Source organism: Medicago sativa, chromosome 4 (genome assembly GCF_051527215.1).
Source record: "Medicago sativa cultivar Bolivia chromosome 4, Bolivia_mono, whole genome shotgun sequence".
NCBI lineage: Eukaryota > Viridiplantae > Streptophyta > Magnoliopsida > Fabales > Fabaceae > Medicago > Medicago sativa.
In genome coordinates, this window is record NC_140752.1 from 49,003,193 (window position 1) to 49,074,524 (window position 71,332).

Below are 71,332 nucleotides of genomic sequence, written 5' to 3' on the forward strand. Positions count from 1 at the left end.
CATAATTACTTTTAAAATCAAATATATGATCAATTGTGATTTATTGACAATGTCAATTTTTTTATTTTTTTTATTGAGAACGCATGAAAATTAAACTCTTATATTCCAATCTCGACCTTCCATCATGCTTGATTGGAAATGAGACTGAAAGTGATCAAATATAGGTCCTCTGATTTCTTCCACTCCTTCAACATTCAAGTCATTTGCATTTAAGCATTATAAGTTAAACAATTTTTTTAATAACTTCACAAAAATTTGGCACATTGTTGCATGATTTCTTACATTATCTTTACTGGTACATAATTTTTTACATTAAGATCCGAGAATTAAGCCGTCAACATTAGCAGCTTATCCTTGACCTCAATGTTACCCTTCTTGGCCATACAATATTTATCAACTCCGTATACATTGGAGATCTATGTAAAAGAGGCAAGTGTATTACATACATTTCTTGATTTAGTGTTAATTAGACAAAAAAAATAAACCACATATATCTAAAAATATGTTACTCTTCCCATTTTGCATGCACTCATTGTTTTCTTCAATCTCATTTGCAAAAGAAAGATCAACAAGGTGGTAAAAAGTATAACACAAAAATAAGCATTAAAGAAGAAAAATTTACTAGATAGGATTTCACTATGAGTTGGTCTTCCTTTTATCACACAGCCTCTAGGGTTTTCCATGAGTATCCATTCTGGTCTAAGTCTGTTGTTGTATGCACTATCATCAGGTAATAACATATTCTCAAACTTTTTGTTATAGTAATTTTTCAAATGTTTTGTTCAATAAAAAGTAATTTTTCAAATGTTTTATGTATTGAGGAGAATGCATGTAATGGATTTTCAATCTTGATCTTACATTTTTTTTTTTTTGTGAAGGATTCAATCTTGATCTTACTTGATGTATAAGTAATTTTGAAATTTATTGATCATTGTTTTTCAATTTGGTTTTGTTGTTTCAATTATTAAACAAAAAAAAATTGTTTTCAATTTGTTTTTGAAAATACTTTTTTTTATCTTAACTCGTCGGTTCCTAGCGAAATAGTCTCTCTAGTAATCTAGAGTTATTCTTGGAGGCAAGTAAAATCAACTAACAAATATTTTAGTTAGAATTTGAACTAGACACTCCCAATCGATTCCATATCAATTTAGTTCATTAACACTTTTTTTAACTGCAGCGGTGGAAGTTTAGTTGCATATGGTGATAGCAGATCAGCATATAGTGATAGTGGTGATCAAAGACCAAGAAAGAAAGTGGTAGTGCTTGGAACTGGTTGGGCTGGAACTAGTTTTGTGAAAAGCATGAAAAACTCATCTTATGATATTCATGTTGTTTCACCACGTAACTATTTTGCATTCACTCCTTTGCTACCAAGTGTTACTTGCGGCACTGTGGAGGCACGAAGCATCATTGAACCGATTCGTAAAATCAGCAGAAAGGTATATATACTATATATCATTGCCATTTTCAAATCATGCATCATTTTTATTTGTAGAATATAAAATAAAGAGGATGATTGTGTTTATGCCCTGCAACAGAGTGGTTTAGATGTTCATTTCAGTGAAGCTGAATGCTATAAGATTGATCCAAAGAACAACAAAGTTTACTGCAAATCTAGTCAAGACAAAAAGCTTGGTGGCGTAGAAGAATTTTCCGTTGATTATGATTACTTAGTAATAGCTATGGGAGCTCGTTCTAATACTTTTAACACACCTGGTGTTGAGGAGCATGCCTACTTCTTGAAGGTAAGCAATCGCAAAAAAATTCTATCCATGAGGCTGCAATTGAAGTTGTGATGTTGAAATTGTAATTGCAGTTGCGGTTACCATGAAAACCTTTATATTGTAGTCTCTGTAGCACCGATACCTCTGATCAAAGACGTGTCTGTGTCCAACACCTACACATGTGATTACGTTCAAATAATTTATTTTCTCAGATTATTACTGGTGTTGACATGTTAGTGCTAGTGTCACATCCTGTGTCCGTGTATGTGCTTCATAGATTGTGGTAAAATGCACACAAATGTGATCAATGCAACTGCAATTGCAGTTATGATGCCATTGTCACAACTTCTAAAACTGTTATAATGTGGCCGCAAATGCAGTTTCATATTGCAATTTAGTATTATGGTTATAATATACTGAAGTTACTGTTGTATTTCTCTGAATTAGGAAGTGGAAGATGCTATGAGAATCCGCACGAAAGTGATTAACCTTTTTGAAAGAGCAAGCCTCCCTTCTGTACCAGTGGAAGAGAAGAAAAAACTTCTTAGTTTTGTAATTGTTGGTGGTGGTCCAACTGGAGTAGAGTTTGCTGCAGAGCTACATGATTTTGTGCATGAAGATCTCTCTAAATTATATCCTTCTCTTATAGACCATGTCAAGATTACTCTCCTTGAGGCTGGCGATCATATCTTAAACATGTAATGTATATTTTTTTAGCTATATTCGGATAATAAGGTCTATGGCTTTAAATTGTGGTTGCACATACATTGTGGAGAAATATCGGCAAATACAGCTGCAATTGCGGTTACGATGTTCTGAAACCTCTACTCTAAAACTTTTATATTACAAATGCAATTGTGGTTGCAGAATGCAATTTCGAACAACGCGAAGGCTATTAAAATGAAATAACTTGGATTATTAGAGTGAAGACGAGCATGTGAAATTAATGTTAACATATGATTAACAATTTCTTGATTCATTATAGGTTTGACAAGAGAATAACAGAATTTGCCGAACAAAAGTTCAAAAGAGATGGAATTGATGTGAAATTGGGATCAATGGTTGTGAAAGTTGGTGAAAAAGATATCTCATCCAAAGAAAGAGGAAGTGGTGAGGTTGTTACTATGCCTCATGGGATGGTAGTTTGGTCAACTGGTATTGGTGCTCGTCCTGAAATACTCGATTTTATGAAACAACTTGGCCAGGTTTGTTTATAGTGTCTGTGTCCCTCTAAATTTTTCAAAATTTTCGAAAGTTAGTTAGTATCAGACACAATTCAATTTTGTTAGCTTTGAATTGTTTTTGTGATAGATTAACCGGCGTGCATTGGTGACTGATGAATGGCTAAGGGTGGAAGGGTGTGACAACATCTATGCTCTAGGCGATTGTGCGACTATAAATCAGCGTAGAATTATGGTACGCACAATCTATATATGCATTCAATATAATTCAATCTCAATCTTAGTAAATTAATGGTGAAAAAATAATACTGCTGTTATCTTTTTAGTCGTGCTATGAACTAGAGTAATGTTAATTTCACTAGTTTTTTTGTACTCGAAAGACAAATATAACATAGCAATGTTATGTCCGCTAGGTCTATGGATGTGTGTTTAAGATAATCGGTTTTGCCATTAAAAAAAAAAAAAGTTAGCGGTGCAGCTTTTTGCCCGCTTACCTTCTATTCGTGTGTAATTGTCTATATATACCATTTATTAATTGAGTTAACACTTTTTCTTATACTGATTTTACCTGCAGGAAGATATAGCTGTGATATTTAACAAGGCAGACAAGGAGAATTCCGGAATGTTAGATCTTAAAGAATTTCAAAACGTTGTTGGTGACATTATTGAGAGGTATCCACAAGTGGACATTTATTTAAAGAAGAATCAAATGAAAGACATGGCCACTTTGCTAAGTAAATCTCAAGAAAGCCCTACGACAGAAGTGGACATCGAATACTTTAAACAAGCTCTTTCCAAAGTTGATTCCCAGATGAAAAATCTACCGGCAACTGCTCAGGTACATTCGTGGTACATGCACACCGCGCACACAAATAAAAGTTTATTTTATCAGCAAATCACTACCAATCATTTTAGTTATATATGTTTTGGTTGTGACTTCCAACTTAGAATCATTCCAGGTAGCTGCTCAACAAGGAGCCTATCTTGCAGACTGTTTCAATCGCATGGAATTGTGTGAGAAATATCCGGAAGGCCCTCTAAGGTTTAGGGGAACAGGACGCCATCAGTTTCATGCCTTCAGGTACGTCGAATGCCCAATTTAATCTTTAACTTTGGTATCAAACTTTTGAATCGCTATTGTGGAAACAATCGTTATCGCAATATTTGATGTCGCATAAAATTTTGGTAAAATATGTATGACGGGTGCGGCCTTGGTTGTATTTCCATTATATCGTAGTTGAGACATCAAAAATCATAACGTGGCAGCCCAGATTGCGACTTTGATGATCTAATATGAAATAAAATATAAAATAATTTTTGTGTGTCCAATCGATGCAATGAAATTTAAACCTAGGAATTCATACGCATAGTGCCCAAATCCCTCACCACTAGACCAAACCAATGCTCATGGCTTACTGTAAAGTAAATTTAATTTAGTTGGATAAATGGATTTACATGGTTAATTCATTTCGATATATATTTGGAAAAAGGTACTCGCATTTTGGACAGTTTGCTCCTCTCGGGGCAGAACAAACAGCAGCTCAGCTTCCGGGAGATTGGGTTTCAATTGGACACAGCAGTCAGTGGTTGTGGTATTCGGTATATGTAAGGTATTTACATTCAATAAATGTAAACTTTTTTCTAGAGTCTTGATAAATGTTTGGTATATAAGCTTTTATTTCATCCTCTAACGATTCCTAAAAACATGCAGCAAACTAGTCAGCTGGAGAACAAGAGCTTTGGTGGTATCCGATTGGGGAAGGCGATTCGTATTTGGCAGAGACTCGAGTCAATTATGAGATCTAGTACAAAGCTTGCACTACACTTAAGAGCATTTTTCATATAGATTTTATTGCCATGAGAAAAGCACATGACCCATCTTATAGTATTCATTCATATTACTGATCGGTAACTGGTTCCATGTTTTGAGCTTGTTGTTTTGTTGGCGAAAATCGAACTTACCAAATGATCTTTATATGTAGACAAACACCACTGTGAAAATTACATAACACAGTAATTTTTGTAGTTCAGCGACTCTTGTTTATGTTTACCAAAATACTTTGATAAATGTATTAACTGTCGCAGATATTAAAGATTAGCTACAAAGAATAATAAACACACTCATTTCATTAAGAATTTTGACCACACTAAATCTCTCCTAAATAATTAGTGAAGGAAGCTAAAGGTTTGATTGGAATAAAAATGATTTGCTGATATGGCCAGAAGCTTGGATTCATCTAATTGGATGCAACTTGTCTTTCTTGCTGAACAAGCAAAGAGTATACTTTGCCAATACTGGAAAGAAAATCCATTAACATGATTTGAGACGTCACAACCGAGTGTTGCTCATTGAGTCCTTTGAGAAAACGTATCATTCTTACGCATCTTTTCAATAGCCTTATAATCATCAACGCAATTACTAGCAAAGATAGGTCTAAAATTATCTAATTCTTGTCACAATTTCTTCATTTTAGTGTAATATGAAGAAATAGGACTCTCACCTTGTTTCAAAGTATATATTTCTTCCTGGATATCTGAAATACGAAAGATATCACCTTGATACTTGTCTGAGTGTTTTTTTTTTCTTTCTAAATCTAAGATGCACAGTCCATCCAAAGGAGTTTTTTTGTTGATACTTATACAACAATTCAACGCGGGGGCCTTTTTGTTGATACTTATGTGTCAAAATAATGAGATTTGATTGGATGTTTGTGTATGGTTTTTCTATACACTGTCTGCTTGCCGTTTTAAACTCTATTTGGTGATCATCTTTAAAAAATAATTCCAAATAAGACCAACACATGACAAAATATTTTACACTTAGCACGGTGTAAAAATATTTTACATCATCTATGCATAGCCATTCATAAATAAGTGCAATTGGCCAAATAACTTAATTAAGCTCTACGGTTTATATCATAAGATGTCCCTAAATAAGTTTTTCGATATCCAAGCCAACCTAATTTCAAAATTAGGAATAATATATTATTTTCAATTTAAAAGCTATCTTAGTGATATTATATTATTTTCAATTTAAAAGCTATATGAGACACTATTAACATCATTTTCTTTTAATAGAGGGAGACACTCAAGGTCAGTCCAATGGGTGTGTAAGGTGAGCTACCATGTTGGGGCTCAACATTTGGGGGCTAAATTTCTTGAATGTTGAAACATTTCCAAAAAAAAAATAAATCAAATGTTTAAATACTTTTAACGTTGAGAATATTCCATTGTTACCCAAAAGTTAATATTATAAAAACATACCAAAAAAAACAAATAGAATCATTGTTGGGAGTCGAACCCCTAGCAATGAAAAATATTTCATTGTTACCCAAAAGTTAATATCATAAAAACATACCAAAAAAAACAAATAGAATCATTGTTGGGAGTCGAACCCCTAGCAATGAAACCTCGTTATTGAAGAAAATGAAGTGCTTGCCTAACTATTGAACCAATGAAACAATTTATGTTTAATATTGAAGCCATTGGTATATATTCTTTCAAATTATGGGTTTACAATCTAATGAAAAATTGTCCCTTCTCTATAAAAAGAGACAAATTATTAGCAAAACAACATGAGTTTGTCAAAAAAAAAAAAAAAACATGAGTTTCCTTATTTCATATGCCAATTTCGATATCTTAGAATAAAAATTTCAACAGACCCTAGTTTATTAGATCAAAACCTCTAAAATGTTTGGAACGACCCTGCCTAACCAACTCCAATTTTCTTAATTATAATAGCTTGATTCTAATATTTGTTGATTATACATTTTATGCTTACAACATTTTCTGCTAAATATTGTCTTAGGACACTAGTTAAGAAGATAAATATATTAAAATATCATTTTGTAACATCAGATATCATGAAGGTCTAAAATGAAATAATCTTTAAATCACTTTGTATAATCCAATATCACAAATGTTTAAAAATAAATAAGTTGTAATTCAAAGAGAAAATATATAATTTTTTTTTAAGAAACTAAAAAAAGATCAGAGATAATCAAATCTAAAATCTTAAAGAGAGCATATTCAAATGTGTAAGCCAACACCATCAAATCAACTTGAAGAATATATTCCAAGAGAATAAATCAAAATTCCCTCCAATAACACAAAAGAAAATATTATTCATCACTACTTGGGTTGTCATAATATTGGTACAACTAAGATAGCTTTTAAATTGAAAATAATATATTATTCCTAATTTTGAAATTAGGTTGTCATAATATATTATTCATCAACTAGGAATAATATATTATTTTCAATTTAAAAGCTATTTTAGGTTATCATAATATTATTCATCACTACTTAGGTTAACATTATGAGTTCCTAAAAAAAAAGTTAACATTATGAAAATGATATTTATACAACCATTTTGTGATAACTTTTGTGACAATTTTATCTCTCATATTTACATTATTTTTTTATTTTCTCTTTCAATTGTTTTGATTTTTGTGTTAATATCTACTTTTATTTATAAATTCATGTTTTCTTAAAAGTCGTCACACGAAATAGTTGTTTAAATAACACATCTCTAACATTATTCTTATGAATGTGTATTAAACAAAAAATCGTCGCTGTCGAGCATATTCAGAATTATCTTTATTGTTGTTATTGTTCTATTTTATTGGATGTTGGATTGTATTGTTAAACTACACTCTCTATTTGTTACCAGATATGTTTTATTGTAGGTGTTTTTGAATGAATCGGTTTCTGTTTGAAATAGATCGTTGAGTATGTTACCCAAAACGAAACAAAGGAACAAAATTAGAGGAGCAGCACCACAACTACAATTAGATTAATTATTAATTTTTCTGGATTTTTGATTTTCTGGATATTTTGAAGATCTATGAAGGTGATGATGAAAACAAGAGAAAAGAAGAAGAAAAGGGTTTTTTTAGACTAGAGAAGAGAGAGGCCACGAGAGTGTAGAGAGAGATTTTTCACTAACAGAATCTTCACGCCTGTTTAGGGTTTTGTGATTGGATTTGATTAAGAGAACATGCACTGTCTTTGATTTGTGATTTGAATTTTTTGCATGTTTGTTTTTGAATTAGGCATGTTTGAACGGAATGAGGAGATATAAATTATTTGTGATTTTTGTTTAATCAGGAATTTTGAGTTTTTAACAGGGGAGCAAAATTGCAAACTTTTAAAAGTTTTTTTTTTTTTTGTTACAAAACAAACTTTTAAAAGTTAAGGGAAAAAAGTGTGTTTAAACCTTAAAAATATATGGAGAAGAAAATAAATTGAGAGGATCTTGACTCATATTAGATAGTGTGTTCCAATATCAATAACTCGATTTAGCTTTGTTTGCAAGCTTGGAAAAAAATGGAAGGGGGAGTTTTGAAAAAAAAAAAGGAGCAGGTGGAAGAAATGGAAAATATTGGGAGGGAAAGGCTTTGAGGGTTAATTTTTCTTCATAATACAAAATTCTCTTCATTTAAAGAACTAAAAAGTTGTATTGGAGGACAATTTTGGAAGGCTCATGTAAATTCTTCAAATTAAATTTATGTTATTAAAAATATATGAATCATAAGCATTAATTTATTATTCTCTAAAAAATATTCGGAAAAAAATGTGAAAGATTTCTTTATTTTCATCTATATTTCTCACCCTCCAAAGTCCTCCCTTCTTACCCTCCAAACTCCCAAACAAAGCTTTAGTTTCACATCGGCAAATACCCCAAAACTTATTCTCTCTTAACTCTTAAGTCTAATTCTTCTAACGCCATTAATTGATCAGGAAAATTGAATTATGAGTCTTCTCTATATCAAATTAGACAACTTCCACACCATAGAAACTAAATTAAAGAAAACTTAAAATTTAGCAGTGCTCAATCAACACTATCATTGATCAAAATTTACAAGAATACTTAACACAATTAATAGTCAAGCATTGTTTCCAAAATATAAAAAAACTATACATTGAATATAGCCCCTTTAATTGGGACCCCAACAGCTTAAGTACATAACAGTCCTCAATGACTCCTCAGACTGATTTTCCTTCTCATCTTTTAGTCTCTTAGAAATCATAGAAGAGGATGAAGAAGAAAGCTTCTTTGCTTGAGAGAAAGATCTAACATTGTTTTTGACATGTTGTTGAGCTAATTTCAAAGCATAATTCCATCTACATATGCCTAATTGGTCTTTCAAGGCTTCCACAACACCAACACTAGCTGCCACAGTCCAAGCTCTTATTCCTGAACTCATCTTTGTATTGAAAGTAAGTAATTATGTAAATTGTAACTATTGTTCTTGTTTGATTTTGAGATAGCTAGACACTTTTGAGTTAATGTGAATGATGAAATGGATATGAAGTGGTGCTCTTTATATGAAGAAGTTTATGGCCGAGGTTTTTGGGAAAACCAGGGGTAGGAAGCGTGGTTTTTAAGAAATCCAATGGATTGTTTTATGATGTATCATAATCAAGTTACACGCATCATGGGTTGTAATGAACACGTGTCTTTGTCACAGAATTTGTTGCAAGCAAAACCAATGACTACTTAAGCTCAATCAGATTGGCTTACACATTGTGTTATAATCCTAATCCAAGAAAAGTCATAATGTAATTAAAATGTGATCACGAATTAATGAAAAGGGACACGTGTCATTTGATTCAATAATTAAAAGAGAGAAATATTTCATAAATCCTTACTCAACTCATAAAATGATACTATGGTCAAGGTTCGAACCCTAACATCTCTACTTTACGTGTATGAGTTTATGATAGTTTTGCTATTTTGTCTATCTGAAGAAAAAAAAGTAAATTTAACAGAAAATATTCATTTTTTAACCTTTTAAAAATGGTGTAATGATTGAAAAGAAAATGTAGGAAGTTACTCCTTCCTCCTCTTTTTTTTTTTTGGTAAAATTTTTTCTCTTCTTTTGACACTCTCATGTAAAATAATAGTTAATCTTGAAGTTATTAGACCTTCTATCCTATCATTCGAGTATTTCTTTCCGTTGAATCTACTAGTTCAATTGTTTGTCTTATTTTTTATTGTATTCAATCAATTTCTCTTATATGTTGTACTTGTAGCAATTAGAAATAAAATATACAGTACACTTAAAAGTGATTATTTCAAAAACAAAAAAATTATAAAATAAGTTGCAAAAAACCTCTTAATATCAAATTAACAATTGTGTCATTTGGTCCCCGTGAACATAGCTTAGTTGGCAGAGACATGCATTATTATATGCAGGGGCTGGGGTTCGAACGCCAGACACCTCACTTATTAACCTTAAAAAAAGGTGAATTCTAACCACTAGGCTACTTGACAAAAAAAATTTGTGTCATTTGTCATGATTAAATCAGTTCTACAATCAATCCCATCCTGCTACATAAGTATCTACTTACTATCGTCCCTCATTTGTGACTCAGTCCACTATGGAATGAATTTGAGATGAAAACACTAGAGAAAACTAGTGAAGATAAGATGTTTGTTAGTTGAGAACTCTTAGTGGGTGAAACTGTTTCCAGAAGTGTTAATTCATTGCTGCAGCTATTACAAAAGTTGAGAATCATTACTATAATGGCAAGAGACGATTATTAAGGCACGAACACATAAAGGATTAGAGAGCTAACTACTATCAAAAGGAACGGTTAAAGTATATCATGTACGTACTGATAAAGAATTAGTCAATCCTTTGACGAAAAGAATTACTAGAAAGAAAGCCCTAAACACATCCAATAGGATGGGACTAATGCTTATAGATCACTGAGTGATGGAAGCCCGACCTATATGACTGGAGATCCCAAGACTTAGGTTCAATGGGTAATTATAACAAGTCATAAAGTGATAAAACATGATATGATAAAGATAAAGAAAGCATGATCATGCAGCGAAATAAGAATGAGGTAATAGAAACTCTTAATGATGTTTATACTCTATGTTGAGTGGGGTACCTAGTTTGATAAACTCACCTATACGAATGTGGAACTGAGGCCGGTCCTATGGAATTTCAAGGCAGAATTCCTAGAGCGTTCGTTAAAACTGGGATACACGTGCAATGCCATAAACGCATGGGCTTTTAGAATACACCTTAAGGAAAAGGTTTGTGCGCGGGTTCTATGTCTGAGATAGAGTTCAATGTCGTAGGCAACTCTTGTTAAGTCAGAATATTATTCGCTATGCAAAGGTTCAATTTGTTTACAACACCTTTGTTTATTAACAACCTTATGGAAACGTCTTCGACGTTATTACTGAAATCATTTTTTAAATTCAAGTGGGGAATTGTTGGAAAATATGTGGAAAATTGAGTGATTGACTAAACACGAATTCCCACAATGGGTAGAACTAATTTAGTGTGAATTGAAAAAAATGGAAGTCTCACATCGAATTGAAAAAAGTGGAAGTCTCACATTAGATGGATCACACATTAGTAGTGTTTATATAGTGGGGTGTACCTCTAATAGGGATACATAATTATGCGAACGAAGTAAGCACAAGAGAAAAAATATATATTGATATATATTTTATTATTTGGAAATGATAAATTAAAAAATTAATTTAATCATTATTAGAAAGTGTTTTCTTAGTCCCCAAGTTTTGCTAAAATATTTTGGAACGCAATCTAGAATATTTTGGAACACAATGTGAAATATTTTGGTAGGCAATCTAAATATTTTAGTGCATGATCTAAAGTATATTTTGATACTCAATAATATATTTATGTACTGAATAATATATTTTTGTACTCAATATGATATATTTTGATACTCAATTTGAGATATTTTTGTACTAGATCTAATATGTGAATTACTTGCTCCTAAAGTTTCTCACTTATTAGTTGTGAACTTTCTCTATAAATAGAAAGTTCACACGCATTCAACACACCGAAATTTACGGTTGATGCTTCCTGTGTTTTTCTTCTCTTCTCCCTTCTTCGACTTGTGTTGACAAGTCATTCTCCTTTTCTACTCCTTCTGTCCCTTCGAAATTAAGAGTGTTCTTAAGACCATAGTTCCTATTCGATTTATTGTCCTTTCAAAACTAAGAATGATCATAAAAGTATAATCCCTTCAATTATTTATATCTCTTTATAACGAAGAAATTTAAAGTTTGAGCCTTTGGTTAAATGGCAAGATTTTAGAATTATGTCTCATTTCAACCATGTTCAATTTCCAGCTGAAAATATTTGACTTTGAAACTTTGATTCCAACCTAATTTATTATTATTATAATGTAAAAGTATTCTTTTTAGAGGAAGATAACAATTCCATTTTGTGCTTAAACTAGAATCTGCATGCACACTTTTCCTTAATACGGTCAGAGAAGAGACGTGAGAGAATTGGTATAAAGGGTGCAACAGTGCAATTTGAGGGGGTTCATGATAGGAAAAAACTAAAAAATTAGGTGCAAATTCTAAAATTGAGGGGTTGCAGTGCATCTCCTGAGAACAATATGGCTCCGCCACTGATAGTATCATAGTTGGATAAGTTAAAATTAGAATGGTTTTAGTATTAAGATTTATGAATCAAACTTATACACTATTCAAGGGGCTACGAACCAAGAACCTCCAACGTTCATAAGGATGACATATACAGTGAAATATAATATAATGTGCTTCTACTTGATTATCATCCCTACATGTTGGGTACATTACTACTTGGAACCAAAAGGTTTTACAAAAGCAACCTCTATACAAATATTCCAAACTTCAAGCTATGATCGCCAATTTCACTTTATTCGGCTTGGAATCCTGCTCTTTACCTAATCGGTTTTGCTCACTCCCAAAGTAAAAGTCCAAAATGCCCCTACGTGACTTAACATGCGCTAGCGTATTCTGTACTTATGTTAAGTCACGTTGCGTGACTTAACATGCGCTAGTGTTAGCTCAGCGTGATTTAAGTCACGCACCACTGAGCCTTCGCGCGAGTTAACTCACGCTAGTTGGCCAGTGGCCAGAACTGGAGAACAAACATTTTTTGGTATGTGGTCAGTTTTTCAACATTCAATCCACACGTTTTTTTTACCAAATTTTACACGTTTTTTGACCACATTAATGGTGTTTACAACCTATACTACCATTCTCACCTATAAATACCCCACATACTTCCCTAATTCCTCACACCATATCACTTTCTCCCCCTCCTCACTCCCTCCCTCTATTTCTCTTCTTTGTTTTTTTTTCTTCAATATTCTCTTTGGGGGGCAAAAGTGATCAAACTTCTTCGGGGTAAAATAGTGAGTAGCCGACTTGGGGAAGTGATCGACCCTTGGGATAAGTTTAAATCTGCTTTTTTAACCCCAGAAACTTTTTATCGTGGGTAAAAAGAATTTCTTGGGGTAAAAAAAAACCAGATTTAAATTTAGCCCAAAGGGTTGATGATGTATTATTTTCCCCAAGAAGGCTGCTCACTATTTTACCCAAGAAGGTCGCTCACTTTTTACCCCAAGAAGGAGAAAATAAGTAGTGAATTTGAATAAATTATTGTATGAATTATTGTATTGTATAAATTATTAATAAAATGAGATATTGTTATATGCCTCAATTTTGTTCATTCCTTTTTATTTTATATTTGCTTTTATTTTCTAATGTTGTAAATAAAATATCGAATCGATATTGTATTGTATGAATAATATCGAATCAATATTTATTTTAAGTGCATAAATAAATTTGAATATAGTAAATAAAATAATTTAGATTAATGTAAATAAAATAATTTAGATTAATGTAAACAAAATAATATAGAATAAAGTAAATAAAATAATTTAGAATAAAGTTAATAAAATAATTTAGAATATAGTAAATAAAATAATTTAGATTAACGTAAACAAAATAATTTAGATTAATGTAAATAAAATAATTTAGATTAATGTAAACAAAATAATATAGAATAAAGTTAATAAAATAATTTAGAATAAAGTTAATAAAATAATTTAGAATAAAGGCCTTAAATGTAACCAAAAAAATAAAATAAAGGTCTAATTGAAAATTATTTAGTGCATAGGTTTTATATGCACTAAATGCAGTCAAAAAACAGTAAAAAAAAAACGTGTAAAACTCAATAAAACCATGGTTCTATAACCGACAAAGTCCAAAAAACGTGTTCTTGAGTTGTGACCACCGGCCAAACTGACGTGAGTTTACTCACGCTAGTGTCGACCTGAGCGTGAGTTAACTCATGCTAGTGTTAATCATAGGCTTAAGAACAGCACACAGCGTGAGTTAACTCACGTAACGTGACTTAACTCAAGTTGCGTGACTTAATATAACTGGCGTGAGTTAACTTACGCTACGTGAGTTAACATGCGTAAGAGCATTTTGAACTTTTACTTTGGGAATGAGTGAAACCATTTGAGTAAAGAGCAGCACTCTTCTGCTTGAACAAGAGTTGTGATATGAGCCCTGGGAGGAATTCTAGGACATGATCAGAAGTTTCCTTGTCATGACTACTGTTCTAGACACTTTTTGCTCCAAACAAAAGTAATATTGATGCTTCTAGTGGAGGCTATATTCTAAAAGAGAAACCTGATGAAGTATATGTTTAGTGGACGAAATGCAAGTTAGACATCCTTACGAGTGCTTTGGCCAACTACATGGGACATACACGTTAGAGGTTAAAGGACATTAAAAAATTGTTAGGAAACATGGCATCCATGGATGAAGGAGAGAAAAGCTTATGAAATTGTTCTATTGATAGTAAAATGTGATATTACAAATGAGGAAGTTATCCCACTAATGGGGTTATTATATGTATATATACTACTACAAACTAGTATCTCTAATAATCCCCCTCAAGTTGGAAGGTGTTCAAAACACTTCCAACTTGAAATGAGAAAATACAAGGAAAGATGCCGGGAACACATCGGCTAAAAAAAAGTCATCAAACAAGTGCTTATCCAACAAGAAGCAACCACAACTCAAGGTTGAACCAATTGAAGGAAGGAGCAGCAAAGCAACGCTTAACCACCATCCGGTAGAAGCGATCATCAACAAAGCCAATTAAGGCACAACGCTTAACCATCAAGAGTTTTCAATAACTCAAGACAGAAGCACAATTTTATTGAAGTCCATAGTGGGCTTTGGAGGTGAAGGTGTTGCATCATGTTTTGGAGCATTTGATTGTTTTCTTCATTTATTCGATTGCTCCATTGGACATTGTTCCTTTCAACACCTTATTTTTGTTGCTCGGTGCTTATTCTTTGAACTTTGGTTTGCATCGATGCCCGCCGTTCATCATTATATCCACCGGCTTCTTGTTTATCTTGGTTTTTCGGGTGTCAAACATTGATTACGTTTGAACCTTTTTAACCTTTGATATCTCATTTTTTCTTGGGAAGGGAAAAATAAGAAAAACCCTTGAGAATCGAGGTCCGGGAGTTGTTTTCGCTATGGGAAGGTGTTAGGCACCCATAACGACTATAGTATCCTATAGGAACCGTCTTTACTTTCTACGCGCGCGCTTTATTTTTAAATGCTATTTGAAAGTGTTATTTACACCTAAGAGTTTACTAAGTTAAGAATTGGAGGGAGAAGAAGGTGTTTGAATTTTGTTTTATTGGACTTGGAGAAGTTTTGACTTCTTGCCTACATACCCTTTTAAGGGATCAAACTCCATGTAGTTCTCTTCCAAAAAATGTTTTTGTTTTTGTTGGTTGATTTTAATTTTGAAAATGGAATTTTGAAGAATAAAAGAGAGAGGCCTCAAGGGCATAAGATTTGGAAAATGTGAGGTGGAATTAGTTATTTTGCAAAAAAGTCTAAGTACGATTAAAGTTCATTAAGGTTTTTATTTAAGAAAATAAAGGGAAAATTCAATGGGATTTTGATCCCAAGGTTTCTTTGGGAAAAATATTTGAGTGAAGTTGTTCATGCTTTTTGAAAGGAGAATTTTTCTAAGTATCGTGATTCCTAAGCATACATCTAAAGCATACATTCTCTAAACATTCATCTAAAGTATCCATGTGATGTGTGTGCATGTGTCGGTGCTTGTGTCGGTGTACATCATTAGAGTCCATTGTCCTTTACACATGCCCTAGTTTACATGCTATGGTCTTGCAAGAAATTAAAAACATAAAGAAAATTACAAAATTCCTAGGTCTTTACATCCTGATTCTTTGCAAGAAATGTAAATTGCAAGAAAATTAAATCTAGAGAGATGGGATGAGAATGCTATGAATGAACTATGGATGAGAGGGTTAGTAACATAATATGGCATAATAGAGTAGAAATTATAAACAACAGGAACATTAAACAAAGTAGCAAAAACTTAACACAAAAGGTGACAAAACTCTTAGCAAAATATACCTAAAATTTATCATAATATCAAGACAAGTATATGACCTATAATTCCCATATCATGACAATTTTCAAAGGTTTTATCACAATCAATAATATGAGAATTATAAGAACACATTCAAGTCAAGAATCATGATATATTTTAGACATATTTGCCACTTTACTTTCACAAACAATATCCACATAACTTGCAACACAAGAAATTAACAAATTGCATTCACAAACAGTAAAAAAGGACACAAATCAGAGACAAACATGTCACAAAAATGCACATCAAGTATCAATATCAATTTGACAAAACATCATAGCAAAACATAGCAAGAATTCACAAGAATTTAACACAAAAAAAAAACAAACAAATCACAAGAGATATCATATACTTTTTATCAATTTTTTAACATGTAAAACATTCACAAAAATATCAAGAAACACATTAAAAACACATAAGAATTTTTTAGGAATTTTTATCAAAGTTTTTGAGGCAATCAGTGGTGTAAAAATCAAAACACAGTATTAAAATAGCAAAGATACAGGCAAAACGAAATCCACAGCAAACATAAACCCAGGCCCAATGGTTAAAGCTGGATTCGGATCATCCAAATGCCTCAGAGGCGTTGGATTGATCCAATCTCCAAAACCCTAGATCTAATGGTGGAAGTGCTTGGTTCAGAGGTGAGCCAGACTGGTTCGAATGAACCGGTCCGGTTCACGCTCCTTTATAAGCACAAGAGGCCGGTCCAGCCTCATTTACTTTCTTCGTTTCTCTCTTTACACCTAAACGCTCTTCCTTCTCTCTAAGACACCGGTTGTCTTCTCCGGCGGGTTTGACCACCGCCGGTGAAGATTCCCATGCCGGAACCCTAACCGTCACTTTTTAGCTCGAAAACAAAACGATCTAAACATCTTTCTACTCGTTTTTTCACAACGAACACAAATTTCACATTATAAACCACACAAACTCCATGAATCAGTGTAGATCGGACTTAAACCCTCACGATTTCGAAGTCGTTGTGGATCTTGAATCTTTTTGAAGAAAACAGTTTAAAGTGCTTCGATCTACACTGATTTGAACAGATTTGAACACGAAAAACACTTGTAAACTTTAGAGCATAGGATTTTTGAAGAAAGAAGAGGAAGATGAGGGTTTACCTGCTGGAAATTGGAGACTCGAACAAAGAAACGGTGAGAAAATGTTCTGATGTTTCCTTTTTGCCTCTGGTGAGCGTTTTGATTCAAACTCCGAAAATAAATCGGAGTTTTCTTCGTCTTCTCACTCTTCGTCTTATGCTCATTCTCTGTGAATTTGTCGAACTAGTTCTCCTCTCTTCGATTCCTCTTCTTCTCCCCTCTTCTCTGTGATCGTATGATTCGTCACTTCGGTGGCGAATCCATGCTGGAATTGCAGAGGCTAGGGTTCGATGATGATGATTCTTTGGTGAATCTCTGAGAACCCCTTCAAATTCGTTGAAACTGTTGAATTTTGTTGCGATGGAACGTGAATTGAGTTTGTATTCTGTGGAATTGGTAAAAGATTGATGCGAATTCGTGAAGTTTTTGATCTGGAATTGAAAGTTTGAAATGGTTAGGGTTTGAGTTCTTGATGAATGTTCTTGAAGTTCTGGGATTTTTGGGCTTTTGATCTTTGATGAGATGAAAGAGAAATGGTTTCGTGTTTGTGGTGATTTGGCACTGAATGATTGGGATTGTGATGATTGGGCCTTTATATAGGCTGCCATGTGTACTATTGGACCAATGTATTGTTGACACCTGTTCTTGGACTTGTTTGGCTCGGATTTGGACTTAAAATGTCTTAAGGACCTTCCTGCAATTTTTGGAACTTAAGGGACTAATCTGCAATTTTGGTGAAAGGACTAAAAACAAATTTTAGAACAATAAAGGACTGGACTGCAATTAAGAAAGAGGACTAACAAACAATTTTTTAACCAAAGGGACTTAAATGCAATTTTCAAAACTTTGAAGGACTAAAATGGAAATATTAATAAAATTTGAATAAAATTAGTAAAATGGAAAAAACGTAAAGTGAAACAATTAAAAAACACAAAAAGGTTTAAAATGAACCAACTACACAAATGAGGTACTTTAAAGTAACCTCTCTCTGTCAAAATTTCATGTGAAATGACCAAAATGCCCCTAGGGACTAAACTGACTTAAAATGTCTCAGATGCAATTTTTGAAATGAATTTTAACATGGAATTAAAGCAAGGATTTATTCAAATCAATTGAAAAGACTCAGAGGCAATTTTCAGGGATTAAAATGAATTTGAATGCATGAAATGACTAAAATGCCCCTAGAGGCTAAACTGACCCAAAATGACTCAAATGCAATTTTTGGAATGGATTTTGACATAGAAATGAAACAAAGATTTAGACAAACTAATTGAAAAGACTCAGAGGCAAATTTTAGGAGGAAATGAGTTTGAATGCAGGAAATGACTAAAATGCCCTTTTTCATGAATTTTTGCAAATAAACTTGAAATAAAATGCAGAGAAATATGCAATTGACCAGATACAAACTTCAAATAACTTGGAATGCAAGAAAGACCCTTTGGATGGCTTTTAAAAATGCAAGAAAACATAGACAAAGTCACAATTGAGAATTTTCAAAACAAAGACAGTAGAACATGCAGTAAAATATCAAGGTAAACAATATCAAATTGGCAATCTCTCAAAAGTCAAAGACACATATCAGAGATGAAGAAAAAATTTTGAGCGAGTATTTTTAGGTAAAAAATTAGGGTATAACACAAGGTTCCAAAGATAAGAAAAGAGATGCACTCCAATGCCGAGCCGAGACAAGAAAAACCAAATGCAAGCCAATAGAGATGCATAGCCATGTGATGTGTCCTCAAACCATAGAAAACAAATCCATGTTGATGCAGCATCAAGCCATAGCCCAACAAATCAATGCTTCCAACAACGAAGCTTAAGAAAATATCAACATAGCCAAAACCAGGAAAAAAAATGCAGCAGCAATGCTGCACAAAATAAAACCAAAATGCAGCCAAGAGGCATCAAAAAGAACCCAAGATGCTTTAAAGGTCTGCCCGAAATTCATCAACGATCCAGGGGAAAATCTCATGCTTCAGATATCAAACCAAGGCTTCCAAAATAGATCTGAAGCCAGCAAGAAATGAATCCATAGCCAATGAACAAAATGCAGTAGCAATAGGAAGCAATGTACTGTGTTGGAATGACACTCAACACTTAACAAAATAGGAGAAAACTTCAGCAAATACCAAGTGAACAATAACCCTTTTTGGCCAATGAACAAATAACCCTTTCAGCCCAGATACACCAAACAGAATGGGAGAGTGATGTAAGTGCTTCACAATCAATAGCAAGGATACTTGAACCAACCAAATCTTGTCCAATTATCAAAACTAGAAAGTTCTGTACATCTCAATCATTGCCATAAGCAGAATGTGGAATGTACCAAAGCACATAAGTGAACCATCAACGGAATTATTGCAAAATATAATCAGTAACAGGAAAGAATTCCAAATTACCATTCCATGATCAGGCTTCCAAACTCCAAACAATATTCCAAACTCCAAATATAAACCAAATGCAACAACTAGTACAAGATAACATACCAAACAATAGATTGCAGCAGGGGAGTTTCACAACGGCTGTAAAATCCCTCAATGGTACTAACTATGAATCCAAGCTTGAACAATCACAATATCACTGTGACATTCTGTGGTAGAAGCACGTCAACTTGGAAGCAATAAGCAATACGCAATACGCAATCCACAATAGAACAGAGTTGACAAGCTTTCACAGTTGTAGTGTTACCAACAATACTGTCAAACAAAATACAATCACCAATCTGTCTTCCATTGAGGACTTTCAACAAACACCTTGGAAGCAATATGCGATAAGGACCAAAACACTAAAATCTCAAGGTACAGAGAAAACGAATCTGAATCACAAGAGAAAAATAGTGGTGGTGTGTAACACCCCGTTTTCCCAACGTAAAAATTTCATAAATAAATCAGAGTTTTTCAACTTTAAACGGAATGCTACACTTCTTAAAAATTCATAAACTGAATAAATAACAATTTATTCTTTAAATCATTTAACATAAGTAATTCAAAACTTCGCAGCGGAATTAGTTCAACATCATAAAAATAGTCTTTGGCATGCAGGCCTCAACATAAAAATCTCATAAGTCTTGTTCAACATTTATTCATAAAAATCCATAAGTAATACGTAAGGAATAGAAATAGAAGACATAATTCCATCCCGTTACGTATCAGAGCACCTAAGACACACTTGTGAGGAGTCCACTCACGACCACAACTAATCCTGGTTACCTGCAAGTTACCCATACGAAGAGCAACATTTCCAAGCAGAGGGGTGAGATTTCTCAAACAATAATATTAAGCATATAAATCATATAAAGTACATTCAACAACTTAAACATCTTATAATTCATTAATCATATCTAACAACTTAAAACTTCCTTAACTAGTGTCACTATTCTTCCTATATTAGTCATATACTTCGTATCATATCATCATATAAATATCATCACATATCTACAAATATTGGTCATAAGCATTATCATATATTCCTTTTAATCATAGCATCTTAATCATAGACATAAACATCATCATATAACATCAAGTACTAATCATAACCATAATCATCAAATCATAATCATCAACTCATAAACAAACATCATCATCAAAACAATCATGAACATCAACAAAAATAATCATTTAGCATCTTATAATCATCATAACAGCTTCTTAATCAAACTCATAATCGATTCATAATCATAGTCATAAACAACTTCATGATCGACTCGACTCTTGACTTAACAATGCGACTCAACTCGACTATGCAACTCTTATCATCTTAAATCATCTTGAGTCATCATGAAAATGCAAATGCATGTGGTACCAATCTAAGGCATAAGCCCTCGTCGCTTGTGAGCATAAATATACTCCTAGGGCATAAGCCCTCATCGTCGTGGTTGAGCAAAAGCTCCATCGTCGTGGTTGAGCAAAAGCTCCAGGGCATGAGCCCTCATCTATAAATGAGTATGCATGGACTCAACATCATACGTCTTAGAAACTTCATGAACATCTATGACATCTTAACAACTTGACGACTTCATAACGACTCGACGACTTAACAACTTCATATCATCTTAACGTCTTAACATCTTAACATCTTAGCATCTTGACAGCATATGGATCACATAAATAATTCATGTCATATCATAATATAACAATATCAAATGATAATAAACAACATCTTAAAACATCATATTCATCAATCATAAACAACATCATATAACATCATATTTAAACATCAACAATAATTCACTATGTATCTTTGTAAAAACATAATAAATTATCTACAACATATTTTTATGTCAAACCAAAGCTACTGGAAAGGTATCACAAATATCAACAACTTTCATGTTTGCAACAAAGATCAATTCAAAACAGAAACATATGAACAAAACGCAAAAACATGAAACAGAGAATACTGTCACCGTACAATTTTGTTAAGACCTCCCTGTAGTATTTTCATCATAACTCAAAGACCAAACATCTTTTTCACGTCAAACCAAAGCCACTAGAAAGCTAACAAAATTATCTAAAACTTTCATGTTTACGCCTAAGACCAATTCTGTACCGATCAATACCAGTTTTCATTTTAAATTCGGAAAAGTTGTGCTGAAAGTCCATAAAAATTCACTGTGACCTACGTGCAGTAATTTGAACATAACTCAAGTTCTATAAATCCTATTGACGTGAGACCAACGACATTAGAAAGCTAACATCCATACCTACAACTTTCGTGTTTACACCTAAGACCAATTCCGCACTGATCAATACAGGTTTTAATATCAAAATTCGAGCAGAATGCAGATTTTCTCCAAGTTTCACCTAATCTCATGGTTCTAACCTCAAAACTACTTCCAATAATCATCCTATGGATTATCTAAGGTTTGTACACAATTTCTACATCAATTCAACAAGTTTTCATCATCTAATCATCAAAACTCTCTCAAAATCCTAATTCTCAAATTCTCACAAATTCTCCCCAACTTGTTAGATGTAATCTAATGATTTAACAACTTAATATTAATGCAAGATAGTCTCACCCTCACCTTAGATTAATTCTTGAATCAGCAGCAGCGTTCTTTTCCTAAGGTCTTCTCCTCTTCTCTTGACTTTTCTCTTCTCTTCTCTTCTTTCTTGTTCTCCTCTTTTCCAAAAAGCGGTTTAAGGTAAACTCTTTCCAACCTAAGCTTCTCTATTTATAATACTAAAATATTCTTCCCAAATCTATTTAGGCCCAACAACTTATTCTTCTTTCTATTCTAACCCCCAATTCCACTCACACTAATAATCCTCATAATCTTATTTATTTCTAAATTAAATATATCTTTCACAAATAACAAATATATCTCTAACAAATAACAAATATATATTATTCTAGTAAATACCAACTCATCAAAATAAATCGACTAAATCATAAAAAGACATCTAATCTCAAAATTACCTCCAAATCTACTTACTCTAATAATTCTCATATTCCAATAAATAATAGAATAATGCCACATAATAAAATACTAACACCTCATATAAATAAATAAATCACATAAATAGACTCTAACTTAATAAAAATAATTAAATAAAAAGGAGGGCGTTACATGGTGTCGCATAAGAGGATCCAAAACGACTTGAACAAAAAGAAATAAAACTGAAGACGTTCGGATCGAAAAATCGAAACGGAATTGGAATTGGAATCGCAAACCTTGAGAATTTGGGAAAAAGTCAAAATGAAATTGCAATGAGAACAAAAAAGTAATCGCAAGGATGAGAACATACACAACAAGAATTTGCGAAACTCTAGGATTTAGGGGAAAATTATATGAACAAATTGCGGTTAAAACGGACTCCGATCGATGATGAATTTGATTCATAACGTGGATTCCGATCAAGAAATCGTGATCGAACGATTGCAGTATCGAACGATTTCGAGCAAGAAACTTGAATTGAAGATGAAGTTGAATCAGAAATTGAACATAGAACGAAAAGGCTGAAGGAAAATCATAGAATCAGAGAGTGAAACGGAATCGTAACTATCGCGATGAAAACAGAATTGATCGAAGTAGAAAAAGAAAAACTGAAATCAAGAATTGAATTAGACAAAGGAAAATGAAGAAAATGAAGTGAGAAAAGAGAAAAATCAGAACGAGGAAGAAAACGAAAACAACACGAGAAAAACAAACTTTCTCGAGAAAATGCAGCGGAAAAATTGTTCAAGGTGGATACCAATCATGCTCTGATACCATGTTAGGAAACATGGCATCCATGGATGAAGGAGAGAAAAGCTTATGAAATTGTTCTATTGATAGTAAAATGTGATATTACAAATGAGGAAGTTATCCCACTAATGGGGTTATTATAAGTATATATCTTTATCTTTATATAATACAAAAGGATACTTCTATGAGCATAAGTACAAGTGGCGCCTCATTTTGCTTCTACCATTTAATGCTCCTCAAACAAATTTTTTGCAATGCATTAGACCTTTGATCAAGAAAGTTGACTTAATTATGTATTATGCATCCATTGCATTTAATATTTTTATCAACCAATTAGAATGGATCATGACTCATAATTTTTTTCTTAACCAATCAAAATAGATCATGACTCATTTATATTTTATGAGCCAATCAAAATTGATCTTGACATGATTTTTTTCCTATATATAGACAATTTGTTTTTCATTATCTTCATCTACCATCTTCCTCTCATAAAATAAAAGACATTTTGCGTCCATAATTTAGGTTTCGAGTATACTTTTTATGATTGTTTTTCATTGTGGTTGTATTTATGTGCTTTTTGTTATAGCATGTAGGTGTGAAAATTCTGTATTTAGTTTTCCTTCATTTTTTTATCTAGTTCCTTTTTTTCTTCTTCTTCTAATTAGCTATTTGCATTTTCAGGCTAACAAAATTCATGCTATTGTATGAAGAAATATGATCTATAAATTTGAGAAGGATTTGAAGGAAGGAAAGGTCTACTTTGGTGTTGCGCTACAAATCTTGGATCTTATCAAACAACGAAACATGACTACAAACAAAAATTTTAGTTTAACACAAAAATAAAATTAAGTGGAGTGAATAGTGTACCTTCAGATATTTCAGTTCAGATATTGATTTGGTGTTTCTTATTATGTCATTTATATGTATAATACTTTTATTTTGTTCGGATTAGTTTTTTCATCACAACATTATTTTCGATCTTAAAGAGGTAGTACAATCTATTTGGAGGCTTTGATAAACTTTTTTTTTTTAAAGAATGAGGCTTCGATAAACTTGATCATTTGTTATTTACACAAGTACAAAAAAGCAACCATTTTTAGAAAACTCCAATATTGTTTTAAACAATTGTAAATTTGAAACAATTAATTGGACTCAAAGTGGTTAATGAGTTCTACTAAAAGATGAATTATTTAAGAAAAATAATTTTTGTTAAGACTTTAATTTCCTCTTTGCTCGAATTACCCGGATCCTTTTCCTCTAGGACCGGAGGGTTAACCCCAACAAGAAAAAAACATATTAGATTTTTTCCACTATATTTTTAAACAAGTCTATGAATAACAAGATAAATGATACACATAAATGTATCAATCATGCAAGATAAATGTCTTTTGTTACTAAATGATTAATGATACACATAAATGCATCAATCATGCAAGATAAATATGGAAGCTATTTGTTTGACCAAATAAATGAAGGATATTATTATAAGTGTGTTATGAATAATTGAAAAAGACATCTGTCAATTAATTGAAGGACTCAAATGTTAATTGAAGGATATTAACATTTGAAGGACTCAAATGTTAACATATGTCAATGATAATTTCCAAGCCAAACAGATCCAAACACTTTAAAAAGGAACAAGATGTAAAAAAAATTAGCATTTATCTACAATATTCTTTTTTTTCCCAAATATTACAAGTTTTTTTTATGGTATATCAATGTATGCAACAAAATAATAGTAAATGCAAAAAAAAAATTATATATATAATCAAAATTAATGTATATGCTCTTTGCTAAAACCATTTATTATTATTGAATGAATATGCATGTTTTTTTTTGCTAACGAAATTTTTATTTTGTTTTTTTTTACTGCTAACGAATGAATATGCATGTTTGAACCCAAAAAAGTAGTATAGAATATGAAAGGCCTAGACATTTAAGAAAAAAATCGTATACTATCTATAAAAATGAATGAAATGAGCTTTCAAAACCTCTATAAAGGTAGTATTATAAAAAGAGAAATGATAGCAACACACACTTTTCAACATACCTTTTTTATTGGTTGCAATTCGCACAGGTTCCACCAAATCATGTGAGACCCATATAAATTTGGTGGAACTCAAGTGAGTTTTAACCAATCAAAATAGTGTGTTAAAAAATGTATATTAAAATGTGTGTTACTAGCATTCCTCATTATGCAAAAGAAATGAAATTATTTTTCATGAAAACCGGTAAAGGTTATTGTCCCCTTTTCTTATTTGATTTCTTCAATTTAATTGCAATCAACATTTGGTCTTCACGGTTTTTTTTGCCAATCATAGACATTGATAAAATCAAATGTACATACTTTCCAAATGGAAAGGAATTATTTAGGAAAAACCTTGCATTAAATTATATCATCAGAATAAAAGTTGGAAATTAATATATTTTAATGTTTTCATTACAATAAAAAATAGCACAAGAAAAAAGCGCACCATACAAGTATGTTCCTTTTTTTACTCATATAAACATACTATCTTTTCCCCTAAAAAAACATATTCGTTTTTTTTTAATAATTTTATTTAGGTGAGATTTTTTTTGGTCAATATCTGTCTTTATTTAGGTGAGTTGAGTCCAAAGAGAAAAACTCAAGAATCAAAAAGAGATTACAATGTATTATCCATCGAGGATGTCCTAACGCTGGTATTGAGAATTGTACTCACACTTTAATGGGGGCTGGAGTCAATTTATTATCAACTAAATCAACATATATCGACAATATAAGCACATTCTCAATCACACTACATATCTTTATACTTTTTATCTTTATCTTTATAATAAACATTTGTCTTACATTACATATAAAGTACACATGACGGTCTCTCATTTCCTACCTCATTTCATGCTATGATATTTCATTTTTATAAAACAAAATATTTAAATAAATATTTAAAATTGTCCATGATGATTATGGTACCATTCTAAATTAAATGTTTTTATATCAGCATTTACACAAAAAATCAATTATGTCTATATTTATTTTTTTTGGGTCAAGTTATGCCGATATATGTTAATTGTGGGTGTTTACTAATTTGTTAAATAAATGTCTTTAAAGTGGTCCTAACATGTTTTCCTAATTCAACTTTCAATTTATGGATTTCTCCCATTTAGTATCAAAAACATATATTCTTGCTCAATGAAGATTTGGTTCAATTGTCGTGAGTTTAGCTTTTACTGCTAACGTGAAAACTTCTTGATGGGTGGTACGTAAGTATCTCGATTACAGCTCGATAAATCTCAAAATCTATCCTAATTCAGATGAGCCCTTGGAGTCTGACTCACTAAACTTTCACTTATAAAAAATAAATAAATTAAAAATAACAAGTTTTCTTTGTGAGAAAAACATCCGCAATGGAAAATATATTCTTTTATTTTTTTTCAAATGTATTTGGTAATTTTGAATATGTCCACCAACAAGCATATTTTTCTTTTGGTGAATTTTAATGAAATGCTTACTAACAATTATATATACATCATCGTTCATAAAAAAAAAAAATAATACACATCATCGTAAATATAGATATTTTCTTCAGTTTGATGTAAATATGATTTATTTTCAATTTAAATGACTAAATAAGTATACCATTTCTTTTTACGATCACACCCCTTAATTAAGGGAATGTTTAATATGACGTTTCTTTTTACAATTTCTTTTTTACTTAATTAAAAAAATATCACATCATTTAGAATGTTAAATAAATATTTAATTTATCAGCTCAAGTAACACATCAATATTTTTCCATGGTTACTTTCCAGCAAATACCAAAAGTCTTCTCATGGATAATCACATTAGGCTAAGAGTAACCACAAAGATGAAATTGACACCACATCTCCGTCCTAATCTTTAACGCACTAGGTATATAAGTCATCTCATTTATATGTTTCTCACCACATACTCTTGCATCCAATATGAAGTTTTAACTCATATATGACATATTAAGTTATTAACATATTCCTTTACGTGTGAGACTTTGTACATTTGTAATCTGGTAACATAACCAAATAAGATTAGAGAAAACATAACATGCTATAAAAGTGGGTTCGTGGTGATTTAATGGATGAATGTTTTTATTCTTTTCATTCATGAGAAGAGAGAAAGTAAATTAGAAAAAGATAGAAGACAAAAAAGCAATTCAAACATGAGAGAGATGATAAGAAAAAAAGAAATGTTTGTGCTTTGTCTATGAGAGTATATAGAATAGAGTGAATTCCTGGTGATTTACGAGTTTGTTGAAGGAGTTCGAAATTTTTTAGTATATATTTTACCAAAAAAATTAAACTAAATAAAAAATGTCACATTGTTTTAATAATAAATACAACAACCCTTTATTTTGTCAAATTAGCAAAACACATGCAATTTTTCATTGTCAAATCCAACCAAAGATCAAAAGTGAATGAATTTGAAATAATAGAGGTTAAATAAAAGATATAGCATGAAAGTGAATAACAACCAATAACTAAAATTTAAGATAAAAAATTAACAAATATCATCCTATACCTAACAAAGTAGGTTATCATAATTTTGGGATAATGTTCTGACTTTCAGATGAGCCTACATTGAGTTAGATCACCATATTAGGTCAAAAGCAACCATATAAGTGAGATTGCCACACCACATCTTCACAAAAAATCTTAAGTCATTAAGTATATGTGTCATCTCACTTATATGTTGTTCAAAATCTACTATTTTATCCAATGTAGAACGTCAACTCACACTTGATACATTAACATATGTTAATCAAGTTTGTGACTATCCACATCAGTAAATATGTGACATAGTCAAATAAGGTCAATCGTAGGCACATCATGTTCAAAAAGGTAGTTTGATATTGATTTCATGGAGGCAAATTTATGTTTATTTATTTCATGATAATAGAGAAAGGAAATTAAAAAGAAAAAATAGAATACGAAAAAAGAATTTGAACATGATAAAAATGATTAGGGAAAAAAATATATGTAGTGTAACACCCATATATGAAAATATCTAGAATATTCATAAGAGTGCTAGGACTGATATTGGATACATTAATTATACAATATTGGAACCACATTAAGTCTCGAGTCTAGGTACAACATCACTCCAAAGTTCCTATGTTACATTATCATACATAAAGTTCACCGAACAAAGTCTAAATACATAATTCATTACAAGCCCTTCTAATATAACATATGCTTCTACTAGTACAACACCAAGTTGATTCCTCATGAGCACAATCAATCCAAAGCTTTTTCTTTACCTTTACCACGTGAAACCTGAGAACCTAAACAAAAAGGAGGGGGATGAGACATAACGCCTCAGTGAGTTCTATCTACCCCTAAGCTAGTGATAACCTTGGGGAGAAACCTATGGTTACCACGTGCCTACTATACAACCTGACGGTTGATTATACGTGTGTGATTGTACTTATCTAGACGGTAGTGCTTACTAATCCCGTCGTAGATTTCTACTTATTGTTTTAGGCTTGCTATCTCTATACGTGACATCGCGGTCATGGGGAAAATCTAAGACCGCTAGGCCAAGATACCCTGTATGTATCGAGGCCTATACATAAAGTTATGTCACGTTATCAAGTCAGACGATTAGGGGAAAACTATATTCGTCATTGACAAGAACTATCTTTAACCATTCTATTCATAAGCTGGAACGTATCTAACGTCATCTCGTAACCAATATAATTAAGTTAGGAGTTAGCGTTGAACAATAACATATCTGAATTCATTTTACGGAAAGTCCCGGGGTGGAGTAAACCCGAGTACAATCCCTATCTAACCGGTGGAACCTATCTAAGGTATAACCAACGGTACTCCCTAAGCGACGTGCGGGTCCCTTACGGCTAATCCCGTTTCACCTATTGGAAACCTCCCGAGACCAACCTAGTGTGATCACGTGAGACACGGCACCTTCATGTTATTAAAACATACTTTGTGAATAAAATATCCAATCATATCACATTCTAGCATACATCGTCTCTATGATGATGTTCTATTCTCGACAAGCTATGCCGAGGCTCTATGTTCAACCCTTTCTAAGTATGTTACTACCCCATCATATTACAACTCTCTCTAGTTATCCTTGTGTCATATGTTAAGATTGCCATGGTTTTTGATTTAAAGTTCAATGGATGATGGGTGCAACTTTTAAATAATTTCTAAAGACCAAAAGTGCCGAAAACCCAAGTTCCAAGCCGTTTTTAAATTCTAAGTTTTGATGAAATCATGTTTGTTCCAGTTGTAAAATATGTGAAAACAGCGGAAATAAGTTTCAACGCGATCGCATCGGACCCCCACAGGACTGGCACCAAGCACCCGAGCACAAAACAACTCGAAAATTGCACTGTCAGGGGCGCCTGGCGCCAGAAGGTGGGCGCCTAGCGCTAGCTCTCTGACTTCAGGGCGCCTAGCGCCCTTGTTCAGGCGCAGCGCTGCGAACTTTTGCGTTTTCGCGTGTTCCGGCCGCGGGTTTTCGCCATTTTCGACCCAAAACTTGGCCAACTCGAACCTGTATTGCACTAAACTCATCCAATAACATATATGGCTCATTTAAACATGTCTCATGGCAAATTTTAACACATAGCATCAAGGATTAAATTGGGGATAACAAATCTTATAAAAACTAAACTATCATAATACTTGATTTTCTTCACAAGATTGAACAACCCAAAGGTAGGATGACTATCTAGAGAACTCACCTTGCTCAAAGGAAATGAAACTCTAATGTTCTAAGCTCTAGCCAACATCCTAGATGAGTAGAGATCAAAAGGAGATAGCTTGCTTCATGATCCTATGCTACTTCCTTCAAGGACTAATCAACCATCCTTACTTGCTTGGAGTAGAGATTCAAGATGAGGATGAATTTAAGTAGAGATTGGGGTTGGATTTCTAGAGATGGAAGAGAGCTAAATGTTTGCAAACCCTAGTGAGAGAAAGCCAAAGAGATAATGAATATTTTGGGCTCAATTTCCTTAAGTATACCTTTAACGCAAATTCCTAATATGCCCCTGTCTTAAACGTGCGTATTATTTGTTAACAGGTATTATGTCTCGATATAAAAGAGCGGGATGTTACACTCTACCCCCCTTAAAAAAATTTCGTCCTCGAAATTTAGAATTTACCTGAAAACAAATGTTGATACTGATTCAACATCTCCGATTCTAATTCCCATGTAGCTTCACCATCCGGCGAACCTTTCCATACAACCTTCACTATGGGAATTTCTTTGCTTCTGAGAGTCTTGACATCACGGTCTACTATCTTTTCTGGTTCTGGTTGGAATGTCAAGTCTGTTTTCAACTCTATAGAATCTAACTCAACTGATTGGAAAGGATCCGGCACGTACTTCTTCAATTGAGACACATGAAACACATCGTGTAATCCTGACATAGCTGGTGGTAAAGCTAACTGGTAAGCCACTGGTCCGACACGTTTGAGTATCAAAAACGGTCCTATGTACCTAGGACACAACTTCTTGGTCCTAAAAACTCCTCTCAAACCCAGTTTAGGCGTAACTTTCAGGAACACATGATCACCTTCTTCAAACTCTAAAGGTCTTCGTCTATTGTCCACATAACTTTTCTGACGACTCTGAGCTATTTTCATCTTCTCTTGTATTGACTTAATCTTCAAAGTCGTTTCTTGAATGATCTCTGGCCCAATGATACTCTTATCTCCAACCTCGGCCCAACACAAAGGGGTTCTACATTTCCTACCATACAACGCTTCATATGGTGCCATCCCAATACTTGAGTGATAGCTATTGTTGTAGGAAAATTCTATCAAAGGTAAGTGATGGTTCCAACTTCCCCCATCTTCCAAAACACAAGCACGTAACATGTCTTTTAGAGTTTGGATAGTCCTCTCTGACTGTCCATCTGTCTGAGGGTGATGCGACGTGCTTAGCTTCAATTTAGTTCCCAAAGCTCTCTGAAAAGCTCTCCAAAAGTGTGAAGTAAAGATTGGATCCCTATCTGACACGATACTCACTGGAACTCCGTGTAACTTGACAATCTCGGAAATAAACAAATCCGCATATTGTGATGTTTTGTAGGTAGACTTTACCGGTAAGAAATGAGCTGATTTGGTTAGCCTATCCACAATTACCCAAATTGAATCATGACCTCTTTGAGTACGGGGTAAACCTCCTACAAAATCCATGGTAATGTGCTCCCATTTCCACTGAGGGATCTCCAATGGTTGTAACATACCAGCTGGTCTCTGATGTTCTATCTTGACTTGTTGACATATAATACACCGTGCTACAAATTCAGCAATATCCGTTTTCATGCCAGGCCACCAATACTCCTTCCTCAAATCTCGATACATCTTGGTAGCACCAGGGTGAATTGAAAAACTACTCTTGTGTGCTTCCTCCAAAATCAATCTTCTAAGCTCTTGATCATTTGGCACACATAACCTTCCTTCAAACAACATTGCTCCATCTGAAGCCATAGAGAATTCTGGGTGAACACTCCTTTTCTGAAGCTCTGAATCAACAATCTGAGCCTGAATAATTCTTGATCGCAAATCACATGAAACCTCTACTCTGTGCAACCAAATACCATCATTATCTTCTGTAACCCAAAGATTAAGGTCTCGGACCTTCTCATACATATTACAAGTGTGCATCATCACTTCCGCTTGAGCTATGGCTTTACGACTCAAAGCGTCCGCTACAACATTGGCCTTTCCCGGATGATATTTCAAATCAAAGTCAAAATCTTTCAGATACTCCATCCAACGTCGTTGCCTCATGTTCAAATCCCTTTGATCAAACAAGTACTTTAGGCTCTTGTGATCACTAAACAACTCAAAATGTGCTCCATACAAATGATGCCTCCATATCTTCAAAACAAAAATTATGGCTGCCAACTCTAAGTCATGAGTAGGATAATTTTCTTCATGCGTTTTGAGTTGCCTAGATGCATAAGCTATCACATTATTTTCTTGCATAAGTACTCCACCAAGTCCCTTAGAAGATGCATCACAAAACACAACGTACTTTTTCTCCGGGTCGGGTATGGCTAAGACTGGAGCTTGAGTTAACTTCTTCTTTAGAGTTCTAAAACTCTTCTCACATTCTTCATCCCATACAAATGGCACATCTTTCCTCATGAGTCGGGTTAAGGGTAGAGCAATCTGAGAAAACTTCATGATAAACCGTCGGTAATATCCAGCTAATCCCAAAAAGCTACGAATCTCTGAAACATTCCTTGGTCTTGTCCAATTCTGAACAGCTTCAACTTTAGATTGATCAACGGCCACACCACCTTGAGATATTACATGACCAAGGAACTTGACCTCTGACAACCAGAACTCACACTTGCTAAACTTTGCATATAACTGTTTTTCTCGAAGAATATCCAACACTATCCTCAAATGTTGCGCATGCTCTTGCGGATTCTTAGAATAAATCAATATGTCATCGATGAAAATAATGACAAATTGATCTAAATAAGGCTAAAAAATCCGATTCATATAATCCATAAAAACTGCTGGAGCATTGGATACGCCAAAAGGCATTACCAAAAATTCATAGTGCCCGTAACGCGTTCTGAAAGCCGTTTTGGACACATCTGAGGATTTAATACGAATCTGATGATATCCTGACCTGAGATCAATTTTAGAGAACACAGATGCCCCCTTAAGTTGATCAAGCAAATCATCAATCCTTGGCAAGGGATACTTATTCTTGATAGTCACCTTGTTCAGCTGACGATAATCAATACACAGTCGCATGATGCCATCTTTCTTCTTGACTAACAAAATTGGTGCACCCCATGGAGACACACTAGGCCTGATGAAATGCTTCTGAATAAGCTCTTCCAATTGGGTCTTCAATTCTTTGAGTTCTAAGGGAGACATTCTGTAAGGTGCTACTGACACTGGTTCGGCTCCCGGAATCAAATCAATCGAAAACTCAATTTCTCTTTCCGGTGGCAAGCTAGTGATATCCGCAGGAAAAACATCCAGGTACTCACTTACAACAGGAATATCACTTGGACTCAAATCTGACTCTGAAGTCACCGTGAGCATGACATAAAAACCTCTATCCTGAGCACAAATAAACTGAGCCATCTGATACGTATGCTTAATCAATTCTGACAAGGCTACTCCTTCCACCGTATCACTAGTAGGCATATAAATACTCTTTTCAGCACATCCTATATATACATGATTGGCTGACAACCAGTCCATACCCAAAATAACATCGAGTTGCTTCATCGGAAGGCATACTAAATCTATATAGTACGTCTTGCTAGATACGGTGATGGGACAATTTTCACAAACATAATTCGCTACAATACTCCCGTCAGTGGCCGTGGTTACTTTCATAGGAGGATTTAATAATGAAACAGACAACTGAAGAGCCTCAACACATTGAAATGAAATGAAGGAACATGATGCATCACAATCAAATAAAACATTAACAGGATTCTGGCCAAGAAAACACGTACCACCAATCAAGTCTTCATTTGCCTGGGCCTTCTTTCCATCTAGTGAATAAACCCTGCCTCTGGTCATTGTGGTACTTACACCTTTGCCTTTGTCTCCTCTGTTTGGACAATTTGACATGTAATGTCCCGTCTGACCACAAGCATAACAAGAGTTATCGCCAAGCCTACATTCTCCCATATGAGCCTTTCCACATTTCTTACAAGTCGGATAAGATTTGAACGAGCCTGACTGCTTCCCTCTCTGCGGGGACCCCTTCGGCTTCAACTTTTCATGATGCCTGTCAACAAAGCTTTCTCTTCTTCTATCAAAAGCAGTAGTACCTTCTTTAACAGCTCTATCAAAACCTCTTTCGGCCTCCAAGCTGTTATGCACCATCTCATCATAATCTGTTACCCTTTGCTGACTTACTACTGCATAGAGTTCTCCCCTCAAAGCATGCTTATAATGATTAACTTTCCACATCTCATTAGCCGCATACTCGTTGTGAGTAGAGTAATGAGACAACTCCTCAAACTTCTTCGTGAAATCTGTCACCGACATATGACCTTGCTTCAAGTGGAGAAATTCTTGTTCCTTCCTTACCTTGTATGACAAAGGAAGATACTTATCCTTCATCACTTGTTTGAAGTTCTCCCAGTTCAAAGCTAGCCCATTGGTCTCCATCCTACGCCGAGCAGTTTCCCACCAATCAAGCGCTGCACCTCGGAATTGATTCGTTGCAAAGATCACCTTATCTTCCTCAGTACAATTAACCATCTGAAAAAAAATCTTCTCCATCTGCTTGATCCACCTTTTTGCTTCAGGTGGCTCACCACTACCATCGAACTCTGGTGGATGGTTCCGGTTAAATTCCCGAAAGATTGGATTTCCCACAATGGGAGGTGGTGGAGGGGGCTGATGAAAACCACCTGGACCTTGCTGCATATATGCGGCCCATTGCTGCTGGACCTGAGCATTCTGCTGCATTTGCTGCTGCATCTGCTGCTGCATCATATTCATCATCTGTTGGTTTTGTTGCATTAACTGCGCCCACATCTGGGCATCAGGGTTAACATTATCCTCCTCATTCTGATTAGCTCTTGGCCGGCCTCTTGCCCTTCGCGCTCCAGACATTATCGCTCTAGCTGTCATATTCAAGTCAAAGTGATCAGTTTTAACCAAATATAACAATGAGGACAAATATCCTAAGCTCAAAAAGAACAACTACTTATATTGTATCATTAATGACCCAAGGCACGATCTGAATCGACCTGCTCTGATACCAATTGTAACACCCATATATGAAAATATCTAGAATATTCATAAGAGTGCTAGGACTGATATTGGATACATTAATTATACAATATTGGAACCACATTAAGTCTCGAGTCTAGGTACAACATCACTCCAAAGTTCCTATGTTACATTATCATACATAAAGTTCACCGAACAAAGTCTAAATACATAATTCATTACAAGCCCTTCTAATATAACATATGCTTCTACTAGTACAACACCAAGTTGATTCCTCATGAGCACAATCAATCCAAAGCTTTTTCTTTACCTTTACCACGTGAAACCTGAGAACCTGAACAAAAAGGAGGGGGATGAGACATAACGCCTCAGTGAGTTCTATCTACCCCTAAGCTAGTGATAACCTTGGGGAGAAACCTATGGTTACCACGTGCCTACTATACAACCTGACGGTTGATTATACGTGTGTGATTGTACTTATCTAGACGGTAGTGCTTACTAATCCCGTCGTAGATTTCTACTTATTGTTTTAGGCTTGCTATCTCTATACGTGACATCGCGGTCATGGGGAAAATCTAAGACCACTAGGCCAAGATACCCTGTATGTATCGAGGCCTATACATAAAGTTATGTCACGTTATCAAGTCAGACGATTAGGGGAAAACTATATTCGTCATTGACAAGAACTATCTTTAACCATTCTATTCATAAGCTGGAACGTATCTAACGTCATCTCGTAACCAATATAATTAAGTTAGGAGTTAGCGTTGAACAATAACATATCTAAATTCATTTTACGGAAAGTCCCGGGGTGGAGTAAACCCGAGTACAATCCCTATCTAACCGGTGGAACCTATCTAAGGTATAACCAACGGTACTCCCTAAGCGACGTGCGGGTCCCTTACGGCTAATCCCGTTTCACCTATTGGAAACCTCCCGAGACCAACCTAGTGTGATCACGTGAGACACGGCACCTTCATGTTATTAAAACATACTTTGTGAATAAAATATCCAATCATATCACATTCTAGCATACATCGTCTCTATGATGATGTTCTATTCTCGACAAGCTATGCCGAGGCTCTATGTTCAACCCTTTCTAAGTATGTTACTACCCCATCATATTACAACTCTCTCTAGTTATCCTTGTGTCATATGTTAAGATTGCCATGGTTTTTGATTTAAAGTTCAATGGATGATGGGTGCAACTTTTAAATAATTTCTAAAGACCAAAAGTGCCGAAAACCCAAGTTCCAAGCCGTTTTTAAATTCTAAGTTTTGATGAAATCATGTTTGTTCCAGTTGTAAAATATGTGAAAACAGCGGAAATAAGTTTCAACGCGATCGCATCGGACCCCCACAGGACTGGCACCAAGCACCCGAGCACAAAACAACTCGAAAATTGCACTGTCAGGGGCGCCTGGCGCCAGAAGGTGGGCGCCTAGCGCTAGCTCTCTGACTTCAGGGCGCCTAGCGCCCTTGTTCAGGCGCAGCGCTGCGAACTTTTGCGTTTTCGCGTGTTCCGGCCGCGGGTTTTCGCCATTTTCGACCCAAAACTTGGCCAACTCGAACCTGTATTGCACTAAACTCATCCAATAACATATATGGCTCATTTAAACATGTCTCATGGCAAATTTTAACACATAGCATCAAGGATTAAATTGGGGATAACAAATCTTATAAAAACTAAACTATCATAATACTTGATTTTCTTCACAAGATTGAACAACCCAAAGGTAGGATGACTATCTAGAGAACTCACCTTGCTCAAAAGAAATGAAACTCTAATGTTCTAAGCTCTAGCCAACATCCTAGATGAGTAGAGATCAAAAGGAGATAGCTTGCTTCATGATCCTATGCTACTTCCTTCAAGGACTAATCAACCATCCTTACTTGCTTGGAGTAGAGATTCAAGATGAGGATGAATTTAAGTAGAGATTGGGGTTGGATTTCTAGAGATGGAAGAGAGCTAAATGTTTGCAAACCCTAGTGAGAGAAAGCCAAAGAGATAATGAATATTTTGGGCTCAATTTCCTTAAGTATACCTTTAACGCAAATTCCTAATATGCCCCTGTCTTAAACGTGCGTATTATTTGTTAACAGGTATTATGTCTCGATATAAAAGAGCGGGATGTTACATGTAGCATGCTTTTATCCGAAAAATTATTGGGAATAAACTGAGTTGCCGGTAATTATATGGGTTTGTTGAAGAGCTTGAAGATTTTTGGGTAATTATTTTACCAAAAAATTAGACTTAATTAACAAAGTGTCACGTCATTTTCAAATGTCTAATAAGCATGTGCTTTGTCAACTAACATAACACATCTGCATTTTTCCATTGTAACATCCCACTAAAGACCAAATGTAAAGTAATTTTAAATGATAAAGGTTGAATAAAAAATGGCATGAGAGCGAATGACATCCAAAAACTATATTTAAGTTAAAAAATAAATAAACAAATGACATCTAAACACCAACAAAATAGTTCATCTTAGTGTAGGGACGACATAGGGAGCCTATATTGTGTTTGATCCTCATATTATGCAAAGAACAATCACACAATGGAGATTGACACCACATATCGACTTAAAATATCTAATGAGCTTATGAGTATGTATTTTTTTCAACTCAGCATAACACTTCTACATTTTTCAATTCTTAGATCCCACCAAAGACTAAAAGTAAAATGGTTTGAAATAATAGATATTGAATAAAAAAACAGCATCAAAGCAAATGACATCCCTAAACTATAAATTTTAAGATGAAAAAATTTAATAAATGATATCCAAAACTAACTAAATAGTTCATCATAATATTGTGTCTTCTGAGGGAGCCTATTTTTTTTTTTTTATATATAATCAGTTTAGGCTAAGATCAACCACAAAAGTAAGATTCACACCACATCTTCATCTAAAATCTTAAGACATTATGAACATAAGTTATCTCACTTATATTTTCCTGACCATCTACCATTGAATTCAATGTGAAACTTTAACTCACATATGACACATTAACATCTCTCTTAAAAGTGAGACTTTTTGCATGTGTAATATGGTGACATATCCAAATCATAAACTGAGACCTAACATGAAAAAGGAATTTTTTTACATGAGATAGATGGTAAGGAAAACAAGTAAGGGGTGTGTGCTTTAACCTTTAAAGTATAGCAAATGGATTGAGTTGCTTGCAATTTTGTAGGTATGTTGCAGGATTAGGAGATTTTGGGGTAATTACTTTACCAAAAAAAAAAAATAGACTCAATTAATAAATGTCACATCATTTTAAAATTTCTAATAGGTATATATTTTTGTAAACTCAAAATAATACATTTATCTTTTTTCATAATCAGAATTCACAAACGACCAAAGTCAAAGAATTTGAAATAAGGAATGCTGAATAAAAAAACAATGAACGTGAATGAAATTCAATAACTAAAATTTAAGATAAAAAAGTTAAACAAATGACATATAAAAACTAACAAAACAGTTCATCATGATTTTGGGACTTCTAGGGGATTATGCATAGAGTTTGATCACCATCTTAGATTAAGAGAAACCTCACAAGTGAGATTGATATCATATCTTCGTCCAAAACATGTAGGCATCAGGAGTCATCTCACTTATATGATGTTCAAAATCTATTATTCCATCCAATACAGAACTTTAATACACACTTGATAAATTATCATTCAACTATCCACCTCCGTAATTACATGACGTATTTAAATATGGTCAATTGAAATCACAAAATGTTCAAAAAATTTGGTTGCCGGTGGTTTCATGGAGAGGGGTTTATGTTTCTTTCTTCCATGAGAAGAAATAAAGAAAATTAAAAGCAAAAAAAAAAATCAAAAAAGGAATTAAAACACAAGGGAAGATAGGCGAAAGAAAATAAGTATTGTGCATATAGAGAATAGTGTGAGTTGCTGGTTATTTTATGGGTTGGTCGAAGGAGTCCGAGATTTTTGGGTAATTATTTTACCAAAAAATTAGATTCAATTAAACAAACGTCACATGTTTTTTTTTAAGGAAAACGTTACATGATTTTAAATTGTCTAATAAATATATATTTTTGTCAACTCAACATAACACATCGACAATTTACCATTTTCACCTGCCACAAAAGTCCAAAAGTGAATAAATTGAAATAATAGACGTTGAATGAAGAAAAAAACATATGGAAGAGAATGCCATATAAAAACTAAACTTTAAGATGAAAATAAACAAATGACATCCAAAAACTAAAAAACCGGTTGATAACAATATTGTGATTTTCGCATAATCGTACATTGAGTTTGATCATCTCAACATACAAAGATAATCCACACACGTGAGTTTGACACCACATCTTAACCTAAACCTTAAGAAATTATGTATATGGATCATATCACTTATATGTTGCTCAACATCTACTCTCACATCCAATGTGAAACTTTAGCTCACAGTCAACACATCAACATATGTCACTTAAGTATAAGACTCCCCGCATCCGACATTTGTCACTGGGATTCACTCATGCTTCATTCGCAAAGTCGAACCGAGTTATAATATCATCATTGGACCTTATGGAAAGAGTCAGCACTTGTGTTAATCTACTCATTAGACATAGAGCAACCACATAAATGAGAATAATACATTCATTAATTGTGAGGGGATAGAAGATTAAGGCAAGTTGTCATTGAAAGAAAACATTTTAAAAAGTGGAATTGGAGTTGCCTCTTTTTCTCAACATCTTTCCTTTTGTACATTTGGTTACTATTTGATTTCCCCTAGAATAGAGTATAGTTTGAATAACTCCAATTCCAATTAAGCTCAAATTCCAATTAGAAAAGAAAACATTTTAAAAAAGAAAACAATTAAGCTCAAACATTTTAAAAACAGCTCCAATTCCAATACCAAAGGTACAAAAGGAAAGAATAGACATTAAAGATTTGGGATTTGAGACTCAAATCTAAGGTAGATTTGAGGGGGCAAGTAATGTAGGTTGTGGCCGTTCCAGTTAGAAATTTGGTTGCAAGAACAAAACCCTACTAACATCTTACAACAAGTTATTACTCAATCTCGTGGGATAACTAAATATGTTTGGTAAAATTGAGAAACATACATTCTTTGGTGTTGGACATGATAACAGAATGAGGAAGTTCAATTATTAAAGAGAAAGAGGATGTTTTACGGAGTCCATTGCATTATGTTGATATTTACATTATGATATTTTCATGACTTAGTCTGAGATTAATAAGTTCTTCGAATGTTTATTTATTGATTTAAGAGTCCACTGAGTATGTAGTTTATTTCTTGTGCTTTTGCTTGTATTTTATCAATGTTTTGGAGCCGCTTTGCACATCTTGTGATAGTTCACTCGTGATCATTAATGTTCATCAAAAACAAAACTGTTTAAAAAAAAAAACTTTAATCTATGCTTAAATTTCAAAAATCTACACTTTTTCAAAAATCAATCTATGCTTAATATTCATCAGTCACAACATTTTTTACAACGATGATCACAAAATAAGGTATCATGTTTTTACAATAAAGCACTACAGTTGCTATCATCGTTGCATTATAGGCACAAATATATAACATATATCCGATAAAAGAATGCTCCATTTAAATGGAGTACATAAAATCCAAGGCAACGTCTTAGAATCGAGTCAGTATCCTCTCCATTTACAATTGTCTCCATTTCCTCCATTTAGAGTGGTATAAGTAACAAACTAACAATAACCTGAAAAGAATATTATTATAGAACCTCTATGTATATTCCTTGGAGAAACAGAAACTCCATTTAAGAAATAATTTCTAAACTTTTGCCAAAAATGAACATTAAAATGATTGTATAAGGCGTTTCCAAGACCAAATGGTATTGAAAAAAACCCATCAATCAGGATCAAGCCATTACACTAAAAGGAACAGTTAATCCTTCAGAATTGGTAAATGGACGCAATACATTACATACACAACAAAAAGGATCTTCGTTAAGCAAAACTGCATGATTGTTAGTTTACATAAAACTGTGTAAATTGTTTTCTAATAACTGAACCAGTAAATTAAATTGATTTAAGGTTTCACCCATAAGATTTTTTTAATGATAATTTTATGATGAGTGTATTATAGATCTGGTTTCAAAACAAAATAGATGTATAAGCATGAACTTTTCAGCGCAAAGAACGACTTTTTGCACTGAAAAGTCCATGTTATAATTCGATGAGATATTGTATCCAGAACCTAGAACCAGTAATACCAACTCAATACAACTAAAAATGCCTAAACACACTATTCACCCCATAAGTTTGAAAAAATAACGATTTTGACCCCTTTTTAAAAAAATGTCAAAGGTGACCTATGTTTAGGAAAATATGCTCGTTTGACCTTTTATATTTACAAAAATTGGCGAATTCTCATTAATTTTGGGACGAAAGAGACAAAAATTGCTTCTTTTTTTGTTAGAGGGCCAAAATCGTTAAGGTGTCAAAAATGCACTTAAGGCAAATAAAAAAAAATCACGTATAATTAATTTTAATTTAATAGCGTTGTTATTAAGGACAATTTGCATTAATGGACGCAAAACAAAATGTTAGAAATTTATAAAGTGCTCAGTGGAAGGAGAAGTCGTTTTAAAAATAAGCTCACGGCAAAACCTTTACGATTTTGTCCACCGCCCATAAACACTTCCTTAGTGTTTTTATCTCATCACAGCACCAATTAACATATAAATTTAATCAGAAGAACGCAAAAAAAAAAATTGAATCAAAGCTATAATATTATAGAAAACAAACTATGAAACAAAAATGATAAAAGAATGGCTTCAGTGTGTGTAACATTCAGATCATTGATATAAAATCTTGTTATATATCTTGTTTGTTGGGAAGAGGCTGCTGCACTTGAAACCTGAAATGTTTAATGATTATGCATGTAAAACTCAAAGCGTATGGGGTTGCCACACTAACCTTTAGGTTCGATTCGCCCCCACCAATAACTGTAATTGGATGCAATAAGGAATGACCGGCGAATCCCCTTCAGGATACTATGAGTTCCTTGACGTGTATTGCACAACCACACCAAGCGTATCTCCTAACAGTATTTTACAGATTTATGGTTCCAGCAATTCACTCATGCATTAGAGAATTGATGGATGATTTAGAGTAAGAGAATGATGAGGAATTATGTTGTTAGTGCAACAAAATTCTGTCCAAAATTGTGTGTCAAATTAATGCCCAAATGTCAAGTATTTATAGTGCATTATATGACCCTTCACATGAGAGAAAGCACCCCTTTGACTTGAATCAATGTTATGGTTCATTAAGCACCATTTTGCCAAAGGTTATGATCATTCATACTTGAACCAATGCTATGGTTCATTAAGCACCATTTTGCCAAAGGTTATGATCATTCACACTTGAACCAATGCTAAGGTTCATTAAGCACCCCTTTGCCAAAGGTTCTAATGTATATGAAAGCTTCTCATGAAGATTTACAACTCTTGATCTAAAGTGATTACATTATTTTGGAAATCACCAACAATCCCCCACCATTTTCAAAATACTAAATCTCATAAATCCGGAAATTCCATGCCTTCAGATAATGGTATCTCGCGATTTGAACCATTACTTAGTAAGTTAAGTTTTCGCTCATTCCCAAATAGTATGGTAGGCAAGCTTTGAACCAACTATTCATTAGAACAAGTGTGCATAACTTACACATAGAATCTCGGTACCATTGATAAAGAGACTTGTAAAATGACACATTAAGAAGGCCTTGTGTCATATATCCCTTTTCATGAGAATTTAAGAGTCAAGCCCTTGAACTCCGTGAAGCGGCCAAACTTCATTCTCACATAGGTAGACTATATCGGGAATGCCCCATAAGTATGCATTCCAGCAAATATATGCTATATGTCCATTAAGAGGAAAACCTCATCCTACCTTTTTTTCTTCTTATGGTCCAAGTACTTTTACCTTTGGGATGTATCTATTGTCAAGTACTACAATTACTCTAATAGTGTACTTTCACCATTGAACCCAAGACTTGATGCTACTCAAGTGTGGGTTGAGTTTCCACTATTGGTAATCAATTAGATATGGGCTTGAGTCCCATCCCCAATGATGTCTTCAACACCATATCCTTTGTCAGACCTTTCGTCAAAGGATCTGCAAGATTCTTCTCTGTTCTTACGAACATGATGGAAATTACTCCATTAGAAATCAAGTCTCTTACATAGCTATGTCTTAAACCAATATGCCTTGACTTCCCATTATAAACTTGGCTATAAGCTTTTGATAGTGTGGATTGACTATCACAATGTATGGATACTGGCGCCATTGGCTTTTGCCAAACTAGTATGTCATACAGTAAATTTCTTAGCCATTCTGCCTCTTTACTCCCTGCAGCCAATGCAATAAATTCTGCAGCCATGGTGGAGTCGGCAATGCATGTTTGTTTCTTTGAACCCCAAGAAACTGCACCTCCACCAAGGTTGAAGATCCATCCACTTGTGGAAGCATGATCTTCAACATATGTTACCCAACTAGCATCTGTGTATCCTTCTAAAACAGAAGGCTCTCCACTATATGTTAAACAATAATTCATTGTTCCCTTTAAGTATTTTAATACTCTTTTCACAGCGTGCCAGTGTTCTTTACTTGGATTGCTAGTATACCGACTTAACCTTCCAACAGCATATGCTATGTCAGGTCTAGTACAAGTCATAGCATACATCAAGCATCCGATTACTTTAGAATATTCAAGTTGTGCCACCGGACAACCTTTGTTTGGTTGCAAACTAACAGTTTGGTCAAATGGGGTAGATATCGGTTTACAATCTAAATGATTGAATTTCTGAAGCACCTTTTCTATGTAATGAGATTGGGATAAACCAATATGGTTACCATCTCTTATGATTTTAATTCCTAAAATCACATCAGCTTCTCCTAAATCTTTCATATCAAAATTTTTGGATAAGAAAGCTTTAGTTTCTTCTACCTCATTTATACTTGTACCAAAGATCAACATGTCATCTACATATAAGCAAATCATGACCCCTTTTCCATTTTGGAATTTACTGTAAATACACTTGTCAGATTCATTTATGATGTATCCGTTGGCTAACACAACTTGGTCAAACTTTTGGTGCCATTGTTTGGGTGCTTGTTTCAACCCATATAAAGACTTAGTTAATTTACACACTTTATCTTCTTGACCTTTGATCACAAACCCTTCCGGTTGTTTCATATATACCTCTTCATCCAACTCTCCATTTAGGAAAGCAGTTTTAACATCCATTTGATGGATTACAAACTTATGGATGGATGCCAGTGCAATTAGCATTCTGATTGATGCTATTCTTGCAACAGGTGCATATGTATCAAAATAATCAATGCCTTCTTTTTGTGTAAACCCTTTAGCAACTAGTCTAGCCTTGAATTTATCAATGGTACCATCCACTTTCATTTTCCTTTTAAAGATCCATTTACAACCTATCGGTTTGGATCCGGGTGGGAGATCTACCACTTTCCAAGTTTTATTACCCATAATTGAATCCATTTCTTCTTGAATAGCTTCTTTCCAAAAGGCTGAATCTTGAGATTTTATAGCCTCTTCATATGTTACCGGATCATTCTCAAGGTTAAAGCAAATTGGTCCATAACTATTTATGGATTTACATGTTCCTTCTACAAGAAACATGAAGAAATCAGATCCAAAATCTTTCTCTTTCCGGATCCTTTTACTTCTTCTAAGTTCTGAACCATCCAATGTATCTACATTAGATTCATTGTTTTCTAAATTTTGTACATTAGAATGAATAATATCCTTGGGATAAGAAATTGAGTTAAATCTATCTTCTTGAAAAATTGCATCTCTTGACTCAATTACTGTATTAACAGAATATGAGTCATTCGATTCAATAGTCAAGAATCTGTATGCTTTGCTATTTTCTGCATAGCCTAAAAATACACATTCAATTCCTCTTTCACCCAATTTCTTTCTTTTTGGTTCAGGCACTTTCACAATTTCTCTACAACCCCAAACTTTTAAATAATTAAGAGTCGGCTTCCTTTGTTTCCAAAGTTCATATGGGGTTATTTTGTTCCTTTTGTTTGGAACCCTATTGAGGATGTAACATGCTGTTAGCATTGCTTCACCCCAATATCCTTTAGATAATCCAGAATATGACAACATGGCATTAACCATTTCTACCAAAGTCCTATTCTTCCTTTCCGCTATTCCATTTTGTTGTGGGGTGTATGGTGCAGTTACTTGATGCACAATACTAGTGGATTCAAAATAACTCGGATGATAGAACTCTCCTCCCCTATCACTTCTAAAGCATTTAATGAAAGTTTCATGTTGAAGTTCTACTTGTGCTTTAAATATTTTGAATTTATCTAAGACTTCATCTTTTGAATGCATTAAATAAACATAACAAAATCGAGTGCAATCATCAATGAAGGTAACAAAATACTTTTTACCACCAATGGTGGGCCAAACATGTAAATCACATACATCTGAATGAATTAAATCTAGCACCCTAGAACTTCTTTTAACACTTTTAAAAGGTTGTCTTGTAATTTTAGTCAACATGCAAGTAGTACATGAATCAAAGTTTTTATCAAAATTAGGAATTAGATTTGATTTCATCATATCCTCCAATTTTCTAAAATTAACATGTCCTAATCGCATATGCCATAAATCACAAGACTCAACAATATAAGCAGAAATCATATTATTATTATTATTATTATTATTATTATTATTATTATTAATATTTGCAACATTACATTTGAACATATTCTCACACAAGTATCCCTTACCTACAAACACACCCCCCTTTGAGAGGATAAATTTATCTCCCTCAAATACAGATTTGAACCCATTCTTATTAAGTAATGGTACAGAAATCAAGTTCTTCCTAACTTCAGGAACATAAAATACATCTTTAAGAGTAAGTGTTTTTCCAGAAGTGAATTCAATCTCAATGGTCCCTTTTCCTTGGACTTGCACAGTTGAAGCATTTCCCATGTACAAAACACTCCCATCTTCATTGATGGTCTTGAACATTTTCTTGTTTTTGCACACATGGCGAGTAGCACCAGAGTCTATCCACCAAGAATCAACATCTTCAATCATGTTGATTTCAGAAATGACCGCAACAAAATCATCATTTGTTGCTCTTGAATTCTTTTCTTTGTTCTTCTTTTTAAAGAACCTGCACTCATTCTTGAAGTGTCCTTCTTTCCCACAAAAGTAACATTCACCTTTCCTTTTCTTTTTGTTGTTATTACCATTGTGGTTTTGATGAGACTTATCATTTTCATGATTTCTCTTTTTGGAAGATTTGCTTGAATTTCCTTCTTCCATAACATGAACCTTCTCTTGAGTGACATGATTCTTAATACCTTCTTGTTTTCGGTATTCTTCTTCTAAACGAAGGTGATTGCCAAGTTGCTCAAGAGAAATGTCTTCCTTCTTATGCTTCATGGTTCGTTTGAAATCTTTCCATGAAGGAGGAAGTTTGTCAATTATGGATGATACAATAATTGTTTCATCCATATTCATGTTATGTTGTTTGTAGTTGTTAAGAATACGTTCAATCTCATATAATTGTTCCATAACAGACTTATTATCTACCATTTTGTAATTATTAAAATGAGATACAAGGAATTTCTTACTTGTTGCGTCTTCACGCATGTATCTGGTTTCCAATTTGTCCCACAAGTCTTTTGCAGAAGGGCTGCTCTGGTAGATATCGAATAGAGAGTCAGACATACCATTCAGGATATGTCCCAAGCAGATGTAATCATCGTTATCCCATTTCTGTCTATCTCTTGTCTCAGCAACAGTTTCATCATCCTTCTCTTCAGGCCTTGCCATGTTCAGAACGTATGCCACTTTCAATGTTGTAAGAAGAAACTTCATCTTCTTCTGCCAGCGGATGAAATTTCCCCCATCAAACTTTTCCAACTTAACAAAGTCAGAAGTCATTTCTTTCAATGAAGCAGCCATAGAAATCGAACCTAAAGATTGTTATATATCTTGTTTGTTGGGAAGAGGCTGCTGCACTTGAAACCTGAAATGTTTAATGATTATGCATGTAAAACTCAAAGCGTATGGGGTTGCCACACTAACCTTTAGGTTCGATTCGCCCCCACCAATAACTGTAATTGGATGCAATAAGGAATGACCGGCGAATCCCCTTCAGGATACTATGAGTTCCTTGACGTGTATTGCACAACCACACCAAGCGTATCTCCTAACAGTATTTTACAGATTTATGGTTCCAGCAATTCACTCATGCATTAGAGAATTGATGGATGATTTAGAGTAAGAGAATGATGAGGAATTATGTTGTTAGTGCAACAAAATTCTGTCCAAAATTGTGTGTCAAATTAATGCCCAAATGTCAAGTATTTATAGTGCATTATATGACCCTTCACATGAGAGAAAGCACCCCTTTGACTTGAATCAATGTTATGGTTCATTAAGCACCATTTTGCCAAAGGTTATGATCATTCATACTTGAACCAATGCTATGGTTCATTAAGCACCATTTTGCCAAAGGTTATGATCATTCACACTTGAACCAATGCTAAGGTTCATTAAGCACCCCTTTGCCAAAGGTTCTAATGTATATGAAAGCTTCTCATGAAGATTTACAACTCTTGATCTAAAGTGATTACATTATTTTGGAAATCACCAACAAATCTCACTGAAATCCGCTAAGATAAAGTATATTATCATCATAAGCCAAACAAAGCTTTCAAAACTACTCCATCCGTTTCAAAATGAGCGCCGTTTTAGATAAAAAAATTTGTTTCAAAATGAATGTCACTTTCAGTTTCCAATGCAATAATAACTTTTTCTTTTCAATTGTACCCTCCAATTAATACTCTGCACACTACTTCCAAAGTATTACTTTTAAAACTAATCAATAGTTAATAAGGATAATTTGGTAAAATAATCATTCTCTTTCTTTTAATCATTGCATTTCTTAATATGTGTGTAAACACCTAAAACGACACTCATTTTGAAACGGAGGGTGTAATAGACAAAATGATCAGAAATTTAAGAAAAAATCAAGATCAAATTTTCATTATATTGGGAAATTATGCGTGCTCAGACAGCCAAGGGTTTGTAATCAAATTTTGGGTGAAGATTCCCATATCAGAAACTCTAGTCCACATAAGGATCATCACAGCACAACATTCAAACAGAAATTAAATAAAGAAAATAAATAAATTCAAAAGAACAACAATCTTATTGAAATTAAGATACAGAACACAAAAATCCTAATGAACTGTAAAACGGTAATTGATGGCGAGAAGAGAAGAGAAGAGAAGAGAAAAACTGTTATAGAAGTGAGGCAGAGCTGGAAGAAAATTGCTTTTTTGACAAAGAATACTTCCAATTGACACATGGAAATGACCTTAATGCCCCTGGCGGTAGTTAACAACCGCTGGGAAACACGCCGGTAGTTAACTACCGCTGAGACCCAGCGGCTGTTAACTACCGCTGAGTTCTGCATCTTAAGAACGCAGACAGCTTCCAGTTTCTGGTTCAAGTTCAAAACAACACAAAACCAACTTGACCCCAACTTCAATTGCACGAATTTGAGGCAAATTTCTTCAAGTAATTAACAAGTAAGTACCTTTCTTCCTATTTACATATAATGTAGGCTGTTTAGGTTGTTAGTTTTCATAATTTTAGCAAAATGTTTAGAGTTTAGGTTAGGTTTAGGTTAGGTATAAAAATTGCAAATTATGATAGAATTAGATGTTGTTTAGGCTTGTTTATGCTGACATTGTTGTTTAGAGTAGGTTTATGTTCAATGTAGTTGAATTTGATGTTGAATTAACACTAATTGTGCTAGTATTTTAAAGTGCACTTAAGGTGTTTGATGAAATGCCTAAGTGAAATAATCTTGCTTTTTTTGTGATTTTTTTTCCAAATATGTTAAATTTAATAATGTATATATGTTATGTTGGATTTTGAATATGTGAATATGTGAAATTTGTTGTGTTATGTTATGTTGGATTTTGAATATGTTATATGTTATGTTGGATTTTGAATATGTTATGTTAAAATGCACTTAAGGTGTTGGATTTTTTGGCAACTTATTTATGTTTTTTAAAATTTGTTTTGTACATATATGGCTAGGGATACGAATGAGCAGCAGCGGGTTATTAGAGAGGATAGGATGCAAAGAGGTAAAGAGGCGAGTACCGCTAGTGCTCGGAGAGAAAAGAGGGCTGAAGACGCGTATGTCCCTAAGACTCGGAGGCGCAGGGACCCGATGATACATGGAGAGGGTTCACAGGCACATGTGGATGACTCCTCCCAGGTGGTTGATCCGACACCAGCGCATGATTATGCTGGGTATGCGGATGATGATTTTGTTGGCTATGATCGGATGGAGGAGGAGATGATGTATTTTCAGTCGGAGGCCGAGGCAGAGGATGCGGAGATGGGACATGATCAGGGGGTGCCAGAGGATGTTGTGGCAGATTATATGGAGGCACAAAATGTTATTCCCGAGGGTGATCCTGAGCGTGAGCCTCGCCACGACGAGGTTGTCGTGTTCCGCGGATACCGCACTATCCTGCTGGAGAGGCTCCCTTTCCTGGAGGACCTCAGACTACGTCATTGTTGTCCGACTACGCGAGACACGTGGCGAACCCTCTTTGGGTGAACCATAATAATGTAAGTGTTTAAATTGTTTAAAATTCTTTAAATGTTTTAAAGTGATTATTTAAAATATTATGTAGCGTAAGTGTTTGAATTATTAAATGTAATGTAGCGTAAGTGTTTTAGTTATTTAAAATAATGTAGCGTAAGTGTTTTATTTATTTAAAATAATGTAGCGAAAGTGTTTTAGTTATTTAAAATAATGTAGCGTAAGTGTTTTAGTTATTTAAAATAATGTAGCATAAGTGTTTTATTTATTTAAAATAATGTAGCGTAAGTGTTTTATTTATTTAAAATAATGTAGCGTAAGTGTTTTAGTTATTTAAAATAATGTAGCGTAAGTGTTTTAGTTATTTAAAATAATGTAGCGTAAGTGTTTTATTTATTTAAAATAATGTAGCGTAAGTGTTTTATTTATTTAAAATAGTGACAATGTCTTATTTAATTTGAATTTCAGATGTGGCATGATGCAGCGGGTTATAAGTGAGTAAACGCAGGGAAAAAGTTGAAGGAGCTTGATAAGCCGGAGGAGGCTTTGAGGTAGTTTTGGGAGCCTGTGGAGGGGTCTAGCCTCCATGGTTTGATACACGTTGGGTATTCGAATGTGACCCATGCCACGATACGTGCTCTATGCGAGAGGTGGCACACGGAGACGAGTAGTTTTCATCTACATGTGGGGGAGATGACGATCACTCTGGACGATGTGCATAATCTTCTGTACATTCCTATTTACGGCCGCATGTTGGAGCACGATGATTCGATGGATCGGGACCGATCGATTGATATGATGACCAGGTTGTTGGGCATGTCAGATGCTGATGCCAGAGCTCAGGTTAGGGATGAATCTCCTGGTCATATCAGTTATCCCGCACTGAAGCGGGTTTATGAGGAGCACCTGACTGAGGCTAGACGACTTGAGCATCCACAGTCGAGGGAGGAGATGCAGGAGAGAGCCAGGAGGAGGGCGTGTTGTGTGAGGAGTTTTCTTCTATATCATGTCGGTTGTGCGCTGTTCACTAACAAAACGAACAGACACATCGACTTGATATATCTTGATTGCATGGCGGACTTGGGGACGATTGGGAAGTGGTCATGGGGAGGGATGACTTTAGCCTACCTCTACGATTATCTGGATGATTCTGTTATCTTGAATATCAGAACGATGGCTGGCTCTGCGACTCTTTTGATGGTAATATTTATCTTAATTTCTTTATGAATTTATTTTATAAATTTTATTATCATGTTAGACTATTTTATAATGTTTTAGATTTATCGAATATTTAACTCGAATAATTATTTTTGTGTATTATTTATTTTGTTGCAGGGATGGATTTTGGAGCATTTGCCAGGTCCTTACCCAAGGAAGCGTAACCAGGAGTAGGACCCGCGGACAACATGTGCTAGGAGATGGCTCACTAGCAAAGGCCATAAGAGTGTGCACCATTACCGCTCACGCCTGGATCTACCTATGGTGATCACAGAGACGTGCACCCATTTAATATCTTGTGCACTTACTCGGGATGGCTCATGTGCAGGAAGGAGAGGGTGTACCGTCATTTGCCTGAGCGGGTGAAGAGGCAGTTCTCCTTTGTCCAGGACGTTCCCAGACATCCTTCAGTTGTCCCTCAGGTGCCTACACAGATGCTGACCACTGTGTTGATGGACGCTCGGCCATGGCTTGTACCTGCTTGGGTAGATGGGTGTGAGACACCATGGCAGCATGTTCCTGGCTACATGGCTTGGTATGCCAGAGTCTCTCACCCTCGCATTCTCCCACCTGATGAGGGATCCCCCCCAGGTCGGCGAACGTGGAGCAGCTGATTGAGGAGGAGCATGCCAGGGAGATGCCTGACACACTGACGATCGTCCGGGATGTGGCGCACATAGCCCAAGATATTGTGGCCAGGCATGACGAGATGACCAAAGAGGAGGTTGTCCAGGAGGTCATGCGAATAGTTAGTGCTACCGAGCCTGCCCTTACTTATCAGATTTCCAGGCGGCGCAGGGGGAGCAGAGGCAGGGTAGGCAGGGCTGATTAGTATTAGGATTTTTTTTATGTATTTTTTGACTATGATGATCATGATGTATTATTATGACATGTTCCATACATTTTCCTATTTCTATGACATATACGTACGTTCGTTTTATATTATTTCTTGCGTTTTAATTTTACCATGTTCCTGTTAAATATTGGATGAAAATTTTAGAAGAATTTTCAATTGGTTATTTGATAAAAAATTTAGATGAAAATGAAAGTTAAAATTGGTTAGGAAAGACACAAAATAAGGAAGATGGAAATGAGCTTCTGGAAAATGTTGAGCACGTAGCGGCCGTTAACAACCGCTACATTCAGCTTCGGCGGTAGTTAACAACCGCTGGCACTCAACAGTAGTTAACTACCGGCGTGTTTCCCAACGGCAGTTAACAACCGCTGGGGGTAATTTGGTCATTTCCATGTGTCAATAGGAAGTATTCTATGTCAGAAAAGCAATTTTCGAGCTGGAATAGATAGGCAGTGAAGTAAAGGAACTAGCGTTTATGAACGAGTGGGCTTGGATCTTAAGCTTCAAACCGGAGGCCCGCATCATTAGTACTATCATTTGATTTCTGCTCTCCCTTGCACTTTTCGCTCGCATCCAGCTGAAAATACTATAATGCCCTTGCGCTAGTTAACTAGCGAAGTGTAAAATAATGTGCAAGCTAAGATAAGTGGCGTGAGTTAAGTGGCGCATAGTGGTTTTAATTTATTTACTATATTCAAATTATTTTATTCTAAATTATTTTACTTACTTTATTCTAAATTATTTGTTCCCTTTATTCTAAATTATTTATTTTCTAAATTATTTGTTCACTTTATTCTAAATTATTTATTTTCTATATTCTAATTTATTTATGCACTTAAAATAAATTCGAAATTAGAAAATAAATTCAATTTTATTCTAATTCAATATTTATTCTAATTTATTTATTCATCAAATACAAAATTAGAAAATAAATTCGATTTTATTTATTCAATATTTATTTATTCAATACATAATCATAAACATAAAATAAATGCAAATATAAATACAAATAAAAAACAAAATTAATAAATATAACTCTCGTTTTATTAATATCATTCAAACATTACAATAATTAATACATATATTTTATTTGAATTCACTAATCTACTTATTATCTTTTTACCCTCTTGGATATATAGTGATAGCTCTTGGGGGAAATAGTGAGCAGTTCTGTTGGGGAAAATGACATCAAGATCCCTTGAGGTAAATTTAAATTTGGTTCCTTTTATACCCCCAGGATGATTCTTTTTACCCACGGTAAAAAGATTTTGGGAGTAAAACGAAGCAAACCTAATTTTACCTCAAGGGATGATGTCTTTTTCCCCAACCCGACTGACCACTATTTCCCACAGAAACCAACCACTATATACCTAAAGGGGTAAAAAGAGCCTAGAGACTATAGAAGAAAAGAAAGAAGAAGAGAAAGAGGGGGGAGAGTGGGAGGAGATAATGTGAGGAAATGAGGAAGTTTGTGAGGGTATTTATAGGTAAAAATGATAACCTAGTTTGTATCTACCATAAATATGGTCAAAAAACGTGTAAAAGTGGTTAAAAACGTGTTAATTCAATGTTGAACACCTGACCAAAGTGAAAAAAACGTTTGTTCTTCAGTTTCGACCACCGGCCAACTTGCGTGACTTAACTCGCGCAAAGGCTCACTGGTGCGTGACTTAACTCACGCAGGGGTATATTTGGAAAATATGATGGGCGCGAGCAAAATGTGCTGGGGGAAGAGCAGAAATCCTATCATTTATGTGTTTATTTTAGGGTTAATTAAGTAAATGGTCCCTATAAATATTCAGAATTTTGTTTTTAGTCCCTACAAAATAAAATCACACTTTTTAGTCTCTATAAAATTTTCCATCAACGTTTTTAGTTCCTATAAAATTTTCCAACAACATTTTTAGTCCTTATAAATTTATTCCATCAGCATTTTTAGTCCCTAAAATGCTTAAGGAAAATGTCATAGGGACTAAAAAATGTGATTTTATTTTGGAGGGACTAAAAACAAAACTGTGATTCATTTTATTATTAAAAAAATATACTTTCATTCATTTTATTATTATTTTTTCTTTATATGATTTTTATCTACCAATTTTTTGTTTTAGTCCCTTCAAAGTTTGTGTTAGATTTTTAATCCCTCAAAAGTTTTTCATCATTCCGTTCGATTCATACTTCATACTCAATTCATGTCTAACCTTCATGTTCTTCGAATGTTTATTTATTGATTCAAGAGTCCACTGAGTATGTAGTTTATTTCTTGTGCTTTTGCTTGCGTAATTGTATCAGTATTTTGAAGCCGCGTTGCACATCTTGTGATAGTTCACTCGTGATCATCTTCGAGAAGCAGAAACAGAGAGCAGACATCAACAAATATAATATTAGTACACATTTATCAATTGAAAACGTGGATTCCACCAATATTCTAGCCGTTTATGTCGGTTAATCCTAAATAGAATCCACCATTTCAGATGATCTTGACCAAAGTATTATGAAATAATTTCTAAACTTTTGACAAAAATGAACATTAAAATGAATGTATGAGGCGTTTCCAAGACCAAATGGTATTGAAAAAAACCCATCAATCAGGATCACCACTAAATCAATTTGGCGTCCGAGCCATTACACTAAAAGGAACAATTTATCCTTCAGAATTGGTAAATGGACGCAATACATTACATACACAACAAAAAGGATCTTTGTTAAGAATTGGTAAATGGACGCAATACATTACATACACAACAAAAAGGATCTTTGTTAACCAAAACTGCATGATTGTTGGTTCCAGTAATTGTTTTGTTACATAAAACTGTATAAATTGTTTTCTAATAACTGAGCCACTAAATTAAAATAATTGAGCCACTAAATTAAATTGATTATTAAAGGTTTCACCCATATGATTTTTTAATTCGATGAGATATTGTAGAACCTGGAATACAATCTCAAAATAAAAATAATAAGGCTTAAACGCACTATTGACAAAAGAGGCCAAAAAGTATAATTAATTTTAATTTACTAGCGTTGTTATTAAGGACAATTTATAGAGTGCTCAGTGGAAGGAGAAGTCGTTTTAAAAATAAGCTCACGGCAAAACCTTTACGATTTTGTCCACTGCCCATAAACACTTCCTTGGTGTTTTTATCTCATCACAGCACCAATTGACATATAAATAAAAATGAATGAAAGCTATAATATTATAGAAAACAAACTATGAAACAAAAATTATAAAAGAATGGCTTCAGTGTGTGTAACATTCAGATCATTGATATAAAATCTCACTGAAATCCGCTAAGATAAGGTATATTATCATCATAAGCCATATAAGCTTTCAAAAATATTAGAAAAAATAACGAAATTTAAGGAAAAAATTAATAGAGAAGAATCAAGATCTAATTTTCATGATATGTGCTCAGACAGCCAAGGGTTTGTAATCAAATTATGGGTGAAGATTCCCATATCAGAAACTCTAGTCCACATAAGTATCGTCACAGCACAAAATTCAAACAGAAATTACATAAATTGAAAAGAACAACGATTCAACGAAATCTTATTGAAATTAAGATTCAGAATACGAAAATACTAAGGAACAATGAAACAGTAATTGATGTCGAGAAAAAAGATTGTTATTGTTATTGAAATGAGGCAGAGCTGGAATATATAGGCAGTGAAGTAAAGGAAGGAACTAGGGTTTATGAACAAGTGGGCGGAGGAACGTGTGGGTTTGGATCTTAAGTTTCAAACCGGAGGCCCACTATCATTTTTGTGTTTATTTCACTTTTGATATTTTCATTATTATTATTTTTTTTTTGACAAAAATCATTCATTCAAATTGATAGAGTACATCACATACAAACGTCGTTAAAAACGTAAAGGGTGGATCTGCGAACAAACTCGCAGCACCCAAGTTAATAGCATACAACAGCAAAATGCCTACAAATAATATGATAAAATTTAAGTAACTGAAATATCATGCTTTCGGATCTGCAACGTTGACGCCCAAATCATTGATTGAATTTGTAATTAACTGATGTCGATCTTTCAATAAGAACTTAATGAACACCGCGATAAGACGCGAAATCAAACGCCGTATAAGACGACGAACAACACAACGCTACACTTAGACGACGAAATCACAAAAACACAAAAGGAAAACTTGATATGTATGAAAACCACTTATTTAGATTGAAATAAAAGGGGGAAAAAGATGTAGAGGGGTGATTTTATGTCAAAAATGACAAAACCATCACTCCTCGATGGATGAAGGAGAAAGAAAGTTTAGAGAGAAGTTGAAGTTTCTCTCACCAGAAAACTAGGGCGCTGTGACAATATCACATCTTACATACTAACATGTATATTTATTCATTCATTTTTCTTTTAAAGAAAAGATATTTTTATTTTTTTAATGATTTTTTTAGGGTTAAATATGTATTTTATTCTTATAAATATACCAAAAAAATGTTTAGTCCCTCTAAAACTTATGTTAGACTTTTAGTCTCTCAAAAGTTTTTCATCATTCCGTTTGGTCCATACTTTTTAGCCAACTCATGAATAACCTTCATGTTTTTAATGAAAATTTGTGGAATATTATGAAAATCTCTTAATTTTTTTTTTTAACAAAACATGAATTAAATATGAGTTTATAAGTACAAAAAACATAAAAGATACTAAATTTTTACTATTAGGCTTTGTTTGTGAGATTGGAGGGGAGAGGAATGAAGAGTTTTGGAGGGTGAGAAATATATAGGAAAATTGAGAAATCTTTCACAATTTTTTTTAAGAAGCTAGGTGAATATATTAAAAACCAACTAAAGCCCCTCTACTACAAGGTGTACCAAAGGAAGCTAAAAAGTTTCGATGTTACAATAACACAGTTAAGCTCCTATAGAGTAGCCGAAAGAAAATAAAAAATTATGTTACAACTTGAAAACATAACAAAGGGCTCAATCTCTAAACCGTATAGTCAAAATCGAAAAGGGCATATTATGATTTTAGCCACCAATAAGCTTAAAGTTTAAGATTTTTCAATAAAGAGGAAAGTTGTTCCGTCTTATTATGAAAATGCCTCATATTGTGATCCTTCCAAATAATAACAAAAACTAAAATCCAAATTATTTTAAAATCCAAAAAAGACTTGTTGGAAAACCCCCAAGACCTCTGAACTGATTAAAATGCTTGAGTAAGTGGTTCGGACAAAATCGATGAAACCGAACCAAATCGAAAATATATCCGACTTTGTTTGGTTTGGTTCAAAGCCGAACCGAACCAACCTAATCCGATCTAGTTTGCTTCGGTTCTTGGTTTTTAATTTTGAGATCCAAAGAACCGATGAACCGAACCGATGCTAACGTCACTCCCCATTTTAGTAGTATTATCCTTCCTCACTCACATACACACTTACGATTAAGCTCAAAATTAAAGTCCAATGTAAAATACCTCCTTAATTCATTCACTTTCTCCCATCATCATCTCATCTCATCACTCACACTTTATTTCGTTTCTACTAAAAAGAACACTAGCCACCAGTCACACCTAACCCATCGTTCCTCTCCGCCGCTGGAATTGTTCATCTCTTGTTAGTTTTTTCATGTTATTTATACAAAATAGTTTGAAAAATAGACAACATGGAAAACAAAGTTCTATGAAATATTTGAGTATGTTGATACATGAAACACAAATTTGTGAAAATATGGATTTTTTTTAATTGTATTTTCAAACAAACCGATCAACCGAACCGATCCAAACTAACTGGTTTGGTTCAGTTTCTTTTTAGAATAACAGTAAAAACCAAACCGATGAAGATTTCTTTGGTTCAGACATTTTTTGACCAAAAACCGAACCGTTACACCCCTAATTAACGAACCTTGAAGAGGTTGTAGAAGAACCTAACCAACCCAATATTAAAAGTCAATGTTGACTATAAAAAACACAGGTAAAAAACAAATGGTCATGAACCTCTACCATGCTAAAAGTAGTTGTACACAAAGAATAATTGTAATCCAAAATGTTTCTCCTAAACAAATTCATTTTTGTTGCTAATCTATTCAGGAACAAACACCAAATAAAAATATTGACCTTAAGTGTAATTTGCTTAAGCCACAAAACACGACTAAAACGATCATCAACGCCAACTTTAGAAGTTGTCAAAATATTATAAGCATTTTTGACTATGTATCGATGGAATAATGAAGCTTCCAAATCCACCTATCAGTCACACCAACCTGCAAAATAACAAGAGATAGTTGCTCAACACACTCACTCACCAACCCCCTCCCCCTCCCCACAATCAATCTCCTACGTCACTCCGACACCTCACCATTTGATTCCCATCCTAAAGATAACATCTCCGCAACTGTGGATAATTTATTAACTGCAAGATCAAACAACCTAGCATATCTAACATCAAAAGATACATCATCTAACCACGGGTCATTCCAAAACAAAGTAGAAGCCTCATCCCCTGTATGTCTAATAATATTATCCGACAACCACCTATCATCTAACATCCACCCCCCCCGCGTCCGAATGTGTTGCGAGTGTTGCCACCTCACTGGACCCCCTTGTCTTCCAACACATAATTGCCCCCTCCTCTCCATATTTTACACAAAGCACATAATGCAACATACTTCCCCCCTCTTCCAACATCCTCTACACCCATTTACCAAGTAAAGATAAATTAAACTCCTTCAGCCTCCTAACCCCCAAATCTCCATTCTCCCTTTTTAGACACAAAGTATTCCATTTACCCCAAAACAAATTTCCTCATTAGAGCCGCAACCACCCACACAGAGTTGTTGATGATTTTGAAGAATTCATCGCTGCAATAAGTTAACGGAAATAGAAATGCGATTATGAAGCAAACAATAAACACCAAGCAAAAAGGTTGATTTTTAAAGGAACCGATTTGTGCTAAATGTTGTGTGAAGAATCTGTTGTTGTAACATGTTTGAAAGTTGTCAAAAAGTGAAGTGATAAGCTGAGCTAACTATATATATCTAAGATGAATGTAAGCGTCATTGCCACCTTCATCTACTCCAACATGTAACATAATATTATTCAACAACGTACAACACTCTCCAATCTACTCCCCCACGCTAATAAACGTATACATTACCTCCAAGCCTCCACGTCCTCCCCCATCCCAAAAGACTCATTTTTAAAACTGAATCAAGATGTAGAAATGCACATATGATGCATGGAACCAAAGTAATGGCTTAAACCAAAAATCATCTAACTATATTTCTCTAACATCCTCTTCCATCACGGTTCCTTTGATGACCATTACTAGTGTGTGACACACGTGCATTCGCACGGGTTGAATTAGCTAATCAACCGACTAATAAAAAGCAAGCTATCACGCAACCATACGAATCACACAAAATGCAAATCAATACATCAATAAAACAAACAAACCAAATCACATAGTGGATCAGGGTCCATTGTACAACACGAACGACCAAGGCAGCACTTAAAGTACAACAAAATCATCGAACACACTAAACATTAAACCACACCCACAAATAAACATAAAGCATAACACATGTCAGTTAGACAATTGGACATCGCTCAACTCAAACACATATGAAATTAGACAGCTGGACAACGCTCGACTCGAACGCATACGCGATCAACAGGATTTGGTGCAGTCAAATGAATCTTATCCCCAGGATTCAATCTCAAACTCCTAGAAAAGTCATACCAGCCAACAGTCATACATGTCTCAACAAACCCAGATGGATGAGCATTTGTCTCCAGAGTACATTTCACCAAATCATCAGAACGAACCTCAAAAACATGAACATGATGAAGACTTGCAACGGAGAACTTCTGAACAACAGCTTGTGGAAAATGCTACAGAAATTTGACGAATACAACATATAAATAACAGGATAATCATCATCAAAATAATAAGCAGAAACATGGTCGTCATCAGAACAATTGACATAAGCACCGTTACCATTGCCAATCTTCAAGCGCGACTCGAAGGACACATGGATGTCGTCCTCACAGAAGAGCTTGATGAATCAAGATCAGGATAACCCTGCTCAAACTTGCTTGCGTAGTAGTCATTAAAGCTGCAAAAAAAACAATTGAAAGGTTTTTATTAAGGATTTTGTAAATACACCCCAGTTTCCAAGGTTAATTCACCAACATGATAAAATCTTAAAAAAATTTAAATTAAACAAAATCATTGTGAATATTAAAAAAAAATTGCGTGTTTCAAATGCATCTCCAGTTCTAAACCAATGGAACAATTTTCTTTGAGAGGAATAGAATACAAATACAATTGGATAGTCAATTTAACAAAAAGCTCCACTATTCATAGACCTTTGTCCTTCTTCAACAACATTCAATTCAATTGATGGGAATTTCTTATTTTTACACATTTCATCAGATTCTGAAAGAAACTCCTCTATCTCTAATTTAGCTTCTAATATGATGAAAGAGATAAAAAGCTGCTCTCAACAACACAAAGAGTCATAGGACCCACTCATATTTTTCTGCATTCCACGATGATCACATTTCTGGATCTGAAGGTTTCTTTTTTCCTCTTCTATTGGAATTATATTTTCCGCCACCAAAATCTGTGTTTCTCACGATTTTCTTATTACTTTTTATAATCTAGAATGAAAGAGATAAAAAGCTGCTCTCAACAACACAAAGAGTCATGGGACCCACTCATATTTTTCTGCATTCCACGATGATCACATTTCTGGATCTGAAGGTTTCTTTTTTCCTCTTCTATTGGAATTATGTTTTCCGCCACCAAAATCGTTGTGTTTCTCACGATTTTCTTATTACTTTTTATAATCTAGAATGAAAGAGATAAAAACCTGTTATCAACCACACAAAAAAGTCATGGGACCCACTCATATTTTTCTGCATTCCACGATGATCACATTTTCTGGATCTGAAGGTTTCTTTTTATAATCTAGAGCTGCAGGTTTTGGATATAGAAAAAGGTTCTGCAATGATTTTTTGGGTAAGCACTCAATATCTATATGTTTTGTTTTGTTAGCTTTGTAAAACTGATATGAGTATTATTTTTATCCACTACACTTGAATCATTGTTGAAGTTAACTATTTATGGAAAACACTCGGTATTAAAACCACAATACTACTAACTAAATTTTCCTACAACTTTTCTCAACGCTTCTATCAAAATTTGGAGGTTAAAGCTATTAGTTTCATTGTGAGAAGCAAGATCCAAGTAATTAACCTTCTTTCTATAATTGCTATCTATTTGATTTTATTTTAATTGATTAAATTTGGCTCGTTATCATCACAAGCATATAAAGGTCCAATTATGTGCAACACATTTGTCCTTAACCATGAAAAGTGACGGTGATTAGTCAAAGGACTATGACTCAATTAGTTTCATTTGGATTACCTTCTCAATTAGTTTATAAAGAAATTAAGTAAGAGAGCTTCATGAAAAAATGAGATGCATAAGCTAGGCGAAACAATAGTGATTACAAAGGTACAACAACAACCACAATTCTAAATAAAAGATTAGTGACGACTATAACAAACACGTCATTATCAACAGGATATTACACTCACACTTTTCAATTTTTTGTTAACAAACATCTGAAGCTTAAAACAAAGAAATATCAAAAAAAAAAAAACTTATTAATACATCAACGTCATATACTGCATTAAAACACAAAGAGGGTATACAATAAGAATAAAAATTAAAAGGTTATATTGGAAAAGACACTTACGCAGTCTCAAAATCAAAGCTGTCCAAGTGAGGATGATAACGATTCATTGAAAAATAGCTGGAGGGGAGAAGGGGAGAAACGAAGATCCCTCACCTGCTTAGACGACAAGAACAGAAAGGGGGGACAACAAACACCAGTTCGTTAGACCTAAAAAGCTGGCCCAAATGCATAACCTGACCAAAGAAGACTAAGACTTTCACATGCCCACATTACAAAATAGCGATACGACTATAGTGGACAGGCCCATAGGACAAAGACACTCTAAATAAAAATACAAATTCAAGTAGTGATCAAGACACTACATATAAAACATATCAAATTACTATGGTAATGCAATTTAAAATTCAGAGAGTTAGATTTTCAAAGGGATTACCATCTAATTTGTTAAAAAAATCTAAAACAATTCAATTTTTTTTTTGGACGAACAAAAGGTAATAATCAAGGCAAAACCTAGCAATTGAAAAATAATCAACAAAAACAATGCAACATAAACGGTTCCTGTAACACCCCGTTTTTCCGAACTTAAAAATTTCATCATAAATCAGAGTAATTTAATCACAAACGGAATGTCACATACTTAAATCATAAAATGGATAATAATAATTATCTTTCAAATTCAACCTCAAAATCTAAAATCATGCAGCGGAAAATAGTTCAGCATACTAAAGTCTTGGCACGCAGGCCTCATCAAAATCTCATGAGTCTTAGTTCAATATTTATTTCAAAAGGTTCATAAAAGACACGTAAGGAATAGAAGTAAAATCAAGCCCCCACCCCGTTACGTATCAGAGCACCCAGACACGAGTGAGGAGTCCACTCACGAACACTTCTAGTCTTTATTACCTGCAAGTTACCCATACGAAGGACAACATTTTCAAGCAGAAGGGGTGAGATTTCACAGTCAATAAATTAAGCTTATAATTCATTAAAATGCATTTAGCAACATAAAACATTATTAACATATCAAACATTTATCACTTAGCATATTATCACTTCATAATCAAATACCATCATCATATATCATCATCATTAAACATCATGTTCAACTTAACACTTGACTCGACAACACGACTCAACTTGACCATGCAACTCTTATCAACTTAACAACTTAACAACTTAATCCATCGTGAAACCTCTTGATATGCAAATGCATGTGGTACCATTCAACAACGTAAATGAGCGTAATTAGGCTCTTCAACATATGAGCATAAAGCTGTCGGGCTTAAAGCCCCCAACGTAGTTTGAGCACAAAGGCTGTCGGGCCTAAAGCCCCCAACTTTAATGAGCACAAAGGCTGTCGGGCCTAAAGCCCCCAACTTTAATGAGTATGCAATGGACTCAATCTCTCCTACAACTTAGACCACAACGTGAACATCTCTTATGACTCCATAAATATGGACAACTTCTTACAACTTACAACTTAGACCAACATATAGAACCTCATGACATTAATAACCAACATTTAGGACAACATCTTGGATAGACTCATACAGCTTAATTCAGTAAGTGACATCAACATGGCAGCACAGAAACAACATCACAATATAACAGTATCAATGATAATCAACAACATCTTAAACGTCTTATATAATCCACATAATACTCATATAACAATATCACATCATGGCAAAAGAAACTACTACTATAACCCTTAATTACAATCCCTCTCATTAAGGTTATTGATTTGGGGTCTTACTATACATCTTAGGACCCCTTTAGAGACATAAAAAATAGGTCAAAAATAGTCTAAGTCAACACTTCATCATGGCACGTTGAGGAACCATCGTGGCACGTTTGGACAGCCTAAAAATAGTTTCGTTTCTGGAAAAATCGTGGCACGTTGGGCTTCCATCGTGGCACGTTCATAGTTCGACAGACAACATCAGATTTTCTACCTTTCATGTTTTCATGCGTAAAACTTAACCCGTTAATCCGTTTTCGATGCCGTTTTCGCCTACGCGCTCCTGACACTAAGCTCTATCATATTCTACAGAAAAAATTCAGGTTTAAAACACTCAAAAAAAATCGTTTTCCGAAACCTCAATTAGTCATTTATTTGCAAAAATGCTTAACATCAATATTTCACACGACAATCCCGAATTCATCTACCTAATTCCAAAATACTGATTAGAACATTGGTATAGGATTAATCTATGAACTGTAAAACATCTATACATAGTTTTAACAAAATTTTATACTATCAATAATCTATAACAACCTCAAAACCCTAATTTCTCAATTCTCACAAAAACTCAACATAATCATGTTTAATTCATTCTTCAGAATCATACCCTTAATTATATTGAAAGTTAGTCTCACGCTTACCTGGTAATTGCAGAAATCGCAGCCCTCTCTCTCTTGTTCTCCTCTTCTGACTTTTTCTCCCTTTTTCTCCAAAAACGTACGTACTGTTTTTCTAACTTATGTCTGTCTATTTATCTCTTCATATTACTCTTCTCACTACTAAATTTTACTCATCTCACAACACAGCCACATTTTTAATATTTTTATTTTATTTCTCATATCTTATTTTATTTAATAATAAAATAAGTCATACCAACATAACAACTTCACAACAACATATACCCCACATAATTTATTTATAAATCATATAAACTACTCAACTTCATGAATCATAAAATTCACACATATCAATCATGAAAATCACTTAAATCATAAATCATATAAATATATATAAATATATTTCTAAATAATCAAATAATTAAGACGGGCGTTACAACTCTCCCCAACTTATAGAATTTTCGTCCTCGAAAATTTACCTCAAGCAAACAACTCTGGATAAGACTCCATCATCTTACTCTCTAGCTCCCACGTCAAGCTTTCACCAGTTACTCCACTCCAAACAACTCTCACTAGAGGTATCTCCTTGCCTCTCAACGTTTTCACCTTGCAATCATCAATCCTCAAAGGTAAGGTCTCCACCGTAAGGTTGTCTCTAACTTGCACATCATCTCTCTGAATCACATGGGACAGGTCTGGAACATACTTCCTCAGCTGCGACACAGGAAACACATCATGCAAATTTGATAAATGCGGTGGTAAACCCACTCGGTACGCCACCGTCCCGACTCTTTCCGATATCTAATTCGGACCAATAAACTTCGGAGTCAACTTCTTTGACTTCAATGCACGACCAACACCGGTCGTTGGGGCAACCCTCAAGAACACATGGTCTCCCCTTGAAACTCAAGGTCTTTCCTACGCTTATCATGGTAACTCTTTTGTCGACTCTATGACGCTTTCATCTTTTTTTGAATCATTTTCACCTTCTCAGTAGTCTGTTGAACAATTTCTGGTCCTAAAACCACACTTTCACCTGTCTCAAACCAACACAACGGAGTCCTACACCTCCGACCATACAAAGCCTCAAAAGGTGCCATCCCAATACATGAATGATAGCTGTTATTATAAGTGAACTCTATCAACGGGAGATGACTATCCCAAGTTCCACCTTGCTCAAGTACACATACTCTCAACAAATCTTCGAGTGACTGAATCGTTCTTTTCGACTGACCATCTGTTTGGGGATGATAAGCCAAACTCAATCTCAACTTAGAGCCTAAAGCCTCTTGTAAACTCTTCCAAAATCTAGAAGTAAATCTTGGATCTCTATCTGACACAATGCTTGAAGGAACACCATGTAACTTCACAATATCTCGAATATAAATTTCTGCCAACTGAGCTACAGGAAAACTAATATTGATCGGAATGAAGTGTGCCGACTTTGTCAATCTATCAACAATCACCCAAATGGCGTCATTCCCTCTAGGAGTATTCGGCAAACTCGTCACGAAATCCATGAATATACTATCCCATTTCCATTCTGGTACATCCAACGGTGTCATCAATCCAGCAGGTTTCTGATGTTCTACCTTTGACTTCTGACAAATCAAACAAGAGTACACAAATTGTGCTACATCACGTTTCAATCCAGACCACCAAAACAACTTCTTTAAGTCCTGATACATCTTTGTAGCTCCTGGATGAATACTTAAACTACTCCTATGACTCTCTTCAAGAATCATCTTCTTTATCTCATCATTATCTGGAATACATATCCTACCTCGAAACCTCAACACACCTTGATCATCTACCTTAAAGTCATTATCTCCAGTTTGATCACTAGCAACCAACAAGTCTACAAACTTAACATCAACCTTCTGCGCCTCCCTAATACTCTTCAGGAAATCATTATCAATTTTCAGCATTCCCAGCTTAACACTCCGAGACGACATTTCACAAACTAAGCTCAAATCTCTAAACTGTTCAAGCAATTCAAACTCTTTAACCATCATAGCGGACATATGCAAAGTCTTCCTACTTAAGGCATCTGCAACAACATTAGCTTTACCCGGATGATAATTCAAGCCAAAGTCATAATCTTTCAACAATTCTAGCCACCTTCGTTGTCTCATATTCAATTCTTTCTGATCAAACAGATACTTCAAGCTCTTGTGATCACTAAACACCTCAAATCTCGAACCATACAAGTAATGTCTCCAAATCTTAAGCATAAATACAACTGCAGCTAATTCAAGACCATGAGTAGGGTAATTTCGTTCATGGATTCTCAACTGTCTTGATGCATAAGCAACCACTTTACCATCTTGCATAAGCACACCGCCTAAGCCCAACTTGGACGCATCACAATACACCACAAAAGGTTCATCAGGTTTCGGCAAAATCAAAACTGGAGCCGTCGTCAATCGCTTCTTCAATTCATTAAAACTGTTCTCACAATGTATATCCCACACAAAGGTTTTACCTTTACACGTCAACTGCGTTAACGGAAGTGCTAACTTAGAAAATCCTTCTATGAATCTTCGGTAGTAACCTACTAGTCCCAAAAAGCTTCTAATCTCTGTAACTGACTTAGGAGTCTCCCATTGTGATACTGCTTCAACTTTAGATGGATCGACTGCAATACCACTACCAGAAATAACATGGCCGAGAAAACTTACCTCGTTCAACCAGAATTCACACTTAGACAATTTAGCATACAGCTTCTTCTCTTTCAGCACTTGCAAGACAATCTTCAAAGGTTCCGCATGTTCTTCTTCCGTCTTAGAGTAAATCAGAATATCATCGATGAACACAACCACGAAGGGATCCAAAAATGCCTGAAAAATGCGATTCATATACTCCATAAACACGCCAGGCGCATTACTCACACCAAAAGGCATCACCTTATATTCATAATGTCCATATCGCGTCCTAAAGGTCGTCTTCTACATATCTTCATCTCTTACTTTAATCTGGTGATAACCCGACCTCAAGTCAATCTTGCTGAACACACGTGCACCCACTAACTGATCCATCAAGTCATCAATTCTAGGAAGTGGATATCTATTCTTTATAGTTACTTTGTTCAACTGTCGATAGTCAATACATAACCTCATACTACCATCCTTCTTCTTAACCAACAATACCGGCGCTCCCCAAGGTGAAACACTCGGTCTTATAAACTTCTTGTCAAGTAAATCTTCCAACTGTTTCTTCAGCTCAGCCAACTCAGAAGCGGACATACGGTAAGGTGTCATAGACACAGGCTTCGTTCCTGGAATAAGATCAATAGAAAATTCAACCTCTCTCTCCGGTGGCAGACACTTCCTGATGTGCCGGTAAGATCAAACAACAATCTCTTCAGGAAAACTTCGGGAAATCCTCACACAATTTGCAACTTATCACTCACTGCTTGATTCTCAATAGATAGTGACTCCATCAACGAAAACATCAAAATTCCATCACGTGCTAACTGCTTCAGCTGCTTAGTAGACAAAAACTCTGCTCCACTGTCTTCTTCGGCTGAAGAAGAGTACACTGACTTACTAAAACAATTAATACGAACATGATTGTACTCCAACCAGTTCATATCATGTATTGGTTCTCTACATAACAATCAACAATAAGTACAACTTAAATACAGTACAAAACTGTAAAACGACACAACGCGACTCAACTACTTGGCCGGACGGACCGACCTGCTCTGATACCAATTATAACACCCCGTTTTTCCCAACTTAAAAATTTCATCATAAATCAGAGTAATTTAATCACAAACGGAATGTCACATACTTAAATCATAAAATGGATAATAATAATTATCTTTCAAATTCAACTTCAAAATCTAAAATCATGCAGCGGAAAATAGTTCAGCATACTAAGATCTTGGCACGCAGGCCTCATCAAAATCTCATGAGTCTTAGTTCAATATTTATTTCAAAAGGTTCATAAAAGACACGTAAGGAATAGAAGTAAAAGCAAGCCCCCACCCCGTTACGTATCAGAGCACCTAGACACGAGTGAGGAGTCCACTCACGAACACTTCTAGTCTTTATTACCTGCAAGTTACCCATACGAAGGGCAACATTTTCAAGCAGAAGGGGTGAGATTTCACAGTCAATAAATTAAGCATATAATTCATTAAAATGCATTTAGCAACATAAAACATTATTAACATATCAAACATTTATCACTTAGCATATTATCACTTCATAATCAAATACCATCATCATATATCATCATCATTAAACATCATGTTCAACTTAACACTTGACTCGACAACACGACTCAACTTGACCATGCAACTCTTATCAACTTAACAACTTAACAACTTAATCCATCGTGAAACCTCTTGATATGCAAATGCATGTGGTACCATTCAACAACGTAAATGTGCGTAATTAGGCTCTTCAACATGTGAGCATAAAGCTGCCGGGCTTAAAGCCCCCAACGTAGTTTGAGCACAAAGGCTGTCGGGCCTAAAGCCCCCAACTTTAATGAGCACAAAGGCTGCCGGGCCTAAAGCCCCCAACTTTAATGAGTATGCAATGGACTCAATCTCTCCTACAACTTAGACCACAACGTGAACATCTCTTATGACTCCATAAATATGGACAACTTCTTACAACTTACAACTTAGACCAACATATAGAACCTCATGACATTAATAACCAACATTTAGGACAACATCTTGGATAGACTCATACAGCTTAATTCAGTAAGTGACATCAACATGGCAGCACAGAAACAACATCACAATATAACAGTATCAATGATAATCAACAACATCTTAAACGTCTTATATAATCCACATAATACTCATATAACAATATCACATCATGGCAAAAGAAACTACTACTATAACCCTTAATTACAATCCCTCTCATTAAGGTTATTGATTTGGGGTCTTACTATACATCTTAGGACCCCTTTAGAGACATAAAAAATAGGTCAAAAATAGTCTAAGTCAACACTTCATCATGGCACGTTGAGGTACCATCGTGGCACGTTTGGACAGCCTAAAAATAGTTTCGTTTCTGGAAAAATCGTGGCACGTTGGGCTTCCATCGTGGCACGTTCATAGTTCGACAGACAACATCAGATTTTCTACCTTTCATGTTTTCATGCGTAAAACTTAACCCGTTAATCCGTTTTCGATGCCGTTTTCGCCTACGCGCTCCTGACACTAAGCTCTATCATATTCTACAGAAAAAATTCAGGTTTAAAACACTAAAAAAAAATCGTTTTCCAAAACCTCAATTAGTCACTTATTTGCAAAAATGCTTAACATCAATATTTCACACGACAATCCCGAATTCATCTACCCAATTCCAAAATACTGATTAGAACATTGGTATAGGATTAATCTATGAACTGTAAAACATCTATACATAGTTTTAACAAAATTTTATACTATCAATAATCTATAACAACCTCAAAACCCTAATTTCTCAATTCTCACAAAAACTCAACCTAATCATGTTTAATTCATTCTTCAGAATCATACCCTTAATTATATTGAAAGTTAGTCTCACCCTTACCTGGTAATTGCAGAAATCGCAGCCCTCTCTCTCTTGTTCTCCTCTTCTGACTTTTTCTCCCTTTTTCTCCAAAAACGTACGTACTGTTTTTCTAACTTATGTCTGTCTATTTATCTCTTCATATTACTCTTCTCACTACTAAATTTTACTCGTCTCACAACACAGCCCCATTTTTAATATTTTTATTTTATTTCTCATATCTTATTTTATTTAATAATAAAATAAGTCATACCAATATAACAACTTCACAACAACATATACCCCACATAATTTATTTATAAATCATATAAACTACTCAACTTCATGAATCATAAAATTTACACATATCAATCATGAAAATCACTTAAATCATAAATCATATAAATATATATCAATATATTTCTAAATAATCAAATAATTAAGACGGGCGTTACAACTCTCCCCAACTTATAGAATTTTCGTACTCAAAAATTTACCTCAAGCAAACAACTCTGGATAAGACTCCATCATCTTACTCTCTAGCTCCCACGTCAAGCTTTCACCAGTTACTCCACTCCAAACAACTCTCACTAGAGGTATCTCCTTGCCTCTCAACGTTTTCACCTTGCGATCATCAATCCTCAAAGGTAAGGTCTCCACCGTAAGGTTGTCTCTAACTTGCACATCATCTCTCTGAATCACATGGGACGGGTCTGGAACATACTTCCTCAGCTGCGACACAAGAAACACATCATGCAAATTTGATAAATGCGGTGGTAAAACCACTCGGTACGCCACCGTCCCGACTCTTTCCGATATCTGATACGGACCAATAAACTTCGGAGTCAACTTCTTTGACTTCAATGCACGACCAACACCGGTCGTTGGGGCAACCCTCAAGAACACATGGTCTCCCCTTGAAACTCAAGGTCTTTCCTACGCTTATCATGGTAACTCTTTTGTCGACTCTATGACGCTTTCATCTTTTCTTGAATCATTTTCACCTTCTCAGTAGTCTGTTGAACAATTTCTGGTCCTAAAACCACACTTTCACCTGTCTCAAACCAACACAACGGAGTCCTACACCTCCGACCATACAAAGCCTCGAAAGGTACCATCCCAATACATGAATGATAGTTGTTATTATAAGTGAACTCTATCAACGGGAGATGACTATCCCAAGTTCCACCTTGCTCAAGTACACATACTCTCAACAAATCTTCGAGTGACTGAATCGTTCTTTCCGACTGACCATCTGTTTGGGGATGATAAGCTGAACTCAATCTCAACTTAGAGCCTATAGCCTCTTGTAAACTCTTCCAAAATCTAGAAGTAAATCTTGGATCTCTATCTGACACAATGCTTGAAGGAACACCATGTAACTTCACAATATCTCGAATATAAATTTCTGCCAACTGAGCTACAGGAAAACTAATATTGATCGGAATGAAGTGTGCCGACTTTGTCAATCTATCAACAATCACCCAAATGGCGTCATTCCCTCTAGGTGTATTCGGCAAACTCGTCACAAAATCCATGAATATACTATCCCATTTCCATTCTGGTACATCTAACGGTGTCATCAATCCAGCAGGTTTCTGATGTTCTACCTTTGACTTCTGACAAATCAAACAAGAGCACACAAATTGTGCTACATCACGTTTCAATCCAGACCACCAAAACAACTTCTTTAAGTCCTGATACATCTTTGTAGCTCCTGGATGAATACTTAAACTACTCCTATGACTCTCTTCAAGAATCATCTTCTTTATCTCATCATTATCTGGAATACATATCCTACCTCGAAACCTCAACACACCTTAATCATCTACCTTAAAGTCACTATCTCCAGTTTGATCACTAGCAACCAACAAGTC

General features: G+C 34.5%; 4 protein-coding genes, 1 long non-coding RNA gene and 7 other non-coding genes across 14 annotated transcripts; 2 read left to right on the forward strand and 10 right to left on the reverse strand.

Annotated features, from left to right (window-relative positions):
• Positions 1 to 490: 490 nt before the first annotated feature.
• LOC146929518 (external alternative NAD(P)H-ubiquinone oxidoreductase B3, mitochondrial-like) lies at positions 491 to 4,817 on the forward strand. Its single transcript, XM_085701410.1, has 10 exons — positions 491 to 730; positions 1,178 to 1,439; positions 1,539 to 1,745; positions 2,172 to 2,422; positions 2,710 to 2,929; positions 3,036 to 3,140; positions 3,480 to 3,743; positions 3,865 to 3,986; positions 4,396 to 4,515; positions 4,617 to 4,817. Exons 1-10 carry the CDS (start codon positions 639 to 641, stop codon positions 4,702 to 4,704), a joined length of 1,731 nt encoding a protein of 576 aa, XP_085557536.1. The 5' UTR covers positions 491 to 638; the 3' UTR covers positions 4,705 to 4,817.
• A 3,910-nt stretch (positions 4,818 to 8,727) lies between these two features.
• On the reverse strand, positions 8,728 to 9,199 carry LOC146929519 (uncharacterized). Its single transcript, XM_085701411.1, has one exon. It carries the CDS (start codon positions 9,112 to 9,114, stop codon positions 8,845 to 8,847), a length of 270 nt encoding a protein of 89 aa, XP_085557537.1. The 5' UTR covers positions 9,115 to 9,199; the 3' UTR covers positions 8,728 to 8,844.
• A 19,279-nt stretch (positions 9,200 to 28,478) lies between these two features.
• LOC146929520 (uncharacterized) lies at positions 28,479 to 37,322 on the reverse strand. Of its 3 annotated transcripts, none has more exons than XM_085701407.1 (3): positions 36,953 to 37,322; positions 30,618 to 35,081; positions 28,479 to 28,766 (listed from the first exon to the last, which is right to left on the reverse strand). In XM_085701407.1, exon 2 carries the CDS (start codon positions 35,068 to 35,070, stop codon positions 32,959 to 32,961), a length of 2,112 nt encoding a protein of 703 aa, XP_085557533.1. In that variant the 5' UTR covers positions 35,071 to 35,081; positions 36,953 to 37,322; the 3' UTR covers positions 28,479 to 28,766; positions 30,618 to 32,958. The 3 variants fall into 3 exon arrangements, 2 of the variants coding, with proteins under 2 accessions (XP_085557533.1, XP_085557534.1); XM_085701408.1 differs by having other exon boundaries at positions 33,957 to 35,081; positions 36,953 to 37,320; XR_015006060.1 differs by lacking the exons at positions 28,479 to 28,766; positions 30,618 to 35,081 and adding an exon at positions 35,237 to 35,524.
• Positions 37,323 to 41,019: 3,697 nt separating this feature from the next.
• On the reverse strand, positions 41,020 to 41,121 carry LOC146929521 (small nucleolar RNA snoR80). Its single transcript, XR_015009241.1, has one exon. It is a non-coding gene; the product is annotated as a small nucleolar RNA snoR80 (small nucleolar RNA).
• Positions 41,122 to 41,777: 656 nt separating this feature from the next.
• On the reverse strand, positions 41,778 to 41,889 carry LOC146929522 (small nucleolar RNA Z152/R70/R12). The gene has a single exon (XR_015009259.1). It is a non-coding gene; the product is annotated as a small nucleolar RNA Z152/R70/R12 (small nucleolar RNA).
• A 6,402-nt stretch (positions 41,890 to 48,291) lies between these two features.
• Positions 48,292 to 48,393, reverse strand: LOC146929523 (small nucleolar RNA Z157/R69/R10). Its single transcript, XR_015009251.1, has one exon. It is a non-coding gene; the product is annotated as a small nucleolar RNA Z157/R69/R10 (small nucleolar RNA).
• A 2,157-nt stretch (positions 48,394 to 50,550) lies between these two features.
• On the forward strand, positions 50,551 to 51,907 carry LOC146929524 (uncharacterized). The gene is made up of 4 exons (XM_085707346.1): positions 50,551 to 51,057; positions 51,193 to 51,245; positions 51,404 to 51,610; positions 51,667 to 51,907. Exons 1-4 carry the CDS (start codon positions 50,551 to 50,553, stop codon positions 51,905 to 51,907), a joined length of 1,008 nt encoding a protein of 335 aa, XP_085563472.1.
• Positions 51,908 to 54,465: 2,558 nt separating this feature from the next.
• LOC146929525 (small nucleolar RNA snoR80) lies at positions 54,466 to 54,590 on the reverse strand. Its single transcript, XR_015009240.1, has one exon. It is a non-coding gene; the product is annotated as a small nucleolar RNA snoR80 (small nucleolar RNA).
• Positions 54,591 to 54,975: 385 nt separating this feature from the next.
• On the reverse strand, positions 54,976 to 55,087 carry LOC146929526 (small nucleolar RNA Z152/R70/R12). Its single transcript, XR_015009258.1, has one exon. It is a non-coding gene; the product is annotated as a small nucleolar RNA Z152/R70/R12 (small nucleolar RNA).
• Positions 55,088 to 55,164: 77 nt separating this feature from the next.
• Positions 55,165 to 55,250, reverse strand: LOC146929527 (small nucleolar RNA R11/Z151). Its single transcript, XR_015009273.1, has one exon. It is a non-coding gene; the product is annotated as a small nucleolar RNA R11/Z151 (small nucleolar RNA).
• Positions 55,251 to 55,332: 82 nt separating this feature from the next.
• On the reverse strand, positions 55,333 to 55,429 carry LOC146929528 (small nucleolar RNA Z157/R69/R10). The gene has a single exon (XR_015009249.1). It is a non-coding gene; the product is annotated as a small nucleolar RNA Z157/R69/R10 (small nucleolar RNA).
• A 3,938-nt stretch (positions 55,430 to 59,367) lies between these two features.
• LOC146929529 (uncharacterized) lies at positions 59,368 to 59,996 on the reverse strand. The gene is made up of 2 exons (XR_015008274.1): positions 59,886 to 59,996; positions 59,368 to 59,779 (listed from the first exon to the last, which is right to left on the reverse strand). It is a non-coding gene; the product is annotated as an uncharacterized LOC146929529 (long non-coding RNA).
• Positions 59,997 to 71,332: the final 11,336 nt, after the last annotated feature.

Bases quoted from the DNA above. Each gene is read 5' to 3' on its own strand.
- LOC146929518 (XM_085701410.1), top strand. From the start codon at position 639: ATGAGTTGGTCTTCCTTTTATCACACAGCCTCTAGGGTTTTCCATGAG. The intron at 1,746-2,171 runs GTAAGCAATCGC...TCTCTGAATTAG, and splicing joins AGCATGCCTACTTCTTGAAG to GAAGTGGAAGATGCTATGAG. The intron at 3,141-3,479 runs GTACGCACAATC...TTTTACCTGCAG, and splicing joins TAAATCAGCGTAGAATTATG to GAAGATATAGCTGTGATATT.
- LOC146929524 (XM_085707346.1), top strand. From the start codon at position 50,551: ATGACGATCACTCTGGACGATGTGCATAATCTTCTGTACATTCCTATT. The intron at 51,058-51,192 runs GTAATATTTATC...ATTTTGTTGCAG, and splicing joins GCTCTGCGACTCTTTTGATG to GGATGGATTTTGGAGCATTT. The intron at 51,246-51,403 runs GTAGGACCCGCG...GCTCATGTGCAG, and splicing joins CCAAGGAAGCGTAACCAGGA to GAAGGAGAGGGTGTACCGTC.
- LOC146929519 (XM_085701411.1), bottom strand. From the start codon at position 9,114: ATGAGTTCAGGAATAAGAGCTTGGACTGTGGCAGCTAGTGTTGGTGTT.
- LOC146929520 (XM_085701407.1), bottom strand. From the start codon at position 35,070: ATGTCTGGAGCGCGAAGGGCAAGAGGCCGGCCAAGAGCTAATCAGAAT.